Raw genomic sequence first — 66,505 nt, 5'->3', positions numbered from 1 at the left:
AATTCTTGCTTCTCTAGGCAGGAATAGCTGGTGCATTTATATATCTCAAATGATTTCAAAAATAGAGCTAAAAAATGTCTCATCCCAGGTTTCCCAAGTCCCAACGGTACCATCGCCTATGCTGGGTGGTACCACCGCTTATAGCATTAACACTAGGTGGTACCACCGTTCAGACTGATGGTATTACCACTTGATACAGTCTCGGAGATTGTGTCTTGGAGATTGAGCCTCTAGCGGTGCCATCGCCTAATAAACTTTTGGGTCACTAAATGAGTTTTTCTCTTAGCCTAAAACAACCCTAATTCGGGCCTAGTTGGCCCTTAATTGAGTTGGTATGGTTTCACTTGAAACCAACTCAATTAGCTCTCTAAACTACTTAGATCCAGATAAATTATTATAAGCAAAAATATTAAGTTGTCCGGCATGTCATTGGTTCATCTGATGCTTCGTTCGAACCTTCGGTGCATCGTACTCTCTTGCAACATATTGCCCAATCGGCATGTTGACCTCCGCAATGCCCGATCTCCTTGGTGCAATGTCCGATCCTTCTAGCCCGATGCTCGAATTCATGGCACGAAGCCTTCTACTAACACGTCAACCTTCTTCCGGTCCGATATCTAATCTTTTAACATATTCTATTTCGTCTCAACTTCTGATTCTACTGCTTTAATCAATTTATTTTCCATGATCGAAGCTAGTCCTACATCACTTAAGCACACATTAGATCATAACTTTATTAATTGATTTGATCATCAAAATTTGAGATTCAATATATTGTATGTAATATGATGAGAGGTAAATTGTTAGGGATTGGTATTCATCTCCTTCATCAGAATAAATTATTTTAATAGTAGATTAGAAGACATTCTCGACCACCTTTCTAAAATGTGTAAAGACTATAGTAACTTCAAAATTATATTTGAGAGGGTATAGCCATATATATTTAGTGAAAAAAAATTATAAAAATGATATAAAATATAAAATTATCAAAGTAAGTGATTGGAGCATGGCCTTAGACATTAGTGTAAATAATTTCAAATAGTTTGAAGTAAGATATGAAAGATATTTCAAAAAGTAGTATGCAACTTCTATTACTAAAGCAAACATCACAATGGGTTATAATTCTACTTGATTTGGAAGCCGAAAGGGAGTAATAAAAAATTAACTACTATTAAACAAAGGATAATAGGTGACCACGATAGTGTTACCACATATCGTTTGGAGTAATAATTGAAGCAAGAGTAATTAGTTGAGTGTTTTATAAAGCTTATAGTCAATTGTAAATGTTGCCTCTATTGTAGTCTTAGACCAAAGATGCTTTTATGCTTAAATCATTTATAAGAAGCAAGTCAAAAAAGAACTTAATAGATGTATTATTTTTTTTACAAAATTGTGAGATAAAAATAAGATTTCTTTTGATGTGATGTACATATAAAATATCATTGAGTGTAAGTATATTTGTATATGAATTAAGTGTTATGGAATCAATACGAGTGATAGAGATTCTATTACTATCACCAATGATAATGTCTTCATTGCCATTTTATACAATTTTATAAATCAAAAGTAATATAATTTATAAAGGATAAGTAATATGACTAAGTAATTAGAGTAGTCATGAAGTTTGCTTGAGGCCAATTGGGTACAATAGTAGATTTGGTTGGAGATCAACATACTTTTGCTATATGTTTAATTTTATCACAAAGTTAGTAGATGACTTTTTATTGATTATTATTGTTAGGATACTAGAACTATTGATAATGAGACTTAGGATACTAGAACTATTTAATTTTGCTATATATTTAATTTTATCACAAAGTTGGATCCGTACAATGAGAATTAGATCATAATGCGATCACGATAATGAGACCAATTCACCTATAAAAATAGATCTCAAATATTCTTAGTTATAGGTTACTCAAGAGGGACATCGAGATAACCGAATAAACCGGTATGCTATATACCCATCAATATGATAGAGGCAGCTAGTCTTATAGTTGCTTATATGAGAATACTAGGGATATAGTACATATGCTAATTAGAGAATGAATTTACTGAATGATCCACTCACAGAATACTAGTTGGTTAATGATGTCTTATCTTTAGATAGCGATTCTATAATTTTAGTTGTGTGTTTGATCATTAGACTTAAGACACTAAGAATATCTTATTTGAGTACTCAATTCTTTGATACCTAATTTATAGGTCTGGATGTTTTAGATCTAGTACAGATGGTCATTAGGAATGGTAGTTAACCTTACAAAGGTAATTAGGTATTAATAGAGAATAATCTACTATTAGTATCATAAGAGGAATATCCTATGTGTTTTCACTCAAGTAATCCCTAGTCAGGATCGATCGGATCATGATGAATTCGATAAGCATGAGATTTGGATTGAGAGAAGAGTTCTTGGGAGAATCTAATTAGAGTAAGACTCCAATAGATTTTGTATAAGCATGATAGCACCATGCTCGGTATATAATATATAGTATATTAAATGGATGAAAGACTATAAATATATAATAATTGAAGGCAAACAAGTCTAATGGATTAAATATCCCTTACCATTTAAGGGCTATAGCGTAGTAGTCTAGTATGTCCATCCATAGTCGCTGAGTTGAGTGAATTATTATAAGGATAATAATTCATTGAGTCAGAAGGAGTTTTGATAGGTGCAACTTATGGTCAACACGATATTGGGCCTAGAGGGTTACACACATATAATGGACAATACGATGAGTAGAGGATTAGATAAGATATCTAATAAATCACTATTTTATTGGATCTATTACGTGAGACTCAATACGACTTACAATGATTATTGGATGAGGATCTAATATCTATTAAGCTAAGATAATTGGATGGAGATCTAATATCCATTAAGGTAAAATCCATTAAGGTAAGTAACAAAGGACTTTCTATAAATAGGAGTTAGGGTTTCATGAGTCATAAGCTATACCTTTATTGTCATCACCTCCTTCACCTCATTCTTGGTCCTTCCTCCAGTTGACTGCACTCTCTCTGGTGTAAGAGGATAGCAAGAGGGACCAATCCCTCTTTGGTTGTTGCGGTGTGGTGGTGCATGAATGCGAAAAAAGTACATGCTATATAAGGATGAACGTCATTATCGCATATATTATGTGACTCACCGTTAGAGAGAAGTTTGCAAGAGCTCCTTCATCCACGGACCAGATCTATAGATTAGGGAATATACGATCTCTCCTGTGAGAACATCTCAACTACTTTATGTAGTTATATAATTTTACCGCTTTCGAGATTTTCACTCCTTATCTTTGCATGACGATTCGATAATATTATTTTGGAAAACTAGTTTTTATTTTTTATTCCGCTGCATATGTACTGCTCTCTACAATTTTCCAACGGTTACTACAATGGTCGAAGAGTTAATAGTATAATGGAGGATGATGACTATATCTATTATCTATGTATTTAAAAGATATATTGTTTAGTCTTTTATTGAAGTTTTTATTACTTTGATTACTTTGTTTTCTTTTAATTTTTACTTAAATTGAGTCGTGATAGTTGGTCTCATCTTCATCTCTTCTCATTTCAGATATGTTTCATGATTAATAAGCTTGTCATATAGTTTTTTAAATGACATTAGTGAGCCAAATTATAACTTTTAGATTTATATATATAATCTATAATAATACATTCTTTTTATATTATTTTTATCAAAGTAGATAAAAGACTTAGAATGTGAGTGCAAGAGTGATTGACGAGGGTGGTTTATAACTTGGATCATGCTTACGTTGCAGTGTTGCATAAAGAGATTAATGGTGCTATAGAGCTAGTGATTGATGCTTAAATGACTTATAAAATAAGATGATCATGTTATAACTATAACTTGTGATCAGGATTTGTCATTGAGATAGGTTCTCTTGATATTTAAATCTTTTCTGATGGATAATAGCCTATTAGATCATATTTAAAGAGTAAATTAATGAATTATTCTCACTAAGATGTATAGTTATTATCTTTGAAGAGCTTCAAAAAGGATTAGAGTTGTTGCTGAATCGATAGATATATCTTTTAGATTGAGATAAACTATTATTTTTTGAGGAAATAATAATTAAAACATGAGGAGAAAGACATGTTGAGAATCTATTATGACTTAATAAGAAAATTTTAGAATTAATTGATGATTTAATTTGGATGCATAAATGATGAAGATTTGATTTGTTGGAGGAGATCAAATCCGAGAAGTGTATAGGGGAGGATCTAATTTGACTAAAGAGATTAGATTTGAGACATGCATGAGAAGAATTTAATATGAGATATGCAGAAGAGGCAATCTTTTCGCTCCTGAGTTCTTCTCTTAATCACGAGTATTAATGGTATAGTTGAGAGGATGGTGGTAGCCAATAGGCTATCACTGAGAGATCGATCATAGATACAAAGCATCAAGAAGTTTGACGATTGGTAAGGAGAGAAGGACACTAGTGAAGGAGCTGTGTAGTAAATAGGAGCAAAGGGAACGCCCACTAAGTAGAACCGCACAACAATGAAGGATTATTCGATAAGCTAATCGATCACTATAAGATATTGATTAGATCAACAAAGTTGAATAGATCTATTATAAAGTAGATCATACTAGGAGATTAGTAGGAATGAGTCATGTGTCTTCATCTTCGGCGCAACGTCAAACAACGTCAAACTTCAAAAGCATGAAGAATTGTAAAGTAGTCACAGGGAGGTGAGAAAGAGAGCGAAACAAGAAGACTTTGATATTACGAAGAATTTATTATGAAAGAAAAGATTTCATTCATTGTGGTAATGTATATTTATATAAGTGGTGAGGAAGAGATTTTTCTCAATCATATAGTGAAATCATACAATCAAATATATGATTATTCCTCAAATCATAAATTGATGAGAATTAGAACATATAATGAATACAAAATTATCATTCCATATTTGCATATATCATGATCTTCCATCAATTATCTTTTTACCGGAGACATTTATAAGAATAATAATATTTTACACTATTATCGAATTATGAATATATCAAACTTTATATTTTTAAAATAAAGTATAAATTTATTCAAAAAATATTTTTTTATAAATAACTTAGTATTTCTTCGATAAGATGAAAGAGATTGGTTTAATATGGTATTATCATATACTAAGAAAACAACTACATATTCAATTATCTTATACTATATCAACTTTTTTTTTTTTCAATAGGTAGATGACAAAAGTGAAATTCGAATTCATAATATTATGATAATCTGTCGGATCATCTTGTGTACCTCTAATTGAACTTAAGTTGGATCATGATCTTTGTTATTTAGAATAAATATAACATTCAAATTGGATTCCACTCTATCTTGTCCTCCCATCTCCCTTCAAAAGTTTAACATTCACTACCTAATAAAGACACCAAAATTAATCCTCTGGCAAAGCATTTTTGCGGTCCACTCTTAAAACCGAGTGGAATTTCTCAATGCATATATAATAATTTATTAATAATTAAAAAAAGAAAAAATATCTTAAATATTGATTGGCGATAATATATCAAATCAATTTGTAAAATATTTAAAATTTAAAATCTCATGGAATATATTTTAATATGTTAAATATTAATCTGATTGATAGTGTATCAGATCTCCTTAAGGGTTCAAAATCACAGATATAGTTTTGAATGTGTCAACTGGTGTTGTCTTAAATGGGCCAATTAATTAAGACGGCGAAGGCCCAAATGTTTTGACAACGATGGTCGCGACTGGGAAGCCCGGTCCAACTTCATCTAACCCTCGAACCCTTCTCGCCCCTTGACCGACGGCGCCCGCCCTCCCATCTCTTCCGCTCCGCTGTCCGCGCCGCCCCTTCCGCCGCAGCTGGTGCCGTCGAACCCTGTGCAAACCCCTCCCCCCCCTCCCCTTTTACGGATTCGATGCGATGACGAGGGGAGCGCCGAGGAAAGTCGGCATCAGCGAGGAGGATGTTTCCTTGCTCCTCCAAAGGTTTCTTCCTAGATCCTCTCCGTCCGTTCTAGTTGTTGTTTCGATGCTTTCTTTTGCTTGCTTCCGCGTGTCTTGCTGGTGAGTTAGGTGAAGAACCTTTGTCGCTCGTTTGATCGGACTCTGCCTTCTGGTTGGAGTTCGACGTATTTACTTCCTAATTCGGAGCCGGGAGTACGGTTCACTGTGGGTTTGGCGAAAGAAGAGGAAAACCCCAATTTTCTTGTGGAGGGAAACGGGAACTCTTTGTTCCCAACAGCGAACATGAGCCTTTCTTGGTTGCCTTATTTTCATGTGAATATTTGGTTATTTATTTTTGGGTTTTCTTCAGATATAACTGACATACCAACAAAGGCTCGGTTTTCTTGCTGTATGCCATTTGGGGTTTTTTGTCTAATCGTTTGGAAGAGTATGCCATTTTTAGCTGATGAGTGACCCGCGAATCCGAATCTATTAAGTAGTTGTACCTTAATGCATTAATACTTCACAGTATTTGTGTTGCCATTGGCCCTTCTGGAGTGACTGCACAGAATGGTCAACTTCTCTACGTGCTGCATACTATTATTTTCCCCTGTTGATGTTCTTTGAAGAATTGTAAGTTGTTGCACTCAGTTCAAGGAAATTGTCTGTTCACAGTTCTTCCGTGGATGCATCACCTTGGCTGGCAAATGTCCCTGAAATGATCTAATAAGTTGGCATGCCGAAACTCATGATCTCTGGCCTTTTTAATCATAGAAAGTAATTGCTTATATCGAGTCCACACAGTATTTTTGAGCGCTCAGTGTACTAATGCTTGCTACTGGCATTGTTCGTATCATAGTCATGTTATTTTTGTTTAAATTTATTATTGCTTCAAATTTTCATAAAAGAACACTATATTTGTCAGAATTTCATACTAAATATGTGAATTGTGTGCTGTAACGATTGATATTTGGAACATTCCTTCCTTTACTTAGACAATAAGTCACAACATTTCCAGTCAGGATCTCATTGTTGGTCATATGAACATTGGTTCTTGTAGGTACAACCCAACAACAATTCTTACTCTTCTCCAAGAGGTTTCTGAGGCTGCTGGTGTGAGAATAGATTGGAATGCTCTTGTCAAGAGAACTGCAACTGGAATTACCAGCGCTCGAGAGTACCAGATGTTGTGGCGGCATTTGGCCTACCATCATACATTGTTGGAGACAATAGAAGATGGAGCTGAGCCATTGGTTTGTTCACTTCACCAGTGCATATTTCAGGACCAATAGTATTCCCAGTGTGCTGGATTATGCCATGCTAGACTGATGTTTAAGTTACACTACTTTACATGTGGATGAACCCATATACTTAGGTTTTAACCATTCTGCTAGTGACATGATGAATTGTTAGTCCATAATTGCTACATACGAACCTTTTATTTTTTTTATTTTCTATGCCAAAATTGAAAAATATGCTCAATCAATTTTTTTTTGTCATGTCCATTTTAAAGTGCCTTTTACCATTATTAAACTGACATTCAACTTGTCAAAAATCTTCAAGGTCCACTCCATACTTAACGGCTCATTGATAGTATTCTTTAGGAAACCTTGCTACGAAGGAACTTCTACTGGCCTGCATTGTATTAAGTTGCTTGTCTTCCATGAGAAGCACTTGCCTTCAGAAATGAGTGCTGTCGATTTGCCTTCAACCAGTTATTTATTATATAGCTTTGCTGATTATTCAACCATATCATGCTTGGGAGTTTGACTAAAAACTACACCCAGTGTGTTGTGAAGTGCTGGATACTAAGTAAATGTGCCATAGAATCACCCTTGTATTTCTATCTATAGGTGCTTTATGTTTATAGTTATATCACTTGCACCAAAATCAAGAGAATTCGAGCAACTCCTGACCAAGTTTGGACTGATAAAAGTCAAATCTATAAACAAGAGGACTTTGATTGGACCTGGTGAACTATTTGTAGGAAGAATATGAGACTGAACCACCAGACCCTCCTTGATGCTGTCAACAGCCCGTTTCATAAAGTCCAAGGTGAGGAAGGTATCACCATAGCCCATGTTTTATAATTGAGGGTTTTTGGCAACATGTCCTTCACCACTTTTCTTACTCTCATAGGTCATCATGCCCGTGGAGTAACTCGAGTGATATTGACCAGATCTAGTGTACATATAATGGCATTATGGGGTGGGGGGTTGGGCGATTCACCTTCATGCCATCTATCCACTAATCGAGCTTGAGCATAGTCGACGATTAATCATGCATTGAAGGCTTCTCAAGTGAGGCATGTGCTTGACTTAGTAATCATTGTACCAGCTTTCCAAATGTTGATTGTTGCTTGCCTTGGTACTAAATCATTAAGTATTGCACTTGCTAATTAGTTCTTCTCTAGTTCAATGAAGGCAGGTCTCTTAAAATAGAATTGTAAGAGAAAATAAAATACTTCATCATTGAATTTTCGAAAATCAGTAAAGATGTCCAATAGGTAGCTAAAAAGATTTTTCCAATGGCTTATTAATATGGCTGCTGATTACTTGAGTCCTAAACATTAAAGGCTAGTATTAAACTTAATATCTCCCCTATTCCGGTTGCTATCCATCTACCTTCCAGTCGGTTTGTCACGAACGGTCGTCGCGCACTCGCAACAACTCCGTTCAATGAACCGTTCTGTCACGGACTTAGCTGGTTTTGCCTAAGTCGTGCGGCACCCTTGCGTGTCCGTCCGCAAAGGTCAGCCTCCCCGAAGCCTCCCATTGTCCCTTAGGACCAACAAAAGAGAGAACGAGTTAGAGAGAACGCCTCAATCGGGATCCACAAACAAACATCTCCGAAAAACACTTCATAGACAATGCAAATTACAAACAGACTTTACAAGCTCTGAACAGTGGCACAACAAAGGGTAAAATGGTTCATCACAGACCGAAAATCTCTCGCACGTGTCCACATGACACAACCTTTATTTACAAGCCTAAATAGGCCACCAACCCAACTAAAATGGGACTATTAAGCTTTCGGTCGCCCCTCTACATGCTGTACAAGGCATGAACATGCCAAAAGACATGGACATACATAAGCATTACATCAAACATCCTGTTTCGAAGTTTGTCCGTGACATTCTCCCCCACTTATTCCTTCGACGTCCTCGCTGAAGCCTTTGTCAACACTGCAACTCCTCGCCTTTGCTGAGTCTTCAATCTTCTGCTCCAGCTACAATGCGCCTCTTGGCTCCTTGCTGCTCTCCGCTGCTGTTTTTGAGTAGTCGAACCTTTGATCCGCCATGCTGCTTCAACTCACAAATGACTCTGACTCTGGTGTGGGATTGGCTGAGTTGTGTTGATCCTTGTTGATTCCTACGGATCCCCCAGATGAAGGAAAAGACCATCCTTACTATGCCAGTCTCTCAAATGCCTCATGTTGCTTGAACTGAGTGGATGCTTGTTGGAGCTTTAACGAGCATCGTCTCGCAAACTTATGAAGTTTTGGGTCTTTCCTCCACAACATTTGCTCATTGACTCTTCTTTCACTTAGTTGTCACATCCAAGTAGGTTCGCATCACTTCCGTTTTCGATTGGCATTTCGTTGGGAAATGAAGCGGACAATCTACTCTCAGTAGCACTGATCACCATTGGTGAGGATTTGACAACTATTGTCTTCCATTATCTTCGAAGGGTAATTGAACTTGTGCAGAGCTCCTCTGCTGGATAGATAAGAGAATTGGGGTACTTGGTTTCGCCCATTCTCTTAAGAGTTGAGAAGGCAAAGGTTACTTGACTTCGCCCGCCTCCTCGAGGTTGTACTCCACGCATTGAGCTGGTTGCTGGCCTTCGCCTGCTCTTTGCTCACACTTCTGAAGTACTTGAAGTGTTTGCACTCCTTGCGTTGAGTTAGCTACTGTGATTCACCTTCTCAATGCCATTTAACTTCTGGAATGCAGGAAGTTTTCACCCCAACTTGGAGTAGTTCTCTCATAGGTTTGGTCGCTTCTGGGATTGTACCGTCTTCTCCATCAACCCTGCCGCCTACTCCTCTGAGTAGTGAAGGTACAGCACCGCGTATTGCCTGCTTCATTCCTTGGTTATGCACTCTTGCATGACCCGAAGTCCTTCACTTTCGGCTATCTTGATGAGAAGCACATTGACACCGGTCTTACGAAGTTCCTCGGCCTCTGCCCTTCAGCCTTGTCTCGGTACTTGGAGATTACCTCTACATGCTCCACCTCCTCGGCCCCTTTCACGACCAAGCGCTCTCCCTCCATGAGAGCAAGGGATCAATGACTTTCACGGAAGTCCCGCCTCTGCGATACCATAGCGCTGCCATGCCCATGACACTATTATCCGTCGCCTCGCATCTACATCCCTTTTCTTCACAATTAGTAGATATGCCTCCGTGACACTCCTCCGAGTCCACCTCCATTCTAACCAATTGCTTGATTTTGGGTAGCTAAGTCCCTCCGAGTCCTTGCTTCCTCGCCCCTTTCGACCCCCTGCTTCAACACCTCTGTGTTCTCCAAGCAGTCTGTTTGGTCGATGGAAAGACAGACTGCAACTCCTATGCATGGCCTCTGCCATCACGTTGTAGGGTTTGCACCGATTCTGTTCTCCTTAGCTTTCTTGGTAGCAACGTTCGCTTACTCGGCCTTGTCCTCTGACTTGCCGGGCTCCCTTAGCGAATATGAGCTCTGGAGCAGTCCAACTCTCCAGCTGCTTCAACCATACCTTTGTATGATCAAGTCCCTCCCATGGGACTCACTGGTACTTGCATACGAACATTTCCCTTGGTGGAACACAGCCCCCATATGCTGATGACCAAGGCTTTCATCCGATGCAAAATTCGATGCACGCACGGAAGACCCGCCTCTGCGATACCATGGTCTTCACTCCTTGAATCCATAGCCCTTCTTGCCGTCGTGTTGTTCACCGAAGTGGAGCTTCCAGTAGCTCCCGATCATACCTCCATATGATCTAGTCCCTCCCGGGACTATGTCGTGTGTATCACATTGCCACGAACTGTTCCACCACGATCCGCTGCACCATGTTGCATCCTGGTGACATCTCCATTGCATTCGGATCCTTGTGGAATAAACTCGAATTGTGAACCCTCCATGTGTGGCCTTTGCCAATACATCGTAGGGTCTCCTCCACCTTCGATTTTGTTCGCTCCTTTGGCAATCGACCTTCATCCACCCACTCTTGGGTCACACCTAGATGAAGCACCGCTCTAGGACAGTCCGTCGCCTAGTAGCTCCCGAAGTCCACCGACTTCACTATAATTTGTGCACCATTGTCTGGATCCTGGGCCTTTGCCCCTACCAGCACAATCTCCGCTGCGCACCGCTTCCTTCATGGCAACTTGAATGGCGACACTGTGGCATATTCTTCAAGAGTACTCGTCTCTGCGTCCTCTTGCTCCGTGCTAAGGCCTTCTGAACCCAACTTCGCCTCCGTAAATTGAGTCGCCTTAGTTCCTCCATCAAATGCTCCTCCGAGATAAGGTGCATGTGCCCAGAAGCTCCCTTCATCTTTGGCACCATGCAAGATGAGTCCTCTCTGATAGAATGAATGACCCATGGAACAACATGATCCTACTCTTGCCTCTGCAAGAGTTCATGTCCTTGACCTCTGTCTAAGGAAAGCACTGCGCCTCTGCTCCATATTCCAACTTCTATGATGGCTCCCTTCATGCGGCTTGGGTACTTCGCCAAGTTACACCCAATTTGCTCCGCTCCTCGTTTTTGCATTGAGTCGATGGTGGCCCTCACGCCCACTATTCCACGGGTCAGCCCTCCCTTGAGTCCAATCTCCATATCGACTCCAAGTGTGCCTTCATTTAAGTTGCTTTGGGTCGCTCCCCCACTTGATCTCGCAATGCATCCACCAATGCATTCTCTCGAGCGAGATCATGCGACGACTCCTCGCCGCTTGCTCGATCCATTGAGCTTCGTGGAGTTGTTGTTTGTTGAGGTACTCCTCCTCAACATGTGCGGTCCGTCGCACATGATTCTCCCTCTGGAGAGCCAGGACTTATCCCTCCTGGATAACTGTCCCATTGGAGCAACATCTCTCTTCGTTTTGGAGACCACCATCCCCTTGGACTACTCCGATCTGCTGACTAAACTGTGCATTGTTCTGCCACCTGCAAACGCACTTGCTAGATTGCGACTCCACGTCAATACAACCCCCGCTACACCACTCAAGGCCTAGCAACATGCTGAACTCGTTGCACACTTCAGTCTCCTACGGACGTATCCTTCACATGCCGAAGAGAAAGTTTCAATGCTCCATGGCGCCGAGTTTCGATCGCCTTGGGATGGCCACGAACATTCCATCGTCCGCATACAAGCCTATGCATGAGTACCAAATTCTTCGAGTTAGCAATTCCCCTCACCTCTGTGAGCTTTGCATAACTCTTTTGGTCGTTGAGCAACTCATTCCACCTTGCATGGTCTCATCCTTTACCAAGCGCCTCGCTTGCCTTGAGCACCATCAAGTATAGTTGTCAACGTTGAGCCGTAGCTCAAACTCAGCCATCCTAACCTTTGTGCGCTCCAAATTCTTCCAAGCTTGCCTGTTCTCGTGGTGCCTCTTGCGCGAAGGGTTGACCATTCCTCTGAATGCCAATGTCAGAAGCCCGCTCCTCCGAGCGACTCCTTTTCCCTACATCTCCATGCCCGTTTTCCCCCAAACGGTCGAGCATGTGCTGACTGCCCTCAACGCAGCCCCGCTAGGTCCCCCACGTTTGCATGCTAAGTGTTTCTATGAGTGCTTGTCCCGCTCTGATACCATCTGTCACGGACTTAGCTGGTTTTGCCTAAGTCGTGCGGCACCCTTGCGTGTCCGTCCGCAAAGGTCAGCCTCCCCGAAGCCTCCCATTGTCCCTTAGGACCAACAAAAGAGAGAACAGGTTAGAGAGAACGCCTCAATCGGGATCCACAAGCAAACATCTCTGAAAAACACTTCATAGACAATGCAAATTACAAACAAACTTTACAAGCTCTGAACAGAGGCACAACAAAGGGTAAAATGGTCCATCACAGACCGAAAATCTCTCGCACGTGTCCACATGACACAACCTTTATTTACAAGCCTAAAGAGGCTACCAACCCAACTAAAATGACACTATTAAGCCTTCGGCCGCCCCTCTACATGCTGTACAAGGCATGAACATGCTAAAAGACACGGACATACATAAGCATTACATCAAACATCCTGTTTCGAAGTTTTTCCGTGACAGTTCGTCGCTCTCATCTACATGTACAGCTGCTTGGTAGCATGTTTTGTCTTGGTTTTGAGTCATTTTGCTTGTAAAAATGTAAGTTCGAACAAGTTGCAGCGCTATAGTGCAACCGCTTACCAAACCTAGCAAAACAGCCCAAAACAGCTCCGTTTTTGTGTGTCACGGGCTATTTTCTATAGCCTACTGCTGCACGCGAAACGTCAACCATCTCAGCACCCTGGAACCTCCCGGGTGGCACCATGGGGGATGGGGCTTCGGTATAGTGTCAGGTGTTGAACACTCTTTTGCAAGTTTGCACATTACCTTGACGGGAACTTGTTGTCGCGCCCGGCACTCGGTGAGCAGCTGTTTGTGGACTTGCAGTTGTTCGTTCAACCTTTTAAAGTCCTTGTTTTCCCCCTTTCCCTCTTTTCTCTTGTGCACGCAAGGTGCTCGCTGAATTGCCTGTAAAGCTTCCCCTTTTCGCGAGACGTCGGGACTTGTTCGTCGCTTGTTCTTCGAACTAATCAACTTTGGCTTTTACAGGTCCTTCGGGACCTACGAGAGGTTGCAAGTGGGCTGATCTTTGCGGACGCAAATTGCAAGGGTGAAGCGTGACTTAGGCAACGCAAGCTAAGTTCGCACCTTTGCCGCAAGGGTGCCTCGCGACTTAGGCAACGCAAGCTAAGTTCGCGTCTTTGCTGCAAGGGTGCCTCACGCCTTAGGCAATTCCAGCTAAGACTGTGACAGGTTGCTGATTTATGATCTTTTAGCTTGGCTTACTGACCTGCTGTCATGGAGTGGCTTCGAGATCATGGCCAGCTCCTGTTTCAGTCCAACTGGGAGCTGGAAGTTCCGGTGTGCCCGGGAATAAACTTCCTGATTTTTTCCAACAGATTGGACTGGGATTTTCAAATTATTAGCCCCTGTACAAATGAGATGAGATCTGAACAGCTTTTTTATGGCAAGAGGTTAAATCCCAGTTGGACGGGGAGTTAAGTTTCCAACTTGGATTGGTCCAAAAGTGTTTGCTGGTCCATTAGCTAAGCAAAGGGCTTAGGCTGGTGAGAAAACAGCTCCTCATTGTTGCAAAAAAAAATATTTTCAAGTGCTCTTCTCTGCTTGACTGATGATACATATTATGTTCATTCTCCAGATTGATGCGTTAATTGACATTTATTTTATCATGATGTTATCTCGTCTGATTGACTGATTTTAGAGTTCTTTTTTCATTTTGGTTCTGATGCCTGAAAATGTGTAATAGTACTTGCTACGTTGAGAATTGCAGGATGATGAGAGTGATCTAGAATTAGAAATCGAAGCTGTTCCTGCTGTAAGTGGTGAAACCTTATCTGAAGCTGCAGCATGTGTCAAGGTACTGCCATCTGATTTTCTTGTGTAGTTAACATCATTCCCTCCTTTGTGAGAAATAGCCTTTATATTCTCTTGCAGAAATAATATTAATGCTGCATAGTTGGAGTCCTGAACTTTGTCATGATCAGTACCCGCTGACTTTATTTCCTACTATTTGGAGTGTTTGAATCTATGTTTTAATATTTGTTCAGAGAATTTTTTTGATAATACTGTTTTATATTACTTTCAAAAGGTGATCTTTCTTGGATTAGACAGAAAACAGGCTATGTTTTATATTGCTGTACTGCATCCAGAGCTGTCAAGGCCATAATGTGTCACATCTAAGGCTTAGATTTACCAAACTCGAGTCAGAGTAATATTAGTCTAAAAGTAGTATACCTGTTAGCCCTGACCCTTAGATTACATATGTGGTAAATCTGTTTACACAGTGGGTTATTGTCTTGGAACCGTAAAACAGTCTGGAGGGCCTTCATACTTTTGATTTGGTGGGTTTTGGGTTGTTTTGTGATCAGTAGATACAAGGCTTAAGTCTCAACAGGTATTATGGTTGGAAGGCAGCCTATGTGTACCAGCCGTTCTATACTTCTCAAGCCTTTTGAACAGTAAAGTTTGTTTTTCTGTACCTTTTGTCCCTTTTCCTGGTGTAGATGCTGCACAAGACTCAGTAACGATAAGCAACAGTGATTCTTAAGAGATGAATAGGCATTTCTTTCTCTTCAGTGTTTTTTGTGTGATTTAAATGAACTTCTTAGCTGTTAAGAGCGTCAACTAAGATAAAATATTAAACATGTTTGATCCTCTGCACTTCAAAACTTGAAAAGATAGCACGTAAATTTAACAGGAAGTTGGAACTTTAGTAATCTTAAGTCACTGTTGATAAGAGATTAAGAGATTTCTGGAGTTATGAGCTTATTGAGGCTCCAATAGAACCTGAATATTTTTGGATGTTGAGAAACTATGAACTCAAAAATCAAACTTAAGTCCATAGAGTTAGTTATGGCAGTTGAAATTGTAAGAATGTGGCTTCTAAGGATTTCATTGTGGATCAGTTTAGCATCAAAGACCATATTGAGTAGCTGCACTGGTGCTACTATTGTTGCAGTCACTCAATACATTCTTGTGGAAATGACTTTGCAGAAGTGTTTGGCTTTCCTTTTCTGCTTTCTGCCATATTCTTCTTCAAAAGGTTGAGAGGTCTTCTGCAAAATGTCATTTGTTGAATGAATCTCCCCAGTTACTTTACAGATATTACAGTTGTTTTATTAATACCATTTTGAGTTGTGTTTTCTGTGTCTCGTATATGCCTGCTTGACCTTGCAAGTGTTTGATGTTCCCTGAGTTTCTATGTTCATGCTTTCCAAAAGCACTTTGTGTGTTCTAAATTATAATAATGCTCCATACTCATTTGTTTGACTACGAGCTGTCTGCTAGGCTTGCACAAGCAGGTGCCCAGGTCTCTTTTGTAAATTGTGGTTGATCAATGCCAAGTTTTCTTTTGTGATGGAACAAATTGTTTTGTACTTTGATTTGAAGAATCTAGTCTAACCAAATCCATGTGATATCACGCAATCCGGTTTCTGATATCAATGTTATCTTATAGTTTGTCATAGTTTCTGTTTTTATAGTATATTAGTGGCTTCTGTGGAAGCAACAATTCTTGCTATGCATGAACGAAATTGATCTGTGGTATCATCACTGACCTTTTTCAGAATCTTATTTCTTTGGTTTGTGCTATGCATGCATGAGCATAACTCATGCATCCAACTCTCTAAATTTTTTTTGGACTTGAGAGGTGTCATGAAGAAAACACAACATGTGATTTACTAAGATTGACCAGTAATCGTCGTTGATAACATGGAAACCTTTTATAAATACTTGTATTGTTCTCCTTTTATGCTGTGATATATTTTTATCATCCTACAACTTATCAGAATGAATGAAGCTTAGTGTTCATATTAGCAGTTTGAATTTTCTTTTATGCTGGTTATATTTGCTGTTAGAGAAATTTCACTGATTTTTGGCATCTTCTTAATGCATATCTCTTTGTTCAAGAATTTTTACAAGTTTGGTTTCTGTTGCCTGATGCACACAGTAAGAAGTATGCAAAAGCTGTTTCAACACTTGGAACATTTAAGCTCATTATTTTCTGCTTTTCTCTTAAATGGCAAATGTTATAAATAATGACTGGTGGAACATACACAATCCTCAAGTGAACACACATGCAAATTGATCGGAAAAGAATCCATTTATGGACAAAGCTCTACCCTTGTGCTTCTATTTGCCTCTTGCCTGAAGCAAAACTTCAAGTTTATGACGGTTATGACTTCTGAGTTGATCCTGTTAATAGTTGCAACCTTTTTGGAGAGCATAGGAATTGCAGCACTTCTTCTCTGTGCTATTCAATAAATTCTGACTTTAATATATGAATGATCATACTCAAATATGCCTTGTGTGTGATCAGGTTTTGATCTCATGTGGTGTGCCACGTGAACAAGGCCTAACAAGTCGCACAGCTATAGAAACTCCTTTGGCTGTAAATGGATTCAACAACCAGGCATTACGTGTCTCTTCAGACAAACAACAGCTCTCTCAATCGAACTACGGGACTGACATTACAGTTCCTGCTCTGCAGAAGCAGCCCCAGTCAACAGGAACATCTGCTGAAGGATTGGATGGAAATGGAATGGCAGGTCCAAGCATTGCTCCTAAAAAGAGAAGGAAACCATGGACCAAAGAGGAGGATATGGAATTAATAGCTGGGGTGCAGAAGTTTGGGGAAGGGAATTGGGCAAACATTCTTAAAGGAGATTTCAAGCACAACAGAACTGCTTCGCAGCTATCTCAGGTACTATTTAGAATGACAAGATGTTCCTCTCTCCTTTCTTTGAGGTTCTTCTCAACAACATGATTGTTTGTGTATCGCTAGTTACTGATTTGACAAGCCATAAACTCCCAACTATTTGAGGTCAACTATTTATCTATAGATTAATTTAGTTGTTTCTCTTTCAAGGGCTGATTTGTTATTTACTATGATAAAATTTACTGTTTCCAAATTTTGTTGATCTCTCGATGACATAAATCCTCTTCTGTTTACTCCTGCAAGAAAATTGGTGGCATCTCGGTTAGTATTGACTGCAGTTCAAGTGATCAGACTGCAGTAGCTTATAGCTAGATACTCAAGAGGTTAGTTATCTAGGAAATAAAGCTAACGTAACTGCCATTGGTTATCAGCTAGTGGAATTATCTGGTGGAAAAGGAAAATAGACCACATGAGAACAGAGCAACCCCTGACAGTTCATTGATATCTGGAAGATACCTCAGAGAGGAATCTGCAAGTGTATTATATAACAAGCCAGATCTTAAACAGCAATTCGTGCAATTCAATGCCAACATAATATAAGATTGTGAAGTCTACTAGAGACATTTCATCCCTTTGTTCTTTTCTTTTTGTTTTTGTTGGCCGAAGCATATGTTATTTGTTACTTTTCCTGCATCTGCTTCAATGCTTACTTTTCCAGCATGATAATAAGTTGTATATCCTTTAAATTTCTTCAGAGATGGGCCATCATTCGGAAGCGCGACACCAACTTACTTGCCAGTTCTGGAAACAAGTCAATGAGCTCGACCCGATCTGAGGAGAGGCTGGCAACACAAAAGGCAATTTCGTTGGCTCTTGATATGCCCAATTCTGGAAGATTATCAGCTATACTATCAGGTTTTTTCTCTAGTACTTGATCAGGATTTTTTATAATTCTTTTTGTACTTCAGCAACACATGCACGTGTAAACTGTTAAAACACCCAGCATAGGGAGCAGGTTTCATATCTTTCACCCTTTTAAGGGACCCACTTTGAACTTTTCTTCATCAATATGTTGTTTTCTTCACAAACTTAGGCTTATGAAGAAAATCAAACTTCACTGCGATTTTAAATTAGGTGGAACACAATCAATTACCCCAGCAAGTTCTTCTGCACTCTCCGCTGCGCTATCTGAAGCATTGCCAGTTTCGAGTCAACCACTTAATCAACTTCAACAAGCTTCCACTCTGGCAACATCTCAAAAGATAACCTTGAACACTTCGAACAAACCTCGGACAACCCCGAAAAAGTCAATGGTCCCTGTGAAGCCTTCTAGCGGTCCAAATTCTTTGATACAAGCTGCTGCATTTGCTGCAGGGGGGCGCATTGCTACACCTTCCACTGCTGCCTCTTTGTTCAAAGCTGCACAATCTAAAAATGCTGTTCATATCAGGCCTGGTGGAGGTGCTCGACCTTCTCCAATTAACAATGTCAAAACATTGGCTGTTACCAACTCTACAGGCCCGCAATCCACAGGTGTCCGCATCAGCAGACCTTCTGTTATGGCTGGACCACCTGCAGCAAATCCAGTTTCAGTGTCATCTGGCACAAGGTATGGATGTCAGCAAGTGCAAGGCTGCTCTGGAAGGGTTGGAAGCAATCCTCTAAACACCACATCAACAAATCAGCAGGAAATCATAGAGTCCAATTCAGGAGAAGTTTCACATGAAATGACTGAGCAAAAGGGTGATATTGATATCTCTTCCATTGATGTGGATGAATTATTAGCTGAAGAGGTAAAATGTGTTGATGAGATGGAATTGGATGGTACAATGTCTCATGATGATCAGATGGATCTTCTGAGTTTGGATACAAACACAAATGAGGACAATGATTTTAACAATACCTATGATGCACAAGCATCTGTGGACGAGCAGATGGATCCCCCAGATTCAATGGTTGCTGAGAATATTATCATGGAGAACAATGTAGTTTCCTCTGATGTTGAAGCAGCTGAGAGCAAAGCCCTCGAAGTTGATGATAATGATGACCAATTTTTACTTGAGAAGGGGACTGCATCATTCAATGGTGAGCAGAACAAGATTTCACCTGTGGGAAACTTGAATGCCCAGGACCATATTGTAAATCAAGAACAGTTAATCAGTGAGGAAGTTATGGCTGACAACGTCAGGGAGAGCTGCACTAATGATCAGCAGCATGCTCTTCCAGAGGACACTGCCTCAGGCAGTAAAATCCCCATCGACGATGATAGCATCTCAACAAACGACAAGGAAGTTTAGGTAAATCAGAGGTAACGAAGATAAGGCTAATACAATGAGCACCATATGTCAGTGGTAATGAGAGTCTAACAACTTTGGATACAAGTACCAGTTACTAGAGCAAGTTCTTGCAAACGGTGATTTTGCAGAATCTTCGGCCAACAGCATTGAAGGGTTGTCGTCTTAAAGGTCTACTGTTGATCACTCAACACTGAAGGTTCAGTTTTCAGCTGCATTTTGAAACTGGAATGGGGGGGCCAGTTCATTGAGCAACCTTTTCAGTCATAAAAAATATGCTGTTGTATCTGAGAATCAGTTTGAAGAACTGCTTTATTTCCCAGAATTTGATTGTTAGCTGGCATTTACCAAGAAAGCATGTAAATCCCCAGTTCTACAGCTTAAGAACAATGTTATTTTCTGCTCTGACCTCCTAGTTCACCCTGTTTGTGGCCCATTGTGATGCTACCGGTATGTTATTGCTGCAAGGTATCAGGATTCTGGCAGGACATGGATCAGAGCCTCCATGAGCAGAGCTTCTGAGATCCATCACATGATATTGATACACTGGTCATACCGTTTATTATTGACATTGTTTACTTGCTCATAAACCTCAGATCGATGGCATCTACGATGGGAAACATGACCAAGTTGGTCATGCTCGCACTTGCACAACTCAAAAAAATTGTAAGTTTATCTATCTAGAATTGTGTCATTTTGATTCAAGCTTGAACTTAGAATCATATCCGGTGTGGGCTAAGTTTGATGACTATGGTTAGCCATAAATCTAGCGTTTTCTCGTGTCATATCAGATCGAATCCTCAGGTAATCAATAAGAAACCAACAAGCTTTCAGCCTACCAGACTAAACCTTGCATGCCTTACAAAGCTTTTAGATCCTTCCTCTGTACAGCAGCCTGGGATTTATTCCATGATTTATTGACTTGGACTGCAATCCTCATCACTATTACGTTTTCTTCGCATCATCTCAGTGTTAGTATTGTAGGATTTTTTTTTTGGTACTAAAAGAAAATCTTTTTCTCAGGTGACCATATAGTTTAATGAGAAGTCAAGCATTGGAATTGACTCTCTCTCTCTCTCTCTCTCTCTCTCTCTCTCTATATATATATATATATATATATATATATATATATATATATATATATATATATATATAATTTCCTCTTGTCACATAGGTGTAGAACACGGTTTAACGTGCCATTGGGGACAATGCAGGACACTGGGCCGCTCGAGGCCCAACATGTGGTGTGGGTCGGGCCGACCATAACACTGAAGGTGTAAGGGAAGTGGGATCAGACGGATTTAAATTTATAGAAGAGGTGATTTGAAACCTTAATCTATGAAATAAACCAGTATTCAATTAAAAGCTCTATCCCAAGTCATTTAGGGTTCTTCAATATAATGACAAATGATATCTTAGTCAAATTAGGAAGACCGTCCCCAACCCCGACGTCTAAATTCCAATACTACCCTTTAACAGCCTTCTTGTTGTTCTTGTCTGTTATTGCCTCGTAATGCAATGGCCATTATGATCTCTCTAACACTAAGAGAGTCCTCGAAACCGTACATCGCATGGGCAAATATGTAATTTGGGCCATAAAACGTAAACCTATTCTTTTTCTTCCTATTTCTCTGCCGGAGACTCATATTTATCGCATCGGTTTGTTCTCGTCCCCCGGAAAGCGGTGATCGAAGGAAGGCGAGCGCGACGCAGAGATATACCCGAGATTCTTCCTCACACGATTCGTATCGTAGAAGACGACGACCGAGAGGTAGAAGGCCAGATTCCTCTTCCTCCTCCTCCTCCTCCTCGGTTGGTCTTTGGCCGAGCCTCGACGAGCATCCGGCTTTCGTCGTCGCGCAAAGATCGGCCGATCGACCTCTACCCGCGGGGAAGATTGCCGGAAGGCAAGGGGATGGAGAAGTACGAGGTGGTGAGAGATATCGGGTCGGGGAACTCTGGAGTCGCCCGGTTGATGCGGAACAAGGAGACCAAGGAGCTCGTCGCCATGAAGTACATCCCCAGAGGTGAAAAGGTTCGTTCTTTGGCCCTCTTCCGATGTCATCTTCTCGTGGGATTTGGTCGTTCAGAACGGAGCACTATCGTGTTTCTTGTTTCTTGAATTCTTTGCGAGGGGTTAGATCGATGAGAAGGTGGCGAGGGAGATCATCAATCACCGGTCGCTTCGGCATCCCAATATTATCAGATTCAAGGAGGTGGGCTTGGGCTCCTCGTCGCGTCTGCTTAGGGTTTCATGATTCGTCGACGTACCTCTTGAGGAACGAAAAAGATCGGTTCCTTGATCTCTTGTTCCGTCGTTGTAGGTTGTGCTCACGCCCACGCATCTGGGGATCGTCATGGAGTACGCCGCCGGTGGAGAGCTCTTCGAGCGGATCTGCGTGACGGGAAGATTCAGCGAGGACGAGGTATTACCCCTCCCTTCATCTTCTTCCTTGTTGATTCTGCTCTAAAGCTCTGTTGCTGCATCTCTAGGCGAGGTACTTCTTTCAGCAGCTCATCTGCGGCGTCAGCTACTGCCACTTCATGGTAAAATCATAAATCAGTTTTAATCGGTAAAAGAAATGCAAATTTCATTTGGAATTGTCTGATTGAGTCCGATGTTTACAGCAAATTTGCCATCGAGACCTGAAGATGGAGAACACTCTGCTTGATGGCAGCCCGGCACCTCGACTCAAGATCTGCGACTTTGGTTACTCTAAGGTTAATCATAATATTCTTTTATGTGGTCTCCGATTGCAAGTGCTATTTCCATTCCTATGAACAAAATTGTTTATACTTACCTTTTTGTGTGGAGAATTTAGTCATCTGTGCTTCACTCGCGGCCGAAATCGACGGTGGGAAGCCCTGCATACATTGCTCCTGAGGTCCTCTCCCAGCGAGAGTACGATGGAAAGGTGAGCACCATAAATTGATTCTCTTCAGTGACAGCACGACTGGTTTTGTGGATATTTTGAAGACATTGTGGGGCCTACAACGATATGTTTGATGTAATCTATGTGAGATGACAAAGTCTTATTTGAGAGTAAGAAAGTCACTAAGATTTGCAAAGGACACGATCAGTTGGTCATGGTGAAAACAAAAACAAAAAAAACAAAATATCATAGAATTGTGAATGAATGACTTTATTATACAATGTTGATGCCTCCACCATCCTAAGATTTATTTTGTGACAAAAAAAATTATCAGAGAAGAGTCTTGATACCTGAATACAATTCAGAAACATTTTTGATGTAGCTATTGACTTATCATGGATATGGACACTGTCAAGTTGAATGAACATTTTGCATATAATTTTACCACATCTAATTTGTTTACCTACTCCAGCATCTAAAGTCTGATGCATGTACATGGTAGGAGTTTTGTTATGTTATTGTCTTCAAAAAAGTTCCCCTTATGCTGCTATCTTGTTAGCTTGTCCTAAGAGGTGTATATGTCCATGTAGATGGCAGATGTATGGTCCTGTGGTGTTACATTGTATGTGATGTTGGTGGGAGCCTACCCCTTTGAAGACCCAGATGACAAGAAAAATTTCAGGAAGACCATTGAGGTGAAATCTTTCGAACTTAAATGCCTGTGATTTTGTTTCCAGTCTCCTCTGCTTCCTATGTTACTAAGCAGGACATGAGTTTTGTACCATTCGGCACTTGATGTTCTAGCTTTGATTGCAGAGAATAAGGAGTGTTCAGTACAAGATACCCGAATATGTTCATCTCTCCCAGGACTGCAGGCATCTTCTCTCTCGGATCTTTGTGGCCAACCCTGCAAAGGTAATTCATAAAACTTTATGGTGTGTAACCTGAGAAATGAGTGAGTTGCTGGTAAAATTTGTGAAGATAAGCAACATGTTAAATTTGTGAAGTGTGGTGTGGGAGATCGACATCGTCACGGAGTTGTTGGAGAAAAGGAATTTAGCGTTTGATATATAACATGTTAAATCTCTTTCTGCAGAGGATAACGATCAAGGAGATAAGGGAACACCTTTGGTTCTTGAAAAATTTGCCTAGAGAGCTAACAGAAGCAGCACAAGCAACGTACCGCAAGAAGGATGACAACATGCCCACCTATTCCCATCAGAGTGTGGCAGATATAACTCAGATCGTCAGGGTGGCAAGGGTACCACCATCATCAGCTTTCGATGCAGGCTTCAGCTGGCCTGACGATGAAGAGGAGCCGCAGGAGGGCAAGCAAGAGTAACTGCACAATGAAGCAGAGGAAGAAGACGAGCATGACAAGCCAGAAAAATAGTGGGCTGGCTACACCCAACTGGCTGATTTCCTCCAGAGGCAAAAAAAAGCAACAAAAAAAAAGGAATAAAAAAAGAGGAAGGAAGGAAAGAAAGAAACAGTGTTCAATATTCTTTGTGGTTATTTTTGCCCTTGTTTCTTTCGTTACATGTTTATAATGAATGATCTTTTATCTTGTACTTCGTATCATATGAATACGTTCTGTGCATAACATTGCTCCCATTCTTTCATCCAAAGAAAAAGAACATCTAGATCAGCTTAAATTTAGATCAAATCAATCATGGTTGAACCGACTACTTTCTGCTATGCAAGTTTAACTGGCTGTGCAATTTTTGCATGCTTGACTTACATATAATATTTTCCATTGATCTTATCTAAATTACATATGCCCTCCTCAATTCTTTGAATCTGATACCTGACACTACAGTCATGTAATTTGCCTTAGCAAAAACTTAGAAGTGATTTCTAAAGTTTATTTAGGTCAGAAGTGCATGTGAAGACTTTCCTAATATTATTTGTGCAATATAAATAATAATTTGGATTTGTATGGTCTTTTTAATGTTTTTGTACAGTAATTGGTTTTTCAATCTACACCATATACTACACAACAAAAAAATATATGTTGGCATATATTTGAATAAATAGGAATTCTATCCAATAATATTAGTAAATTTCTGTTTTACTAGTATCCATGAGCATATCCTAACACCATCTCCTTCCTACAACCGTAACCGTCTCTTTATGCACTTGGTTCTGCTTTCAGAGAAAGTCCTATTTGGATATACTACTCTATGGTCCCTTAGAGGAGTTTTCCATATACCTACTAGTCGATCTCTTAGTCCAAGGTGAAGTGTTGTTTCTCTATCGATCTATTAGTTAGCAAATTTCTCAAGCAAATCTATTTGTTATACTGTAAGATGCAAACAGGGGCAACACTCTGTACCTGATCATAATCAAAAGCCTCCTTCGAGGCATGATCTCATGTGCTATCATGCCCCCACCGGCAGCCCTCGGAAGAAAACTACCGATCGAACCATCGCGTGTGGCTTCAACGAATCCCGATTCGATGAGGCTGGCGTGTCCAGCAACGATCGCCCCGCGCCCGAGGAGTACATGCTTCCACAGCTACCGACCGGCCTGAGATTTGCCGTCGTCGAGATCTCGCCTAGTGACCGATCATCGAACGGCTTCCAGGTCGAAGTTGTCGGCCTCCGAGATCGAGCAGTGCGATCCTTTTGCCTCTGCACCGAATCTTCAAACCAAACTCGGTAATCCTGCCAGAAAAAGAAGAAAACACACTTTGATGTGAAGAATCCAGAAACATGTCCAAGACTTAACAATCATACATCAGAAGACAAAGAGATCAGAAGAGAATCCATCAAACGAAACAAGAAAATTCGGCAAAGATGAGGAGGGGATGGAACCCAGGAGTCTCGAGATGCCGAAGGAGAACAACCAGAGGAAGCGAAGGAGGCAGCGATCAAATGATGAGGTGGGGGGAGGGGTGGGAGGGAGATGAGAAACGGCAACGGAGGTCGGTATTTATAAGGGAGCGGTGCACCGATCTCGCTCCCTCTTTCTCGTGTTCCCTGGCTGAGCGCGACAGGTGATCTTCGTTCGAGCATTAACGATGCCGAGTAACCTGATGAAGTTAAATTCTCCACGTGATCAGATATATACATGATGTCGTGGGTCAAAGTTAGGTATTAACTCATGAAGCTATATGATATGAAATGAGCATATATTTATTTATTTATTTACTAATCTGAGTGTCAGAAAGATCAAATTAAAAAATCCATCCATTCACATCAGTTTGTGGGACGAAATCTAAATACTTTTTACGTATACGGCTTAGAACCAAATCCGTCAAGAAGGAAGAATTAACACTTTTGGCTGGAATATGTGTTAGATTTCAGCCATGCAACCCACACACAAATCTGAGAAACCCTCTCAAACGGAATAATTCCAAGGTGTTAATAAGAGTCAAAGTAAGCCAATCGGTAATAATTTGATATCCTGAATAGTTAATGATCTTTAATGTCCAAAAATCTCATGTTTCAAATGTCTCATACATGTGGAAGCAATGTGTAGACTATAACATAAGAAGTCAACTACAAAGAATCAATTAGATGAGACATGCAACAACACAGAAACAACTGGATTTAGGAAATCTAAAGCATCAACAGGATTTCTGACTGTAATCTCATCATCATGACGATTTCTTTGTTTCGACGACGTGCTGATGGACTGTAAACAAGGCATGCATAAATCCTTTAGGCTGAAATTGTTGGTGTTGGATCCGCAAACTTATGCTGGACTTCTAGGATTAATATCCTACGTGTAGTCTGATACAAAACACGAAACAAAGAATATACCAAGTTGTTATCACAAGAATTGTAGTATCCTAGGCGGTCTTGATGAGAAACAGGCTCTTAGAACACATGAAGCAGAAGATAGAGTCATCACATTTTTCTTTACCAGTCTTGTTTGATTCATAATGTCCCGTTAAGTACTCAATCAGCATTAGTAGATGCATAATATGCAGAGGTACCTTCTAGAGCTTCTAGTGTGCGGACCTGGAGAGGAGTTCTTCTAGTTCATCCACGATTGCATCATAGCAGAAGAAATATTGTTCCTGACAATTAAAGTCCAAGAATAGATCAGCAGTATAATTCCTGCAGTTCATGGTCTCAACAACTATCCATTGCCTATTATCATCTTTTTATTGATTGATTTCCTATAGACAGCACTGGCAGTTCAAGTTGTTACAAAGTTGATTAGTACAATATGATATTAGTCACATGTGCATGTATTGTCATATGCACAATTCCCATGTTCAATGTATTATGATAATATTGGATCCTAATCAATTTTCATTATATCAATATAACTGGACAATTAAGTTCCTACTGATATTTGTTCCATTGGATCTTTGGTTTATTCATGATATCAATATGAATGTCAATCCCAAGAGCTTAACATTTCATCCTTCTGCTGTTGAGATATTACTAAAATTCCACTTGCCATATACATATATATATAGACTTATGAGGTTCAGAAACAAATATATGGAGAAGTGTCTCATTGACAGACAATTCTGTAATTTTTTTTGCCGATCTCACATTCAGCCTTCCGTACTCTTGAGTATTATATATCATCCAGCATAAACAGAAAAAAGGCTCAGATGATCAGATTCATCCCACAAAAGGTTAGTGTGGATACTCTTCAACATTTAACTGGTAATGTTGCTGTTAAGAGCTAACAAATGTTTTTTATTTTCTTTTGAAGCCATTTCTTGTCAAGACTCCTAATTCCATTAGATAAAAGCAAACTATATGTAGCAGATTATTGTGTATCTATATGTTAGTAAAGAATAAAAGAAACATGAGGAATTGGAGATACCATTGTCTGAACCATCCCTAGCCGTTGTGATCTGAACTCAGAAATAGTTTTCTTAAGATCTAAAGAAGACATATCACCAATGAGAACCCTTTGCAGTGTGTTGTGAATGGTACAATACGTACCAGTTCTCCCAATACCTGCACTGAGCAAAAAGAACATAGTGTGTCAGGCTTCGGATTCGGTGAGGAGAAGGATATTAAGGCAAATGAGCAAATTGTTGAGTTCTGAACCTGCAATGCACAACAATAGGGCCAATTTCTGGTGGTAAATGATGTGTCATTTCAAAAATTTCCCGAACTGATGCAGTATCCTCAGGCACCCCATGATCAGGCCATTCAGGGTACTGGATATGGAGAACCGAAAGGGCTGGTTTCACCAACTACAAGAAAAGCAACCGGAAATAAAAATTCACCATTAAGGAAACAAGTAAAGATCAAAATAGAAGTTTCCACTAACAATAAGCAGTCTAAGTATATTGATAGAAAAAAAAAATCACTACATAGAGGATTTACAAGAACACAAAATTCAAATGAACCAAGAGAGAAATCACTTGAAACTGACACAACACTGTTAAAAGGTCATGTATCTTGCTAATCCATTTCAGATGCGCTATAACATATAACAAGATCAGGAAAGTTTGACAGAATGTTTTCTTAGCCCATAATACAGCTCAGACAAGCTTCCTGTCCCCAAACCAACAACATAAAGGTAACCTTTAATTAAGAAAATTGCTTCAATAAGTAAAAAGCATAAGTTTATAATATATGTGCACACTTTACCAAAACTTTTGGCATGTTGTCAATATAGTTTATAGTGACTATTAACATTAGCAGACAAATTGTTGAAAAGTCTTATAAAAAAACGTAAAAGAGAGATAAATTGTTAAACATGTAAAATAACGCCATAATTGCATTTTTATATCCCTGTAAGGACAAAGAGAAATGTCAGAAGAAAATCAACGTTTGTTTCACCTCTTTGTGTTTCACTTCCAAGCAGCGCAGCACTAATGAAGAATCAGATGTTCTCGTATATTTCGTCTCAATACTGATTTTTCCAAATTCTCTGAGCCCATTTTGTGCTTGAAAATAATTAGCACATTTCCTCATCATCTGCCAGTTTTCCGAGATAAAGATAATTGTTCAAGATAATGGAGCATGATGTAACAGCAGTGAGAACAAGGTGAATTAAAGTATATTTGCAGAAAATTGTGCAAATCATGGAATTGTTGCATCATCTATTGAATGGTAATTCTACAAAAAAAAGCAGTAGTAGCCTAGACAAAATTACAGAGCTTCAAATCAACAAGAAGAAATATGAAAAAGAATTATAGATGAAAGAATATCATGTCCAGATGAAATCCAGTAGCCTACCAATGCATGTGTCTATGTATAGAAAGAGATTCATCTAAGTTATCAGAGAATAACAATGATAGATGAAACTTGAATTGGCATGTTTCATCTTCTTATATACCATCCTCTAGATGTTAAAGTTGCGAATCATCTCTTGTTTTCATTTTCCTTCTAGTAGCAGTCAGCTAACAACATCATAAGATATCCATGTCATTTCTAATTTTAAATCGGTGTTTCCTTCCTATAAGTGATTATTGAATTAGTGTTCAATTAAGGCAAACACGAAGAATGTCTGCCAAAGCAATAAGAAGACAGTATTCATTTTGGTAGCTATCACAATACCCCTAATGAACATTAGAGTCTCATTTAGGCATATTATTGTGTTTGATAGTCAATGTAATGTCGAACTAATTCTTATAAACCTAAAAGAAGGTCAAATGAAATATGTCGTAGTGTACCATTAGCGATTCTTTGTTTGGTCAATTAAGTCAAGATTATTAGCATGCAATAGTATGCAATTTTTACATAATTATACAATGCTACCTCTAACAAGAAGTTTATTTCCATTTGAATAGCAATATATCTATGTTGGTTGATGGAAGTCAGCAGCAAAACTTGAAAAGAAATAGGGACAGCATAATGATTTGACTCACAGAACATATAATGCTCATGGATAAATCTTGAATGGTGAAACCAGTAACATCAAAGATGATATCAATAAAAAAAAGATTTTACAACATAAATTGCAATAAAATAAGTACCCTGTGATTATCAACACGTGTTAGCATCACGATTGCAGGACAACGATATTCAAATACCATCTCCCAAAAATCTTCAAAGGTCTCAGGGAGTGGACCTTGTGTAGCAATAAACTGCGAGACTTTTTCACCAGATGCTAGCTGCATTTAAGATTTGTCAAGGTCAAAGAAAAATACTCATCAAGCATGTTCACCGACTTGGTCCACTGGGCATAACTATGCTCTTTCAAGGTCAACATGACAAAATAATACTGCTAGTAGGGTGACTGTACCCCAATAAGACTCGCATTGATATAATTGTTCCTCAAGGAGGTGCTGTCCCTTGTTGAATTGAGAACGATCCTGTTATTGTCAACTGAAAGAGAAAAAAGGAAACTAAGAAACCTTCTACACCAGAATTCCAAGATAACCAAAATGCTTCAATTATTTGGAAAAGAAGATCCCTCTGTGCAATTACATGGGAGAATATCTGTGTAGCGATTTTTATCCAAGTTTGCATCTCGCAGAGCCACGGAACACTTTCTCACAATCTCATCCATCGTTGGCCTCATCTCCTGGCAAAAAAGCACACCCAAACCAAGATCTCAGATTTCTTGGAGGAAGCACCGAGATCAACAATTAAAAAAAATCAAGCATTCAAAAATTAAACTTATTACCCCAAAAAAAGGTCCACAAGGTTAAAGAAAGAAAGACAAACAAAAGGCAAGAAATTGAACGTTATCCTAGATCGAGATTCAAATGCGCTATCCGATGAAGACGGCGGCAAGAGAGGGATCGAGTGAGACCTGGAGACGGTGGAACTCCTGGGCGATCCTAGTAGGGGTTCTGAGCTTCTCCTTGAAGAAATCTAGTGCTTCGGAGCAGTACTTTAGCTGTTCACCCGAGGGGCGGAGCGGCGGTGGCGGATCGGAGCAGAGACCGCCTAGGTTGAAGGTGGAGGAGGGGGCGGGGACGGGGGCGGAGACGGCAGCCATCGCCGGTGCGCGAGCCCCGCAGCAGCGGCCTGTGCAGTTTCCCGTCGCTTCGGAGCCTCTCGCTCTGTGGAAGCCCCAAAAGATGTGATCGGAGAAGTGAGTCGGCAAGGTAGAATGGGCTAATACACAGATAGGTATTCTTACATATTAGTCCTCATACTATTTAGTATTTTCATATTAGTTTCGTTGTCTGTTGTATTTACATTCTACACCTCAATATTAATTTTTTCTAACCTTGAACCTTCTGGTCATCATACATTCTCCCGAGTTCTTAATCACCAGCTCTAATTATTAGTCTTCCTAAAATTGAAGTCCCTTATTTAAAGAATACACATATTATATACATCATCAATTTAACTGAACTAGAAGGTTCTTAAAATAATTAGGGGAAAGAACGGTATTGTCAACTCATCCCATCACGGACCAAGGAAGCCACCGAAGCAATGACATGAAAACTCTCAACAACCCTCTACGTCCATTGACAAGAGATCGACCCACGATTCCTAACAATCTCAACCTCCCAAAAGGGGTTTGCAAGACCCATACATCGTTGACATCTCCGGTCCCAATTGAAGCAAGGCCCATGCACCCGTATTAATGATCGATGGCATGGCTCAACTCTTTCGACCTTTCCTTTCGGACAAAAGGATAGGGACCACTCCCTGTTTCACCTAAACAAGTCAAGAGACCAAACAAGGAAAGACATCATGATCGTCCAACATTAGTGTCGCCGTTGGAAAGATGCCCCCATCAACCGTCTTCATTAATGACCCCCATATAGCAAGGTAAGGGGGAGCGTCATTGATCTCCCTCTCTCCTACCAGACACTCATGTATAAAAGTCAAGCCCCCATACTAAATAGGGTAGGCGGGCTTTCACTATCTCTTCTCACAACTCTTCCTTGATAACTCTCATTCTCCATTGGATTGGTTGGGTTAGGACATCTTCACACTGACCTATTGTGCAGGGCTCTTCGCATAAGTAAGCAAGACTATAGGGGATGTGGCATCCATTGGCTAAGCGAAGCGCTCCTTAGACCAGACTCTGTCTTCTCCAACGAACAAACCACACCTCAAGACATCCGTAAGCCACTAACCACGGGCCAATTACTCCTCACAAATCAGTCTATCGCACTCACTTTCTACTTAATCCAATGTGATAGCTTATGTGGAACCTAAAAAGGCTTATGCTTTTGACACTGAATCCAACCGAGCTGACTCACCGGTCAACGACCTTCGTGTAACAATAAATACCAAAAATTCCTAGAAATATGTTGAAAATGTGACAAAAAAGAAGAAGCAAATAGAACTCTTATATATATATATATATATATATATATGTTGCTATGTTGCATAGAAGAACATCACAGTTCAGGTGGCGTGCCAACTCAGAAATCTGTCTCTCAAACCAACGTTAGGTGCAACGAACACCATCAGTCCCGGGAGCATTACCTGAAATGGCACAGTGAATCGAGGACATCAGGGACTGTGCCATGTTGGGCAGGTAGTTGTTTGCCATCTCTATTTGTTTTCTCTCTCGTTCTTCTGCTCACAAAATCATAGATGTATGAAGCAAGTTTGATTTCTGGCACCCATAAAAGATGGTCGGCTGTGATGTCCTAAAAGGCTGCAAGTGGAGATGGATAAAGATGATGCAGATAGAGAGAGAAAGTAGATAACAAAATGAACAAGGAAATGAAATCATGTGCTAATGGAACAGGAAATGTTTACTGAAAAGTAGAGCTGCCGACCAAATCCAGCCAAACACAACTCAATCAAGTGAGTTGCTCAAGGATTAGTGTCGATGAGCTCAGTACTCGATTCACCTCCTCTCTCATATAAATCGAGCATTCGACTCTCTTCCCTCGTCCCAACACTCGACTTCTCCCTTTTGATCTCTTCTCTTCTTTCTTCTTCCGCTTGAAACCACCATAGCTAGCCAGCATGGGCAGGTCTCCGTGCTGTGAGAAGGCTCATACGAACAAGGGAGCTTGGACGAAAGAGGAAGACGAGAAGCTGATCTCTTACATCAAGGCCATGGCGAAGGCTGCTGGAGATCACTCCCCAAAGCTGCAGGTAGGTACCTTATTCTGAGAAGCTTAGGGTTAATCGTATGTCGCTTGCAGTTGTTATCTACTGGGGATTTGCCTGCTCTTGAAGGTCTGCTTCGATGTGGCAAGAGCTGCCGGCTCAGGTGGATAAACTACCTCCGCCCCGATCTCAAGCGCGGCAACTTTACGGCGGCAGAAGACGAGCTCATCATCAAACTCCATGGCTTGCTTGGGAACAAGTACATACTAGATCACCTCCTTCTTCTTTTCCTGTGAATATGATGCCAGTGAGATAAGATGATCCCAATACTTGAGCATGAATTGATCTGTTTGATGCTTTCAGATGGTCTCTCATAGCAGGGCGATTGCCGGGTAGGACCGACAACGAGATCAAGAACTACTGGAATACAACCATCAAGAGGAAGCTCCTCGGCCGTGGCCTCGACCCTCAGACTCACCGACCCATCGAGCTGATCACTAACCCCTTCGCTACCTTAAAACAACAAGACGTGTCCATGGCTCAGGACTGCACGACTGTAGCAAAGGTCTTAAGCTTCTCCAGCGACGACGGCAGCAGCAGCAGCACCGACCTCAATCTCGATCTCTCCATAAGCCCTCCTTACCACCCTTCTGCAGAAGTGTCAGTGGCAACCACATCACAATACTTTGTGCTGCAATCTTGGTTTAACCCAAGCTAGTACCGAAGCCTGTAGCTGCGCCCAGAACATCCCAAAAACACTTGTATTTAGTTACAGTAGAGGAAGGACAACACATACAGCTTAGATGAGTAAAGGTGCTTCAGTAGCCAATTCTGATGTGTGTACTTTTTTTGCTTGCGAAAAAGGTTCTTCTGCAACAAAACGAACTGAAGTGATAAGGGAAGCCGGACACCGGCGGGTAGGTTCTCATGATCCATGTTAGATGTAATAAATATTTAGAGTTAAAAACTTGTGTAATTTTAGTGTAATGCCATATTGTAATTGATGAGCATTTTCCTGCATCAATGGGACAGCTTGTGAAAAATCCTACTCTCTTCGATGTACTGGTGATGCCCAATCTCTATGGAGATATAATCAGTGACCTTTGTGCAGGACTGATTGGAGGGCTGGGCTTAACTCCTAGGTAAATGTGATTTGCTTTTAACAATTTATAATTCACAAGGTAAAATAATTAACTCTATGACCGTTTTATTTCTAGTTGCAACATTGGTGAAGGTGGCATCGCTCTAGCAGAAGCCGTACATGGGTCAGCCCCTGATATAGCTGGAAAGGTAAATGATTTTCTCTATATTCAGTGGTATGCATTCTGTCCTTTAGTGAATCAATCAGAATTCTGAACAACAGATCATAAAGTGTGCATTTTTTTTCATTAGTTTATATGATTTGGTTTGATTAGTGTCGGTGTGTATATTTTTGCATGGTAACTCGTAGGTTATTTTTATGCCCTGTTTTGCAGTATGATGCCTTCCTGCTTTTGTTTGATCTGTTTTGGAATTTGTGTATCCAGAATCTTGCAAACCCAACTGCTCTCCTGCTGAGTTCCGTTATGATGTTGCGCCACTTGAGGCTTACCGACAAAGCTGACCAAATCCACAATGCTATACTTAATACCATTTCAGAAGGAAAGTATCGAACGGTTGATCTTGGTGGGAATTCGTCAACTACAGATTTTACAAAGGCAGTATGCGATCATCTTTAGAAAGTTTGTGGCAGCACACCCGGATAACCGGTATACATAGTAATTGCTAGTTTGAGTCGGTTGTAGATTGCCCACACTAGTATATTAAGTTGCAATCACATGAATAATGCTCTTGGAGTTTTTCGTCGTCTATTTATTCCCATTTTCTTCGATTGAAGCAATACATGTAATAATTAACTAAAGGCATACAGCACGTTGCACTTGCGACTTCTTCTACATTTTTTTGTCAACACATTTTGCATTTTATGCATGAAGCGCGAGTGACTACATTTTAAAAGCTTGAGCTGTGTTTTCTCTTGTGGGTAGATGGAGTATGCTCGACAACAGGAACTGCTATTAGTTACGTTGTCGTGAGAAACAATTCCTTTATGATGATACATATATGAGACTGAGGAATTTTGGGTTCACATGACTTTAATTCATTATGGTGCAATGCCAAATTATGTGGGCATATGAATAGGTCCTACTAGCATACATGATGCATTCTCTGTGTTGGAAGAGCGGCAATGCCTCTTTGACAAGCCTACATTACCAGAGCATTTGATGTTTGTGTTGTCTTTCTTGTTGATGCCAGGATGGTACCAATCAAAATAGCGTTTGTTGAAGCGTGGAAAAGCCAAACTACCGTGTAGCTGAGCTGAAGGGTTGAAAGAAAGCGATAGAGGGGCTTCTCGCGACGACTCCCTCCATGCCATGGTTCGATTTCTGTCCCGACGACCAATGGTGAATCACAGGAGCATATGGGTCGATTTCTGTCCCGGGAGTTTGTCAAGCTAATAATAAACAACGACAGTCATTTTGGTTTAGAATGGTGAGGGATATGCTCAACCAGAGACGTGCTTTTGACAAGTTTATTTCAGAGAATTTTTCTAACATCTTCATGTTAATTGACATCTTCGTCATCCTAACGCGCCATCATGACTTGGAAATGCTCTGCTAATCGATATGTTTTCTCTGTCACCAGATTGACATTACAGGTGAACTCGACTTCTTCTTCGTGTGCTTCCATTATTATTGGAGGCAAGATGGAGCCCAACACTCGAAGCAAAAAAGCACATCCATTACGATCGGAACAAAAGTATTACCAAATTGTACCAGAGAAAACATCGTAATATAGCTAGAAACACTAAAACAGAGTGGTGACCGATGGAAGTTGTGTTGCGGCCAGAGCAAACAGAGCTAGAGATCGGAGCTCACGGAAGCCTCTCCATGGCAGAAGGCATAGAGGACCGTACGTTTAGCGATGCAGATGATACTATGAAGGAGCCAAGCAATAATCCGACGCTTTATTTGCCCTCTTCGAGGCGGTAATCTCTGCCTTTCCTTCGTCTCGGATGAAGAAGAGCTTCTCTCTGCGGCCATCTCTGTTTTAGCAGAGGAGACGAGAGTGAAGAAGAGTCATGATAACATACATACATAATGTATATATATATATATATATATATATATATATAGGGAGAGAGAGAGAGAGAGAGATAGGGTCCCTCCACGATATACAAATCTAGTGAGCTGACCCACACCAGTACTGGAAACGAGAGAAGCAAAGCAACCGAGGGCCCACACGCTTGATCTCAGTAGATTCAACGAGCAGGTGGTTGACTTTTAAGTGGATTTGACGAACACCAATGTCATCGAAACATATAGGAAATTGATCGAAGCTAGTAACCTTAGCGCTTGAGAGTTCTAAGCGCAGAGAAAATGAGTGGAGTGAGACGCACGTTACTTGTCAATAGGAATAAGGTGGAGTTTAAGTTGGTATCTGACTTTGACACCTTTTTTAATTAGTCATGTCAACCAGCTCAAATGTCTCATGTTGACTTGCAACATTTTCCTTTGGATCAGCTGATCGAAGTCAAAACATATACTTGTTGCGAACGCGTTGAAGAATTGTTCCAAGTCATCCAGAAGGTATGCATATGGACATCTCCATGCTTCTCCGATGATGAGGCTGTCAAAGAGTAGGAGCTCTCTATAATTAATTCTTGCTCTCCCAAAGCTTACACGTAATTGGCATTGCTGTCGATGACACGTAGTTTGAGACCCAGGAATGGTTATTGGGCCGGGCAGAGCTAAGCGAGGCTTTGAGATCATTTCGATAACGCAGCAAGGCCCATAGCCATGCTTTTGTGCCCCGTAATTGTCGTTCTGTCTCTTTCCCTTTCAATCCATTTCTTACTTCTCTCCACCGGATCCTCCTCCCTCCGCCTTCTCCCTCTCTCTATCTCTTCAGCTTGGATTTATAATCTTGATTTACTTATTTTTGGCGGGAAACTTTAGAGGCTACCGGGGAGCTTCTCAAGACAACCCTCTGTCATCCCATTCAGCTACGCAATGCAATTTTATTATCTTCGAATTAATTTTGCCTTTCATGAAATGAACGGGTAACCCAACGATCTAACCACGGTGATTTACTTTGTGAATCGCTTTATCTTTGATGGATTCTTGATTTACTTTATTGATCACTCTATCTTGTATCAAATTTTTGATTTACTTTATGATCGTTGTGGACCTCCATAAATAGAAGTGAACTAGTGGTTCATAAGCTAGAGATTTTTTATTGTCTCTCCTATTCTCCTCCCCCTCTCTACCTTAAAGCAGACCTAGAGTTTTGAAGAGCATCGTCACAACTCTGCTATGTGGATCATTGCTAGAGAGGAGGGCACTTGACCTCCTTCACCCTCTCCTAGAGATCTGCAGAGATTTAAAGATATACGATCTCCCTAGCTAACATAATTTTTCTTATACCCAGTTTTAAATTCGTGATTTTTGCGTACCAATCTTCGCATGACAATGAACACAACTTTGAGAATTTGGAGACTTTATTCTTCTGTTATTCCGTTGCGCATGTGATGTCGCCCCCCAAGATTTCCCAACAGTTAATTTAAAAAATGACATATAGATAGGGGGAGTTTAGTTAAAACTACATCATCAATTGGTTGTCATCATAAAAAAGGGAGAGATTGTTGAATCCTGAATTTTGATGATGAAATCAATTTATGAATTTATAAACTAATAAGCATTTAAGATAAGTGATGCAGGAAAAACTTTGATCATGGACTTGAACCATCGAATGATAAATCGTTGAAGTAGGAGAATCAAACGTTGGATCAAAGAGCATCATGTTAGAGATTGGACGTTAGGCCGGAGGATTGGTCGACATACCAAAAGATGGACTTCGTACCATGAGTTCAGACATCGGGCTGGAAGGATCGGGTATTACGCCAAGAAGATTGGATGTTGTGAGAGGTCAATATATCGATGGATTGGGCAATACGTAAAAGGAAAGGACGATGTGCCGGAGGTTTGGACGAAGTGCCAGATGAACAGATAACATACCGGACAACGTGTTGAAGGCTTCATGATTGTAATTAGAGTTGTTTATAGTTTAATTGAGTTGGTTTTGAGTGTAACCATGCAAAGTTGATTAGGAGTCTATTAGGTTTGAACTAGGGTCAAATTGGGCCAGTTGAAAGGCTAATTCAGTGACATGGGGTTGGGTTGGGCAGTGGTAACACCAAGCCTAAGTGATGATACCGCTAGGCTGTCAAGTGGTAGTACCATCCAGGTAGACGATGATACTGCCATAGCCCTAGTTCTTAGGCTTTGTCAGGCGGTAGTATCGCTAGTGCTCGAAAATCCAAGAATTTAAAATTTTGCCTTTATTTTTTAAACCATTTGGAGTCTATAAATACTCCACGGTGATTGCTTGGCAAAGTGTGAAAACTTATGATTTTAAGTGTATAAACTCTATTAAAAAGTGTTGAGCCTCTTCCTCCTTAAGTTTAGAGGAGGTGTGAGATCTTCTTGTAAAAAAGATATTTGAAGGTTCTTTCCTAAACCTGTGAAAAGAAAAAAGAGTTGTAACAAGGGTAGTTGATTTTTGTCCGTTGAAAAGAAGATCAGTAATGAAAGTCGGTGGCCTCGAGGAAAGAGGAATCGAGAGTAGACGTACGTCGGGATGATCAAACTACTATAAATCGATTTATATTTTTTTTATACTTTGTTTTACTATTACTAACTGATTTAGTTGCTCATTATTCTTACTCACATTCTAAATTAAATATATTTTTGATACGAATTTATTGATTGAATTTTTAAATTAAAATTTTATTTCGAAAGCACTGATGACCACAGGGGCAACATGCTGTAAGATGCAAACAGGGCAATGTGTTGTACCTTATCACAATCGAGAACATCCATCAAAGCAGTGCCCAAAAGAAAACTATCGATCCAACCATCACTCGTGGCATCAACGAATCCCGATCCGATGAGGTTGGCGTGTCCAGCAGTGATTGCCCTACGCCAAAGGATTACATGCTCCCATAGCTACCGACCGACCTAAGATTTGTCGTCATCAAGATCTCACCGAATGATCGATCGTCAAACGACCTCTTGGTCGAAGTCGTCGGCCTCCAACCAAGACCGAGCAATGTGATCCTTTGCCTCTACACCCAACCTTCAACCTGAACTCGGTAAACTAGCCAGAAAAAGAAGAAAACTCACTTTGATATATAGAATCCTCAAACATGACCAAGACTCAACAATCATATATCATAAGAGAATTCATTAAATCGAAGCAAGAAAAAATTCGACAAAGATGAGGAGGGGATCGAACCTAGGAGTCTCGAGATGCCGACAGAGAACGACTAGAGGAAGTGGAGGAGGTAGCGATCAAATGATGAGGGAGAGAGAGAGAGAGATAGAAAACGTAATGGAGGTGGGTATTTATATGGGAGAGGTGTACCAATCTTGCTCCCTCTTTCTCGTGTTCCTTACCAGAGTGAGACAGGTGATCTTCGTTTGAGAAATTAACAATGCTGAGTACACTGGCGAAGCCAGATTCTCCAAGCGGTCAGATATATACATAATATGGTAGGTCCGAGTTAGGCATTAACTCGTGAAGCTATATGTTATGAAATTAGCATATGATAGTTATTAGCTTGAATATATTCTTCACTTGTTCGTATGAAATGAGCATATAATATTTATGTATACGGATTAGAATCAAATCCGTGGAGAAGGAAGAATTAACAGTTTGGTTGGAATATGTGCTAGATTTGAGCCATGCAACCAGTTAGCGAACAAATATGCCATGGCCGATGAGTCTGCACGACTAGGTCCGCGGATCGATGTCGGGAGCCAATTGTGGGATGATCTAGATGAAGAGATGGCCGGGCCCTCGGAAGGGAGTGCTGGTTGACATTGGTCGGGATCAGGACTGATTAACAACTCCACACTGTCGGGCGACTGGCGCTCCTCGTGCCGAGACTCTCGCCGTCAATGAGGGGTCGCCCTCCTGTAAAAATGGCCTTCGTCGGGTGATCCCCGGCTGTGGCCACTCCGTCAAGTAACTTAGTAACGAGAGAGATTACTTTTCTTTTTTTCTTTTGTTTTTGTGCCTCCCCCTTTTACCGGAGACCAGCTCACGATTTTATACTATGGCGTGAGGGTTGATGACATCCGATCTGAGGCCTTTATGTCACGTAGGGTGGCGTGAGGAAACATGTGAAGTTCTTGGTCGCACAAGAATCAGTAGTTTAATGATTGATGTCACGAATGAAAGAAGGTTGGGTGCTGTGCGCGCAGGATAACATCATACAGTTGGCGAATAAATTATTGATGAGGAGTCTCCAGCTTGCTTATCCAATTTATACTGCCTCATAGCAACCTAAATGTCACTGCTTATTCCTCATTTCTTAATTTGATGTTTAATCAAATCTTGATCCGCGTTGCTTTGGACCACGATGACAATTTGGAACTGTCGACGACACGGGACCCAGGAATGGTTATTGGACCGGGCCGAGCTAAACCATGCTTTGAGATTATTTCAATAACGCATCAAGGCTATATATATATATATATATAGCAAGAGAGAGTAAGAGAAAGCGACTACTTCCTTATAAGAGAGAGTAAGAGAGGAAGAGAGCCAAATTAATTAGAAGAGAAAGTTGTCATTTCAAAAGATAATGTCGTCATTCATTTCTGGTGCTTTCATCTCCCATGCAGTTAGTTCTGAAACCTTCACGTCTTCTGCACCATTGTTGAACACGAACATATGAGCTTGTTCTCCGATCGCTATGCTGGGATAAACTCTTGACGTGATGCAAGTCTTGCCTCCTTCCCCAAAGCTCTCCACCACCGAGTGATCAATCTTTAACAGAACAAAGCGAGATGAATAAACCTATAAAAAACAAAAAGAAAAATGCGATGCCTAAATTCCAACATACCAAGCTTCTAAGAGATATCTTGTTTGTCTTTTCGATATCGACATCGACAAAGCCGGCAAAAGTAGGTTTGTATATCATTTCCCTCTTAGATGACCTGCTCATACAAAACGAATGAATGAATGAATGAATGAATTCAGTGTTCGACAACCAAAGATCAGATACTACTATCATATGATTCAACTTCATAAGTTTATGCCACGGTATATGCAAACACATTGATGAGTTTAGTATAAATCTTTTTTGTGGGCATATAATAGATGGAAAAACTATCGGCATAAATGAAAGGGGTGATCATCGGAAACAAACCTAGTAGGATCATGGCACATGAGGACCACGTGCTTGTCTTGAGCTTTGAAGATCCTGAAGAAGACAGCAGTAGCCTCTTCTTGGTCGGCTGAAGCCAAAACCAGGAGTCCAAATGGGCCAACCCCACCCTTTGTTTTTGCCGTCATTTTGGCACACAGTGCTTGAGCATCAGTGGCATAAAGTGGATCGAATGCCTCGGCATTTTCTAGGCTTCCAACCTCGAATGTTACCTCCACATCAGCCTGTGGTAGCGAGTCAAGAAATTAAGATTTAAAAATCTTCAAATCTGACGAGGAAGTATATTGAGATTATAATAATCTCAAGTCACCAACTTGCCTGCGCTGTCAGTATGTTCTTGACTTCAAAAGAAGTACCACTCGGGATGTTTCTGTTCTTGACGGACCCGTGCTTGTGTCTGAGCGTTTCCAACTCCTCGATCGGCCATTGAACGAGTTGCCTACCGTTGCTATCGAGCCACACAGCTCTTGGAATCGCCTACGTGCAAAAGTCGGTCATCGTAGGACGAGTAAGCACGAACCACCTGAACTCGAATGTTAGAAGAAGACTCACCTGAACTCCCGCCCAACCCTTGTCCTTGTCGGCATTAGCACTGTCCGATTCATTGGCCCACCCCCACAAAATCCTCCGTTTCTTCGCAGGATCGTAGAACGACTTGGACGCATAAAAGTTGCCATAGTCATACCTCAGCCCATTACGATTATCCGTAGAGTTAGCATCCGGTATGTACTTATCCGCCTTAGGGTAGTACGTGCCCAACGTGTAGTAGTCGAATCGCGTCTCGTCCAGGCTAACCTTAAAGACGTGCTTGACCCCAGCACCCACTTCGCCGGTGTCCAACCCTTGGTTCCCCTCCAAGGCCACCGGGTACACGTCCGGGCACTCCCACATCCCGGTGCCCTTGGCCGAGTGCAGCGGGTGGCGCGCCTTGGTCCACTTGACGAAATCCTTGCTCTTGTACAAGACGGCCACGCCCCTGCTCCCTCTCCTGGTGCCTATCACCAGAGACCAGTGCTGGTCGTGGGGCGTATACCACGCCGTGGTCGGATCACGGAACGCGCTCGCGTTGACGGCGGAATCCGACGGGTCGATCACGGGGTTGTGGTCCGGCTTAGTCCATTCGCGCAGGTAGGGATCGGATAAGTTGCTGGGGAAGGCGATGTTTTGGATCTGTCGTTTCTGAGGGTCGATGCCTGTGTACACTATCACGGGCTTGTCGCCGGGGAGGATGGTTGCGGAGCCGGACCAGCACCCGTAGATGTCGAATGGCTGGGACGGGTAGATCGCAGGGTCGAGCGCCTTCCAGTTGATCATGTCGGCCGAGACCGAGTGGGCCCACACGATGTTGCCCCACACCGAGCCGTAGGGGTTGTACTGGTAGAACAGGTGGTAGATGCCCTTGTAGTACAGAGGCCCTGAAACAATCGTGGAGTAGGTTTGGTTTGAGCCTTCATCACGGGAAGGGGGAGGGGGAGGAGGAGAAGTTGTATTTTGCACGTCGAACGCGGATGGGGTTATAGGAGGAACTTACCATTTGGATCTGCTTGCCACGGCCGGTGAAGGTGTCGATGGTGACGACGTTCGGAAAGGAAAAGAAACGTGGTGAGTAAACGGTGCAAAACAATAATGCTGAAATATTTTCTTTTTTTTTATACGAAGGACGGTTTGTTTCATCGGAGAGCGACAAAACGACGTGAAGAGTTGAGAAACTACCGTTGATCCAATGTCTAGGGGGACGGAAATGGTATACGGGCTTCAGTTCATCGTTGACCAAGGTAGGTGATATGGATTGCAGGTCTTCATACACCACATGAGATGCCTCCATGGAACAGAAGCACCAACAAACCACACAAGCCACAGCCAGCGATATACCTGAAGATCCCATTATTAAAACCAAGTGAAAAAAGAAAACGCCGATAAAAGAATATGACCGATAGGAGGATGCAAAGGAGTTTATATAGGCAGATGAAAAACGATAACTACTTTTTCTTGTGTGGATCAAAATGTTCGAGGAAGAAAATTATCTTCCTAATCTTATCAGTTATGGAAACGGATAATATAATCATGATTAAAAGTGGTGTGGCCTTTTTTTGGTAGTAGGAGTTGTCTGTTTATAAATATAGAGTTCCTTCCATAAAATAAGGTACGGAGGTTCCATCATTTTCCATGTTTAGGACTTGATGATTCAGAAATACGTGCAGCTTCACCAAAAATCTAACATTTACAAGGATACTCCCGGCACTCCCTAACTCCCTTCACCGCCACGGGAAGTAACACCTAAGTAAAAGTTTGGAAACCACCTATTCCCTACGGTCGCGAGTAAGATATCACGTAGCCTGCCTTGACTTCCCGAAATAAGCCCATGAGACCCACTCCTCTTTGATCCCATAGATGAGAAAGAGAACATGACTCCGTATTAATGGTCGACGACATAACTCGACTTCACCAACCTTCCCTTCTAGACGAATGACGAAGGGACTATGCTCTACTTGACCCAAAGAAGCAAGGAAGCCAGATCAAAGGTGTCACCTCGACAATCCCCAAGTGCCACCCTTAGTGACACATGCTAGTAAGTCGCCCGCATTAAATGCCTCTGCCACGTAGGGTAAGGAGGGATTTAACAAAGTCCCGTCTACTCCATCCAGCGCTCAAGTATAAAAGTCAAGTCCCGGGCCAAGCTACGGCAAGCGAGCAAGAGCTCTTCGGTCTCTCACTTGCATTGTTAACCTCCCTCTTCGTCTCTCTGACTTAAGCATCATAAGGTTGAGCCAGGACGCCACCGACGCAAATCAGTTTTGCAGAACCCTCGACGCCATCCGGAGATACGACCAAGAGACCATCAGTAGCTATGGGAGCATGTACTCCTCTAGCGTAGGGCAATCATTGCTGGACACGCCAACTTCATCGGATTGGGATTCGTTGATGCCACAACTGATGGTTTGATCGATAGTTTTCTTTCGGGCACTGTTTTGATGGAGGTTCTCGATTGTGATAAGGTACAACACGTCGCCCGTATATTGCCCCTGTCAGGATGGTCATTAGTAATTTAGAAATAAAATTTTAATTTAAAAATTCAATCGATAAATTCGTATCAAAAATATATTTAATTTAGAATGTGAGTAAGAATAATGAGCAACCAAATCAGTTAGTAATAGTAAGAAAAAGTATAAAAAAATATAAATTGATTTATATTAGTTTAATCGTCCTAACCTACGTCTACTCTCGATTCCTCTTTATCCTTGAGGCCACCAACTTTCACTACTGATCTTCTTTTTAACGGATAAAAATCAACTACCCTTGTTACAACTCTTTTTTCTTTTCACAGGTTTAGGAAAGAACATTCACACATCTTTTTTACAAGAAGACCTCACACCTCCCTTAGAATTACTTCTAAACTTAAGAAGGAAGAGGCTCAACGCTTTTTAATAGAGTTTATACACTTAAAATCATAAGTTTTCATACTTTGCCAAGTAGTCACCGGTGGAGTATTTATAGACTCCAAATTGTTTAAAAAATAAAGGCAAAATTTTAAATCCTCAGGTTTTCGAGTACTAGCGACACTACCGCCTGACAAAGCCTGAGAACTAGGGCTATGGCGGTACCATCACTTGCCTAAATGGTATTACCACTTGACAGTCTAGCGGTACTATCAGTTGATAGCCTGGGAACTCGGGCTCTAGCGGTACCATCACTTGGGCTTGGCGATACCACCGCCCAACCCAACCTCGTGTCACTAAATTAGCCTTTCAACTTGCCCAATTTGACCCTAGTTCAAGCCTAATAAACTACTAATCAACTTGACATGGTTACACCCAAAACCAACTCAATTAAACTATAAACAACTCTAATTATGATCATGAAGCCTTCAACACGTTGTCCGGTATGTTATCTGTTCATGTGGCACTTCGTCCAAACCTCCGACACATCGTTCTTTCCTTTAACGTATTGCCCAATCCATCAATATATTGACCTCCCACAACATCTAATCTTCTTGGCATAATACCCGATCCTTCCAACCCGATGTCCGAAATCATGGTACGAAGTCCATCTTTTGGCATATCGACCAATACTCCGGTATAACATCCAATCTCTGACATGATGCTCTCCGGTCCAACGTCTAATTCTCCTACTTCAACGATTTGTCATTCGATGGTTCAAGTCCATGATCGATGTTTTTCTTGCATCACTTATATTAAATGTTTATTAGTTTATAAATTTATCAATTGATTTCATCGTCAAAATTCAGAATTCAACAATCTCTCCCTTTTTTATGATGATAACTAATTGATGATTTAGTTTTAACTAAACTTCCCCTATCTATATGTCATTTTGAAATTAACTATTGAAAAATCTTGGGGAGTGACATCACATGCGCAGCGGAATAACAGAAGAATAAAATCCCCAAATTCCTAAAGTTGTGCTCATTGTCGTGCGAAGATTGATGCAAAAAAATTACGAATTTAAAACTGCGTATAAGATAGATTATGTTACCTAGGGAGATCGTATATCTTTAAATCCCTGCAGATCTCTAGGAGAGGTTGAAGAAAGTCAAGTGCCCTCCTCTCTAGCGGTGATTCACATAGCAGGGTTGTGTCGATGCTCTTCAAAACTCTAGGCCTGCTTTGAGGTAGAGAGGGGGAGGAGAATAGGAGAGGCAACCAAAAAGCTCTAGCCTATGAACCACTAATTCTCTCATATTTACAAAGGTCCCCTGTCAACTTAACCCCAATGGATTCAGCCCTATTGGGTATTGGATCTCTATCCAACTATCTAAGTCTCTTAAATTAGTGGATCTCTATCCAATAATCTCTCATGGGCTATTATTGGATCTCACTCATAGGATCCAATAATTCATGGGCTTATTGGATATCCAATAAGATAGGGGCTCCGACGGATATCTCATATCCGAACTTCTACTCATCGCAATGCCTACAATATGTGTGTGACCCTCTAAGCCCAATATCGAGCTGGCTATGAGTCATACTTATCAGAACTCCTTTTGGCTCAGTGAATTATTATCTCGATAATAATTCACTTGACTCATCGACTACGGACATATTATGCCACTACGCCGCAGTTCCCAGAGGATACAAGGAATCCAATCCATTTGACCCGTCTGTCCTCAGTAACCGTGTATCTATAATCCCTCATCCATCTAATATCCTAGAGACCGTATACTGAGCATGGTGTTATCAGACTCATATGGTTTCTACTCGCATCTCGCTCTAATCGAATTCTCCCGGATAACTTTTTCTCTCTCAATCTGAATGACCCTGGCCAGAGATTTGTCTGAGCAAGAACACATGAGATATTGCTCTCATGACACTGAGAGTGGATAATCCTCTATCGATACTTAATAGTTCTCATAAGGTTGACTGTCACTCCCAATGACCAGTTGTGCTAGATCTGGGACATCCAAACCAATAAGTCCCGTATCGAAGAGTGGAGCACTCATACATGATATCCTTGGTGTCTCAAGTCTAAGAACTGGATATAGCACTGGGACTACAGAATTGTCGTCTGATAATAAGGTATCATCAACCATTCAACATTCTGTAAGCGGATCAGTTAGTGAACTCGTTCTCCAATGAGTACATGTATTGTATCCCTAGTTTCCCCACATAAGCAGCTATGAGATTAGCTACATCTATCATATGGATGGGTATACAACACACCAGTCTATTTGGTTATCTTGATGTCCCTCTCGAGTAATCTATTACCGGAGTTATTTATGATCTATGTTTAAAGGCAGATTGGTCTCATTATCGTAATCTCATAATGATCCGATTTCCGTTGCACAGATCCAACGATATCACAATATATATGCATATATGCAACACGTAATATAAAGTGATAAATACCAAAATATAATAAGCAAAAAGACCGTGTCATCACTCACGTGATTGGCTTGCAGGACACCTATGACTAGCAATCTCCTACTTGACCTAAAGTTAATCACCTATGTATTTGATCCACATCAAACCCCTGTGACGCTTAAAGATAATTTAAGATAACGACTTTGCCAATGGATCTGCAATGTTATCTTCGGAAGGTACTTTTTCGACTCCTATATCTCTTCGGGTTATGATCTCTCTAATTAAGAGGCCCCTCCTCATAACACTTTTGACGAAACCTGGGTTCCTTCACTTGAGCAATCACCCAATTATTGTCATAATATGAGAGAATCTGCTCCTCGTTGCTTGGCACGACTCCTAAATCTGTAATGAACTTCTTAATTCATACTCCATCTTTTGCTGCCTTTATTGTAGCAATATACTCCGCCTCTATGGTCAAGCCAACAGTAGTATCTTGCTTGAAACTCTTTTAGAATACTGCTCCTCTATTTAAGGTGTACATATATCCCAAATTCGATTGGCTATCATCGACATCGAATTGAAAACTCGAGTCTGTGTAGCCTTGAACCATGAGGCTACTACCTCCATATACTAGTAAAAGATCATTAGTCTTTCTCAAGTACTTATGGATATACTTTATTACTTTCTAGTTCTCCAAGCATGGATCTGCCTGATACCTGCTCGTGACATTTAAAGCATGCGCTATAACACGCTTAGTACATAGCATGACTAACATGATAGACCCTATTGTTGAGACATAGGGTATCCTATCCATGTTCGCCCTTTCTTCATGAGTCTCTGGGAACATACTCCTAGAAAACGATAAATCATGTTTCATCGGTACGAGACCTCTCTTTGAATTTTTAATGCCAAACTTTTTGACAATGGTGTCTATGTACCTAGATTGGCACGACGATCTTGTGTAGGGGGATTGTCGAGGGAGGTGGTTCATCGGGTACGGTCTAACTCTCATATGGTGGAGTTGGGTTGGAAAACTGGGTTGTCCTTGCTATTGAATGGTCTCTTGGTCGTATCTCCGGATGGCGTCGAGGGTTCTGCAAAACTGATTTGCGTCGGTGGCGTCCTGGCTCAACCTTATGATGCTTAAGTCAGAGAGACGAAGAGGGAGGTTAACAATGCAAGTGAGAGACCGAAGAGCTCTTGCTCGCTTGCCGTAGCTTGGCCCGGGACTTGACTTTTATACTTGAGCGCTGGATGGAGTAGACGGGACTTTGTTAAATCCCTCCTTACCCTACGTGGCAGAGGCATTTAATGCGGGCGACTTACTAGCATGTGTCACTAAGGGTGGCACTTGGGGATTGTCGAGGTGACACCTTTGATCTGGCTTCCTTGCTTCTTTGGGTCAAGTAGAGCATAGTCCCTTCGTCATTCGTCTAGAAGGGAAGGTTGGTGAAGTCGAGTTATGTCGTCGACCATTAATACGGAGTCATGTTCTCTTTCTCATCTATGGGATCAAAGAGGAGTGGGTCTCATGGGCTTATTTCGGGAAGTCAAGGCAGGCTACGTGATATCTTACTCGCGACCGTAGGGAATAGGTGGTTTCCAAACTTTTACTTAGGTGTTACTTCCCGTGGCGGTGAAGGGAGTTAGGGAGTGCCGGGAGTATCCTTGTAAATGTTAGATTTTTGGTGAAGCTGCACGTATTTCTGAATCATCAAGTCCTAAACATGGAAAATGATGGAACCTCCGTACCTTATTTTATGGAAGGAACTCTATATTTATAAACAGACAACTCCTACTACCAAAAAAAGGCCACACCACTTTTAATCATGATTATATTATCCGTTTCCATAACTGATAAGATTAGGAAGATAATTTTCTTCCTCGAACATTTTGATCCACACAAGAAAAAGTAGTTATCGTTTTTCATCTGCCTATATAAACTCCTTTGCATCCTCCTATCGGTCATATTCTTTTATCGGCGTTTTCTTTTTTCACTTGGTTTTAATAATGGGATCTTCAGGTATATCGCTGGCTGTGGCTTGTGTGGTTTGTTGGTGCTTCTGTTCCATGGAGGCATCTCATGTGGTGTATGAAGACCTGCAATCCATATCACCTACCTTGGTCAACGATGAACTGAAGCCCGTATACCATTTCCGTCCCCCTAGACATTGGATCAACGGTAGTTTCTCAACTCTTCACGTCGTTTTGTCGCTCTCCGATGAAACAAACCGTCCTTCGTATAAAAAAAAAGAAAATATTTCAGCATTATTGTTTTGCACCGTTTACTCACCACGTTTCTTTTCCTTTCCGAACGTCGTCACCATCGACACCTTCACCGGCCGTGGCAAGCAGATCCAAATGGTAAGTTCCTCCTATAACCCCATCCGCGTTCGACGTGCAAAATACAACTTCTCCTCCTCCCCCTCCCCCTTCCCGTGATGAAGGCTCAAACCAAACCTACTCCACGATTGTTTCAGGGCCTCTGTACTACAAGGGCATCTACCACCTGTTCTACCAGTACAACCCCTACGGCTCGGTGTGGGGCAACATCGTGTGGGCCCACTCGGTCTCGGCCGACATGATCAACTGGAAGGCGCTCGACCCTGCGATCTACCCGTCCCAGCCATTCGACATCTACGGGTGCTGGTCCGGCTCCGCAACCATCCTCCCCGGCGACAAGCCCGTGATAGTGTACACAGGCATCGACCCTCAGAAACGACAGATCCAAAACATCGCCTTCCCCAGCAACTTATCCGATCCCTACCTGCGCGAATGGACTAAGCCGGACCACAACCCCGTGATCGACCCGTCGGATTCCGCCGTCAACGCGAGCGCGTTCCGTGATCCGACCACGGCGTGGTATACGCCCCACGACCAGCACTGGTCTCTGGTGATAGGCACCAGGAGAGGGAGCAGGGGCGTGGCCGTCTTGTACAAGAGCAAGGATTTCGTCAAGTGGACCAAGGCGCGCCACCCGCTGCACTCGGCCAAGGGCACCGGGATGTGGGAGTGCCCGGACGTGTACCCGGTGGCCTTGGAGGGGAACCAAGGGTTGGACACCGGCGAAGTGGGTGCTGGGGTCAAGCACGTCTTTAAGGTTAGCCTGGACGAGACGCGATTCGACTACTACACGTTGGGCACGTACTACCCTAAGGCGGATAAGTACATACCGGATGCTAACTCTACGGATAATCGTAATGGGCTGAGGTATGACTATGGCAACTTTTATGCGTCCAAGTCGTTCTACGATCCTGCGAAGAAACGGAGGATTTTGTGGGGGTGGGCCAATGAATCGGACAGTGCTAATGCCGACAAGGACAAGGGTTGGGCGGGAGTTCAGGTGAGTCTTCTTCTAACATTCGAGTTCAGGTGGTTCGTGCTTACTCGTCCTACGATGACCGACTTTTGCACGTAGGCGATTCCAAGAGCTGTGTGGCTCGATAGCAACGGTAGGCAACTCGTTCAATGGCCGATCGAGGAGTTGGAAACGCTCAGACACAAGCACGGGTCCGTCAAGAACAGAAACATCCCGAGTGGTACTTCTTTTGAAGTCAAGAACATACTGACAGCGCAGGCAAGTTGGTGACTTGAGATTATTATAATCTCAATATACTTCCTCGTCAGATTTGAAGATTTTTAAATCTTAATTTCTTGACTCGCTACCACAGGCTGATGTGGAGGTAACATTCGAGGTTGGAAGCCTAGAAAATGCCGAGGCATTCGATCCACTTTATGCCACTGATGCTCAAGCACTGTGTGCCAAAATGACGGCAAAAACAAAGGGTGGGGTTGGCCCATTTGGACTCCTGGTTTTGGCTTCAGCCGACCAAGAAGAGGCTACTGCTGTCTTCTTCAGGATCTTCAAAGCTCAAGACAAGCACGTGGTCCTCATGTGCCATGATCCTACTAGGTTTGTTTCCGATGATCACCCCTTTCATTTATGCCGATAGTTTTTCCATCTATTATATGCCCACAAAAAAGATTTATACTAAACTCATCAATGTGTTTGCATATACCGTGGCATAAACTTATGAAGTTGAATCATATGATAGTAGTATCTGATCTTTGGTTGTCGAACACTGAATTCATTCATTCATTCATTCATTCGTTTTGTATGAGCAGGTCATCTAAGAGGGAAATGATATACAAACCTACTTTTGCCGGCTTTGTCGATGTCGATATCGAAAAGACAAACAAGATATCTCTTAGAAGCTTGGTATGTTGGAATTTAGGCATCGCATTTTTCTTTTTGTTTTTTATAGGTTTATTCATCTCGCTTTGTTCTGTTAAAGATTGATCACTCGGTGGTGGAGAGCTTTGGGGAAGGAGGCAAGACTTGCATCACGTCAAGAGTTTATCCCAGCATAGCGATCGGAGAACAAGCTCATATGTTCGTGTTCAACAATGGTGCAGAAGACGTGAAGGTTTCAGAACTAACTGCATGGGAGATGAAAGCACCAGAAATGAATGACGACATTATCTTTTGAAATGACAACTTTCTCTTCTAATTAATTTGGCTCTCTTCCTCTCTTACTCTCTCTTATAAGGAAGTAGTCGCTTTCTCTTACTCTCTCTTGCTATATATATATATATATATAGCCTTGATGCGTTATTGAAATAATCTCAAAGCATGGTTTAGCTCGGCCCGGTCCAATAACCATTCCTGGGTCCCGTGTCGTCGACAGTTCCAAATTGTCATCGTGGTCCAAAGCAACGCGGATCAAGATTTGATTAAACATCAAATTAAGAAATGAGGAATAAGCAGTGACATTTAGGTTGCTATGAGGCAGTATAAATTGGATAAGCAAGCTGGAGACTCCTCATCAATAATTTATTCGCCAACTGTATGATGTTATCCTGCGCGCACAGCACCCAACCTTCTTTCATTCGTGACATCAATCATTAAACTACTGATTCTTGTGCGACCAAGAACTTCACATGTTTCCTCACGCCACCCTACGTGACATAAAGGCCTCAGATCGGATGTCATCAACCCTCACGCCATAGTATAAAATCGTGAGCTGGTCTCCGGTAAAAGGGGGAGGCACAAAAACAAAAGAAAAAAAGAAAAGTAATCTCTCTCGTTACTAAGTTACTTGACGGAGTGGCCACAGCCGGGGATCACCCGACGAAGGCCATTTTTACAGGAGGGCGACCCCTCATTGACGGCGAGAGTCTCGGCACGAGGAGCGCCAGTCGCCCGACAGTGTGGAGTTGTTAATCAGTCCTGATCCCGACCAATGTCAACCAGCACTCCCTTCCGAGGGCCCGGCCATCTCTTCATCTAGATCATCCCATAATTGGCTCCCGACATCGATCCGCGGACCTAGTCGTGCAGACTCATCGGCCATGGCATATTTGTTCGCTAACTGGTTGCATGGCTCAAATCTAGCACATATTCCAACCAAACTGTTAATTCTTCCTTCTCCACGGATTTGATTCTAATCCGTATACATAAATATTATATGCTCATTTCATACGAACAAGTGAAGAATATATTCAAGCTAATAACTATCATATGCTAATTTCATAACATATAGCTTCACGAGTTAATGCCTAACTCGGACCTACCATATTATGTATATATCTGACCGCTTGGAGAATCTGGCTTCGCCAGTGTACTCAGCATTGTTAATTTCTCAAACGAAGATCACCTGTCTCACTCTGGTAAGGAACACGAGAAAGAGGGAGCAAGATTGGTACACCTCTCCCATATAAATACCCACCTCCATTACGTTTTCTATCTCTCTCTCTCTCTCCCTCATCATTTGATCGCTACCTCCTCCACTTCCTCTAGTCGTTCTCTGTCGGCATCTCGAGACTCCTAGGTTCGATCCCCTCCTCATCTTTGTCGAATTTTTTCTTGCTTCGATTTAATGAATTCTCTTATGATATATGATTGTTGAGTCTTGGTCATGTTTGAGGATTCTATATATCAAAGTGAGTTTTCTTCTTTTTCTGGCTAGTTTACCGAGTTCAGGTTGAAGGTTGGGTGTAGAGGCAAAGGATCACATTGCTCGGTCTTGGTTGGAGGCCGACGACTTCGACCAAGAGGTCGTTTGACGATCGATCATTCGGTGAGATCTTGATGACGACAAATCTTAGGTCGGTCGGTAGCTATGGGAGCATGTAATCCTTTGGCGTAGGGCAATCACTGCTGGACACGCCAACCTCATCGGATCGGGATTCGTTGATGCCACGAGTGATGGTTGGATCGATAGTTTTCTTTTGGGCACTGCTTTGATGGATGTTCTCGATTGTGATAAGGTACAACACATTGCCCTGTTTGCATCTTACAGCATGTTGCCCCTGTGGTCATCAGTGCTTTCGAAATAAAATTTTAATTTAAAAATTCAATCAATAAATTCGTATCAAAAATATATTTAATTTAGAATGTGAGTAAGAATAATGAGCAACTAAATCAGTTAGTAATAGTAAAACAAAGTATAAAAAAAATATAAATCGATTTATAGTAGTTTGATCATCCCGACGTACGTCTACTCTCGATTCCTCTTTCCTCGAGGCCACCGACTTTCATTACTGATCTTCTTTTCAACGGACAAAAATCAACTACCCTTGTTACAACTCTTTTTTCTTTTCACAGGTTTAGGAAAGAACCTTCAAATATCTTTTTTACAAGAAGATCTCACACCTCCTCTAAACTTAAGGAGGAAGAGGCTCAACACTTTTTAATAGAGTTTATACACTTAAAATCATAAGTTTTCACACTTTGCCAAGCAATCACCGTGGAGTATTTATAGACTCCAAATGGTTTAAAAAATAAAGGCAAAATTTTAAATTCTTGGATTTTCGAGCACTAGCGATACTACCGCCTGACAAAGCCTAAGAACTAGGGCTATGGCAGTATCATCGTCTACCTGGATGGTACTACCACTTGACAGCCTAGCGGTATCATCACTTAGGCTTGGTGTTACCACTGCCCAACCCAACCCCATGTCACTGAATTAGCCTTTCAACTGGCCCAATTTGACCCTAGTTCAAACCTAATAGACTCCTAATCAACTTTGCATGGTTACACTCAAAACCAACTCAATTAAACTATAAACAACTCTAATTACAATCATGAAGCCTTCAACACGTTGTCCGGTATGTTATCTGTTCATCTGGCACTTCGTCCAAACCTCCGGCACATCGTCCTTTCCTTTTACGTATTGCCCAATCCATCGATATATTGACCTCTCACAACATCCAATCTTCTTGGCGTAATACCCGATCCTTCCAGCCCGATGTCTGAACTCATGGTACGAAGTCCATCTTTTGGTATGTCGACCAATCCTCCGGCCTAACGTCCAATCTCTAACATGATGCTCTTTGATCCAACGTTTGATTCTCCTACTTCAACGATTTATCATTCGATGGTTCAAGTCCATGATCAAAGTTTTTCCTGCATCACTTATCTTAAATGCTTATTAGTTTATAAATTCATAAATTGATTTCATCATCAAAATTCAGGATTCAACAATCTCTCCCTTTTTTATGATGACAACCAATTGATGATGTAGTTTTAACTAAACTCCCCCTATCTATATGTCATTTTTTAAATTAACTGTTGGGAAATCTTGGGGGGCGACATCACATGCGCAACGGAATAACAGAAGAATAAAGTCTCCAAATTCTCAAAGTTGTGTTCATTGTCATGCGAAGATTGGTACGCAAAAATCACGAATTTAAAACTGGGTATAAGAAAAATTATGTTAGCTAGGGAGATCGTATATCTTTAAATCTCTGCAGATCTCTAGGAGAGGGTGAAGGAGGTCAAGTGCCCTCCTCTCTAGCAATGATCCACATAGCAGAGTTGTGACGATGCTCTTCAAAACTCTAGGTCTGCTTTAAGGTAGAGAGGGGGAGGAGAATAGGAGAGACAATAAAAAATCTCTAGCTTATGAACCACTAGTTCACTTCTATTTATGGAGGTCCACAACGATCATAAAGTAAATCAAAAATTTGATACAAGATAGAGTGATCAATAAAGTAAATCAAGAATCCATCAAAGATAAAGCGATTCACAAAGTAAATCACCGTGGTTAGATCGTTGGGTTACCCGTTCATTTCATGAAAGGCAAAATTAATTCGAAGATAATAAAATTGCATTGCGTAGCTGAATGGGATGACAGAGGGTTGTCTTGAGAAGCTCCCCGGTAGCCTCTAAAGTTTCCCGCCAAAAATAAGTAAATCAAGATTATAAATCCAAGCTGAAGAGATAGAGAGAGGGAGAAGGCGGAGGGAGGAGGATCCGGTGGAGAGAAGTAAGAAATGGATTGAAAGGGAAAGAGACAGAACGACAATTACGGGGCACAAAAGCATGGCTATGGGCCTTGCTGCGTTATCGAAATGATCTCAAAGCCTCGCTTAGCTCTGCCCGGCCCAATAACCATTCCTGGGTCTCAAACTACGTGTCATCGACAGCAATGCCAATTACGTGTAAGCTTTGGGAGAGCAAGAATTAATTATAGAGAGCTCCTACTCTTTGACAGCCTCATCATCGGAGAAGCATGGAGATGTCCATATGCATACCTTCTGGATGACTTGGAACAATTCTTCAACGCGTTCGCAACAAGTATATGTTTTGACTTCGATCAGCTGATCCAAAGGAAAATGTTGCAAGTCAACATGAGACATTTGAGCTGGTTGACATGACTAATTAAAAAAGGTGTCAAAGTCAGATACCAACTTAAACTCCACCTTATTCCTATTGACAAGTAACGTGCGTCTCACTCCACTCATTTTCTCTGCGCTTAGAACTCTCAAGCGCTAAGGTTACTAGCTTCGATCAATTTCCTATATGTTTCGATGACATTGGTGTTCGTCAAATCCACTTAAAAGTCAACCACCTGCTCGTTGAATCTACTGAGATCAAGCGTGTGGGCCCTCGGTTGCTTTGCTTCTCTCGTTTCCAGTACTGGTGTGGGTCAGCTCACTAGATTTGTATATCGTGGAGGGACCCTATCTCTCTCTCTCTCTCTCTCCCTATATATATATATATATATATATATATATATACATTATGTATGTATGTTATCATGACTCTTCTTCACTCTCGTCTCCTCTGCTAAAACAGAGATGGCCGCAGAGAGAAGCTCTTCTTCATCCGAGACGAAGGAAAGGCAGAGATTACCGCCTCGAAGAGGGCAAATAAAGCGTCGGATTATTGCTTGGCTCCTTCATAGTATCATCTGCATCGCTAAACGTACGGTCCTCTATGCCTTCTGCCATGGAGAGGCTTCCGTGAGCTCCGATCTCTAGCTCTGTTTGCTCTGGCCGCAACACAACTTCCATCGGTCACCACTCTGTTTTAGTGTTTCTAGCTATATTACGATGTTTTCTCTGGTACAATTTGGTAATACTTTTGTTCCGATCGTAATGGATGTGCTTTTTTGCTTCGAGTGTTGGGCTCCATTTACAAAGGTTAAGGGAATATTCCATTTACCAAATGTGCTCTGATACCAGAAAGTCGACGGAAGCGGGAAGCAGGATCCAAGTAAGAAATGATAAGCACAAAGAACTATAGAAAGCTTAAGATTCTTACAATAGATTTGGTATGAACAAAGCTTGAAATGCTTACAAAGGATAGAGGATAATCTTCTTCTCAAGTAAGGCTCTGGTTTTTCGACCGATGCCTTGCAAGAGACTAAGCTAGAGAATATATAGAGGAAGAGGATAGAACCGGGTGCTCATTGGGCCCCATCGCATCCTTATCCTTTCATCAGATATTTCTCTAACTTCCTGACGAAGGAAAGCATATTCCTTCGCACAATTATTGGTGATACTATGAGCGGCTCCCCGAGGCTCAGCTCATTTTCCTTAGTGACTAAGAAAAGCAAAATATTTTGCCCCACACCATTTGTCTTTGCTTGACGGCTAAGCAAAGTATTTATGCCAGCTGTTATTTGTCTTTGCCTGGCGGCTAAGTAAAGTATTTATGCCAGCTGTCTAAAGGCTGAAGCTGGTTGTCCTTTGTGAGACATCTTTTACCAGAGATAGGGCCTCCTTTAGTTGTTGTTGCTGTTGAAGGACGACTGGTAGCCAGTCCCTGTACCAGTTGTCCTTTCCACCGCTCCTTCTCTGATATTCTTTGGTCTTGATTAAGTGGATGTCGAAGAATTGCTGTAATGCTTCAAGTGCTTGTCGGGAGGCTTCCTTTTGAATTGATCCAAGTCTTCTTTCAGATAATCCTTCTTCATTAAATGAGAGTCCGTCACGTGTTTTGGTTCTGAGCTTTTCCATTTCCTGTTGGTATTGCAAGAGGAGGTCGCCTGGTTTATTAGTTGATTCAGGTGTGTGGCAGCCTTGATGTTTGGTTTGGCTTGAACTTCTTGGGTGGCTTCCAGGATTAGGAGTAATGATTCGCTTGGCCATCCTGCAACCAAAATATTTATTAGTCTTGATAAAGAGTCGGCTAGAATGTTACTTTCCCCTTCGATGTGCTCAAACTTCACTTCCACGCCGCTTCCAGTGATATAGTCTACAAAGGCCATCCATCTGACTCTAGATGGTTTGTTCTGAGCTGACTTGTTGAAGAAGCTTATTATTGCTTGGCAATCTGTTCTAATAATGATTTCCCTTTTGTCAAGAAAATAGATCTTCAATGCCTCTAGGGTTTTCATAACTGCATGCATTTCAGCATCTATAGTCGATTTGATGGGATTGTACTTTCCACTGGCGTAAGCACATACCTTTTCAGTATTTCTGGGGTCATATCTTTGTTTTTTCCATTTACAAATTCCTCCCCATCCTTCCATGCATCCGTCTGTTTCTAGTATTATGAAACAGTCTTCAGGAGGTACTTCCAGGTCAGGAAGATTCTGTACTAAGCTCTTGATTTTCTTGATTAGTTCCCAATCTTGATTGTTCATCCTTTTCTCGCCTGTTGGGCTTGTTTTTGAATATAATGGGCCTAAGAGTCTGCCCAGGTTGGGTATGTAGCTTCTTGCATAGTTTAGGATCCCCAGCCATGACCTGAGGCCTTTCTTAGTAGTAAGGTCTTCCTCCTGATAGTCAGTAATTTTTTTGATGATATGGGGTTGTAGTTTGATCTTGGAATTCCCCAGGACTGCTCCAAGAAACTCAATTTCCTTTACTGTAATTTTCATCTTTGTTGGGCTTAAAACAAGGCCATTCTCTTGGCATATTTTTAACATCTTGGTGAGGTGCTGCTCATGCTCTTTTTCGTTTTCTGAGAAAACAAGGATATCATCAATGTAGACTGCAATGAATTGTTCCGTACCTCTGAAGCAATTATCCATTTTCCTTTGGAAAACCGCAGGGGCATTTTTAAGACCAAATGGCATTGCAAGCCATTCATACAACCCTTCCGGTACCCAGAATGCAGTCCATTCAATGGAATCGGGGTGCATAGCGACTTGATGAAAGCCAGATTTTAGATCAAACTTTGAGTAAATTTTACTATTGCTAACCTTTTTGAGGATGGTGTTAATTCCAGGGAGGCTATATTGATCCTTCTCCGTGATGTCATTGAGCCTTTTGTAGTTAAAAACCATCCTTTCCTTTCCTTTTCTTTCTGCTCCTGTTATGGGGTCCACCGTGGTTCCAGAATTAACAATTATAGCAGTGGTACGGTGCTTGCTTTTGCTTGGTCTGATAACCCCTATTTCCAGTAATGCTCTTACATGCTTTGAAAAGGCTTCCTTTGCTTGTGGTGTCAAATGTCTGAGAGGCTTGTCTTCTACCACAAAATCTTGATTTTTGATTTCCAACTTGCATGTTATTTCATTCTTTCTCCAATGCTTGAGAGGGTCCTCCCCAATATAACCTTGGGCCTTTAGCTGATCTAGTAGGCTTCCGAACTTGGCTCTTATTTTTTCATTGCTCTGCTGGGCTTCTGCAGAGTAACATACTGACTCCTGGATTTGAATATAGTCATCCTCTTCTAGGTCTAGTTCTTCTATTGCTGCGGCTGTCGAGATATAGGGCAGAGTATTAATAGTTGTCAAATTTTTGTAGAATGTAACCGTGTTACCTTCGATCCTGACCCCTCCTTGCATTGCCCTTATAAAATTGCATCCTATTATCATCTGAATATCATCCCCTAGCTTCATTGAGAATGCATAGGTGTAGGGAATTCTGAAACTGTTGGTTCCAATAGTCATTTTGCCTCCCCTTAATTTTTTATTTGCTGTTGTTTTGGAGGTAATCCCGCTAAAATGTACAACATAAGGGTTTTCCTCCATTGCCGCTTTTGGTACAACCTTTTCATCTATGCAACAAGTAGTCGCACCTGTATCTAATATAGCATTAACCTCAAAAGGGGGAATATTTAGAATCTCCATATGTACCTTTAGGTTGAAGAGCATATTCTTAGATTTTTTTGATCCTCCCGTTTCCTTTGTTTCCATAGAAAGGATCTTCTGGGTTTCTTCTAAGAGAACGAGAGCTCCTTCACTTTCTTCTTCTTCGCTCTCTTCCATCTTTCTTTTTCCCAACCTTTGTATCTCCCTTAGGAGATCTGCCTTTTCTAACCTCAACCTATCTACTTCCAGTACCTCCCCTTCCAATTTATCATATTTTGCCTTTAATTCCGCCACCTCATTTCGTAAACGGAGATTTTCTTGGGCTGTGGCTATGGATTGAGCATGCATTTCTTCAAGCTCCTTAGCCTTTTGTTGTTCGAATTCAACCGCCATTTTGAGCCTCCTTATTTCTGCTTCACAATGATTAATGAAATCTTGTTGTGTTTGAAGCAGGTTTTTAGGTTCATACCTTGGTGGTTCCTCCATCATTACGGGGGTTCTCTTGTCAAAGTAATATATACTGCACATCCCGCACGAAGTGATTTTGCATAAGGGACAGTGTCTCCTATGCCTTCTTTGTGACTTTCTCTTGCAGCACTTGCATCTTTCAAGTTCTGGTTGTAGCTCCGTGTTGATTTCCCATATATGTCTGCACTCAGCTTGTTCTTGGGAAACTTGTACTCTTGCTCGGTACCCTGTCTCAGGTCCTATCCACCAAGTTCTACTATCTTCTATTAGAGCAAAGATTTTATGAGTGAAGGAGTGAATACCATGCTGCAGGTCTTCTGTATTCTCTCCTTCAGATATTGAATATATTGCGTCGCTTTGGTTCTCTCCTTCTTGTACTGATAGTATTTCGTATTCTTCCGGAATATCCAATTGTTCAAATATTGCTACTCTTTTAATATTTTTCCTGTCATTAGGGCATTCTCTTGCAAAATGTCCTTCTTCTCCACAAAGGTAGCACTTGCATTTCTTATTTCTTATCAAATGCTTCCTCTTTTCAATTCTTGCATGAGATGAGTGGGGTTTACCCTTGTAGGTAGTCGATCTTCTTACCCCATATTTTCTTTCGGGTTTGTTGTAATATCCTGGGATAGGAATCTTACTGCAAAAGGATAGGTCTTTTAATGCTCTTCTGAATGCAGCATCCTTGCACTCTGCTTCTAAATATTTGTAGGAAAAAAGAATCCTTGGGATTACCCCTATGGTGTTTCCCCTGTATTTTGCTTCAAATGCCTCTTTGATCCTTTTTCCTAGCTCCCCTGGCATTTTGGACCATAACTTTTCGGATAATTCTGGTCCTAAAAACATCCTACCTGTTTTGGATGCCAACCTTATATAATCATTTAAGAACTGAATAATATGGTTGAGGTTAGTGCAAGATAACCTTTCAAGATCTCTGTAAGCCTCTTCTTGTGCTGTTGTAGATCCTTGAAACGGGTCTTCAAGTATAAAAATCGTCCTCAGTTGTGAGAGAATATTTTGTGTTCCTCCCATTCCATCCGCATTAGCTAGTAGTAGTTGGTATTCTTCGGGGTAGGCCATCCGCCATTGGATCCATGCTAGTTTTTCTGCTTCTCCGAGCAGATTTTCAATAAATTCCATTTTTGCTAGAGGATCTGTGAATCCTTGTAAAGATACTAAATTCTTTGTTATTGATTCCCACCTCATAAACACTTCATCGAACATTCCCAGTTGGGATGGGATTATGAACATCGCTCCTTGCTGTTGGAAGGCCGAAGGGAGGTTCCAAGCTTCCGAGAAGTTCTTCGCCTTGAACCTTGGCTGTCTTGAGTGTCCTTCGTATTCTGGTTTCCGGCTTGTGGATTCTATGTTTACAGCCGGGGGATAGTTTACAGGTCCCATGGTTGAGTCCGTCGGTGGCCTGTAATTTGATATAGCAGATGATGAATATACCTGTTGAGATAGCTTTGCTAACTGTGGGTATTCCATTATCAGTTCCTCCTCTAGTCCTGCTGCGATTAATTCCTTTTGATGCTTCCGAGGGTACGGCATCTCTACTTCCTCTTCTGTGATGTGGGTGCCTTGGAAGTAGGAATTAAGGTTTTCCTTTAGCTCCTCAGCCTCGTCCTCGCTGTCGGTTAATTGAACGTTGACAGCTATTGTGTGGCTTCGGATTTCCTCTTCATCACTGAATGTTTCGTCATCCGTGTTGTTGTAACGGATTCTGCTGGATGTTGATGCTGCTTTATAATTGTCAAAGCTAATTGAAATTCTTCCGTCAATTAGATTTCGGCTCCTGAGTTCAGCAGGTTGTATGGGAATTGAAACCTGTGTGGGTCTGATCATCCAGTCTCTTCCTCTGATTTCTGCTGTGGAATACCTCCTTCCTGGCAGAGCCCTTACGCCATGGCTTGTCAAGTAATCCACCACCCCTGAAATTTCATATGCAAAGGCGACATTCGGGGTATTTGAAAGTCGCCCTACCATTTCCCTGGTGATTAGCAGATTTGCTTCTCCATTCTGCCATGTGTCATATCCACGGGTTAGTATAGAAAGTTGTATATTACGGTAAAAATCTCCTATTGTCATCATGGTATCTGGTACTACGTAGACCAGTTGACTTCCTCTAGTCAGGTCTACTTCCATTGTGGCAATGATGGACCTGTCATCAGCCCATCTGTTGTCTCGGAACACTAATAGTGCCAGTGTTCCCTCTTCCTGTCTGTGGAGTGTCTGGACCCTTGTTTGTAGGATCCCGAGATGAATATACCTCATCCCGCTCCTGGTCAGTTGGTCAAAGCTTGGCTCCTGAATGAAAGCCCTGTCTTCTTGATTGTTGGTGACCAACATAGCCTCTTCAGATCGATGCGTATAGACCCTGTGATGCACATCATCTCTCCTTGAGTGGTACAATACTTCAGCAGGTGCTATTGCAGCTCTTTCCCTCATGGATAATTGCAGCTGCGCTTGAGGGTCTATTTGTTGTTCCAGAATCTGTGCGTTTAAGTCTGTATTTCTGAAGATGAGTTGCCCAAGTCGTCTTCTAGCGTTGAATATTCTCCTCTGGTTTCTTCTGTAGTTCCTGATTTGGTCTTCTACAAGAGGAGTTGACGTAGATACCTCTTGGGTCTGTGTTCTGGAAGTCATCTTCTGTTTTCTTGGAAGATTTTTATAGGGTCTTTAAAGACTAATATTCTTCCTTTTGTCTCCTTAGGCCTTTCAGAGGGGCCTAGGTTGAGGTTTGCTAGTTTGGTGATGAGTTCGTCTGGTACCACTTGGGATTGCGTCGCCTTTGATTGTTGTAATTCCCGTATTGTCTGTAGCTCCGTTCGTATTCCTTTTATGTTTTCAGCAATTTGTACCAGAAGTTGAATTTGTACGTTATGCTGCTTGATTACGGCTACCTGATGGCTAAGAGTTCCCTAAAAATCACTTGTCTTGAGAAATCCAAGTGATGGGGGTTCAATAGATTCAGTAGCTTTAAGAGCTTCTTTGTAAGATTCGGTACTCCTGGAGGATATATGACTCATCCAAAGATTTGTTTTTCTATTTTGGATAATAGAATTTCAATCCTTTGGAGTTTTTGGTCCAGGCTCTGTGAAAGTCGTAAGGCTTCTTCCTCAATGAGTTTGGGTTGCTTAGTTATCTCTAAAACCAATTTTTGAACATCAACCTGAGTAAGGGGCTTGTTCTTGATGAGTAAGGAAGACAGCGTTGTTATTGAGGCTTCGAGGTTCTTAACCCTATGCTCAAGGTTGCGGTTTTCTTCAAGCAAAAGTTTGAAGTTTCTCAGATTTACTCTACTTGAAAGACAAGTTCGGTCGTAAATGACAGAGATGTTGTGAGCTAGTTCCTTTTTAGTGGGTTTTGGAGTCTCCGCTAGATTTAGGTAGTCCAGATGGGAGGTATGGGAGTCTGTATACCATTTTTGAATAGCTTCTTCCCAAAGCTTAGACATATGCTAAATATGCATTGTTTTAATCTACTTACGTTCTCAACTTTAGAGAGCTTGCGTCAAAGGTCTTACTGCGGTTCCCTGACCTGGCTGCCTTCCTCGGGCTCCTTACAAGTTTTAAACCGTAAGTGATGTTTTACAAAGCAAACTTAGCATAAACATCATAGCAATTTAGTTAGAAACTATATCAGAACAGAATACGACCAAACTTGGCTTGAAGAAAACCGCAAGGCTTTAAGATTATCCTCTATTCTTTGTGCTTTTCTTAGTCCCTGTACCAGTTGTCCTTTCCACCGCTCCTCCTCTGATATTCTTTGGTCTTGATTAAGTGGATGTCGAAGAATTGCTGTAATGCTTCAAGTGCTTGTCGGGAGGCTTCCTTTTGAATTGATCCAAGTCTTCTTTCAGATAATCCTTCTTCATTAAATGAGAGTCCGTCACGTGTTTTGGTTCTGAGCTTGTCCATTTCCTGTTGGTATTGCAAGAGGAGGTCGCCTGGTTTATTAGTTGATTCAGGTGTGTGGCAGCCTTGATGTTTGGTTTGGCTTGAACTTCCTGGGTGGCTTCCAGGATTAGGAGTAATGATTCGCTTGGCCATCCTGCAACCAAAATATTTATTAGTCTTGATAAAGAGTCGGCTAGAATGTTACTTTCCCCTTCGATGTGCTCAAATTTCACTTCCACGCCGCTTCCAGTGATATAGTCTACAAAGGCCATCCATCTGACTCTAGATGGTTTGTTCTGAGCTGACTTGTTGAAATATCCAATTGTTCAAATATTGCTACTCTTTTAATATTTTTCCTGTCATTAGGGCATTCTCTTGCAAAATGTCCTTCTTCTCCACAAAGGTAGCACTTGCATTTCTTATTTCTTATCAAATGCTTCCTCTTTTCAATTCTTGCATGAGATGAGTGGGGTTTACCCTTGTAGGTAGTCGATCTTCTTACCCCATATTTTCTTTCGGGTTTGTTGTAATATCCTGGGATAGGAATCTTACTGCAAAAGGATAGGTCTTTTAATGCTCTTCTGAATGCAGCATCCTTGCACTCTGCTTCTAAATATTTGTAGGAAAAAAGAATCCTTGGGATTACCCCTATGGTGTTTCCCCTGTATTTTGCTTCAAATGCCTCTTTGATCCTTTTTCCTAGCTCCCCTGGCATTTTGGACCATAACTTTTCGGATAATTCTGGTCCTAAAAACATCCTACCTGTTTTGGATGCCAACCTTATATAATCATTTAAGAACTGAATAATATGGTTGAGGTTAGTGCAAGATAACCTTTCAAGATCTCTGTAAGCCTCTTCTTGTGCTGTTGTAGATCCTTGAAACGGGTCTTCAAGTATAAAAATCGTCCTCAGTTGTGAGAGAATATTTTGTGTTCCTCCCATTCCATCCGCATTAGCTAGTAGTAGTTGGTATTCTTCGGGGTAGGCCATCCGTCATTGGATCCATGCTAGTTTTTCTGCTTCTCCGAGCAGATTTTCAATAAATTCCATTTTTGCTAGAGGATCTGTGAATCCTTGTAAAGATACTAAATTCTTTGTTATTGATTCCCACCTCATAAACACTTCATCGAACATTCCCAGTTGGGATGGGATTATGAACATCGCTCCTTGCTGTTGGAAGGCCGAAGGGAGGTTCCAAGCTTCCGAGAAGTTCTTCGCCTTGAACCTTGGCTGTCTTGAGTGTCCTTCGTATTCTGGTTTCCGGCTTGTGGATTCTATGTTTACAGCCGGGGGATAGTTTACAGGTCCCATGGTTGAGTCCGTCGGTGGCCTGTAATTTGATATAGCAGATGATGAATATACCTGTTGAGATAGCTTTGCTAACTGTGGGTATTCCATTATCAGTTCCTCCTCTAGTCCTGCTGCGATTAATTCCTTTTGATGCTTCCGAGGGTACGGCATCTCTACTTCCTCTTCTGTGATGTGGGTGCCTTGGAAGTAGGAATTAAGGTTTTCCTTTAGCTCCTCAGCCTCGTCCTCGCTGTCGGTTAATTGAACGTTGACAGCTATTGTGTGGCTTCGGATTTCCTCTTCATCACTGAATGTTTCGTCATCCGTGTTGTTGTAACGGATTCTGCTGGATGTTGATGCTGCTTTATAATTGTCAAAGCTAATTGAAATTCTTCCGTCAATTAGATTTCGGCTCCTGAGTTCAGCAGGTTGTATGGGAATTGAAACCTGTGTGGGTCTGATCATCCAGTCTCTTCCTCTGATTTCTGCTGTGGAATACCTCCTTCCTGGCAGAGTAATATTTCTAGCCGAAATGTATCAGAGCCTACATTTCATTCAGAGGTATTTCCGTCGAAGCAATAATTGTCAATTGATAAATGTATTTATACAAACCGGCTAGTAACATTCCTTACTTGAGGAAATATTTTGCTTACTCATTGATAAACTTGTAAGGAATATTGCTTTGTAAAACATCACTTACTCTTATTAGTCTATTGATAAATGTATCAGAGCCTACATTTCATTCAGAGGTATTTCCGTACCTCTGAAAGGCCTAAGGAGAAAGTAACATTCTAGCCGACTCTTTATCAGAGGTATTTCCGGTTGTATTCTGTTCTGATATAGTTTCTAACTAAATTGCTATGATGTTTATGCTAAGTTTGCTTTGTAAAACATCACTTCCGTACCTCTGAAAGGCCTAAGGAGACAAAAGGAAGAATATTAGTCTTTAAAGACCCTATAAAAATCTTCCAAGAAAACAGAAGATGACTTCCAGAACACAGACCCAAGAGGTATCTACGTCAACTCCTCTTGTAGAAGACCAAATCAGGAACTACAGAAGAAACCAGAGGAGAATATTCAACGCTAGAAGACGACTTGGGCAACTCATCTTCAGAAATACAGACTTAAACGCACAGATTCTGGAACAACAAATAGACCCTCAAGCGCAGCTGCAATTATCCATGAGGGAAAGAGCTGCAATAGCACCTGCTGAAGTATTGTACCACTCAAGGAGAGATGATGTGCATCACAGGGTCTATACGCATCGATCTGAAGAGGCTATGTTGGTCACCAACAATCAAGAAGACAGGGCTTTCATTCAGGAGCCAAGCTTTGACCAACTGACCAGGAGCGGGATGAGGTATATTCATCTCGGGATCCTACAAACAAGGGTCCAGACACTCCACAGACAGGAAGAGGGAACACTGGCACTATTAGTGTTCCGAGACAACAGATGGGCTGATGACAGGTCCATCATTGCCACAATGGAAGTAGACCTGACTAGAGGAAGTCAACTGGTCTACGTAGTACCAGATACCATGATGACAATAGGAGATTTTTACCGTAATATACAACTTTCTATACTAACCCGTGGATATGACACATGGCAGAATGGAGAAGCAAATCTGCTAATCACCAGGGGAATGGTAGGGCGACTTTCAAATACCCCGAATGTCGCCTTTGCATATGAAATTTCAGGGGTGGTGGATTACTTGACAAGCCATGGCGTAAGGGCTCTGCCAGGAAGGAGGTATTCCACAGCAGAAATCAGAGGAAGAGACTGGATGATCAGACCCACACAGGTTTCAATTCCCATACAACCTGCTGAACTCAGGAGCCGAAATCTAATTGACGGAAGAATTTCAATTAGCTTTGACAATTATAAAGCAGCATCAACATCCAGCAGAATCCGTTACAACAACACGGATGACGAAACATTCAGTGATGAAGAGGAAATCCGAAGCCACACAATAGCTGTCAACGTTCAATTAACCGACAGCGAGGACGAGGCTGAGGAGCTAAAGGAAAACCTTAATTCCTACTTCCAAGGCACCCACATCAC

The 66,505-nt window shown here is 41.4% G+C and overlaps 7 protein-coding genes across 14 annotated transcripts; 5 read left to right on the top strand and 2 right to left on the bottom strand.

Moving 5' to 3' along the window:
• Positions 1-5,804: 5,804 nt before the first annotated feature.
• Positions 5,805-20,070, top strand: LOC135676218 (uncharacterized). 2 transcript variants are annotated; one of them, XM_065187147.1, is made up of 6 exons: positions 5,805-5,991; positions 7,010-7,202; positions 14,471-14,557; positions 17,018-17,401; positions 18,112-18,271; positions 18,491-20,070. In XM_065187147.1, exons 1-6 carry the CDS (start codon positions 5,927-5,929, stop codon positions 19,651-19,653), a joined length of 2,052 nt encoding a protein of 683 aa, XP_065043219.1. In that variant the 5' UTR covers positions 5,805-5,926; the 3' UTR covers positions 19,654-20,070. The 2 variants fall into 2 exon arrangements, with proteins under 2 accessions (XP_065043219.1, XP_065043220.1); XM_065187148.1 differs by having other exon boundaries at positions 5,813-5,991; positions 18,731-20,070.
• A 1,480-nt stretch (positions 20,071-21,550) lies between these two features.
• LOC135676219 (serine/threonine-protein kinase SAPK7-like) lies at positions 21,551-24,126 on the top strand. The gene is made up of 9 exons (XM_065187149.1): positions 21,551-21,685; positions 21,792-21,866; positions 21,975-22,076; positions 22,144-22,197; positions 22,279-22,371; positions 22,473-22,565; positions 23,114-23,218; positions 23,340-23,438; positions 23,620-24,126. The coding sequence occupies exons 1-9, from the start codon at positions 21,566-21,568 to the stop codon at positions 23,863-23,865; spliced, it is 987 nt and encodes a 328-aa protein (XP_065043221.1). The 5' UTR covers positions 21,551-21,565; the 3' UTR covers positions 23,866-24,126.
• LOC103987681 (protein-tyrosine-phosphatase PTP1) lies at positions 21,736-30,493 on the bottom strand. Of its 7 annotated transcripts, XR_010514202.1 has the most exons (15): positions 30,210-30,493; positions 29,882-29,978; positions 29,697-29,779; positions 29,428-29,565; positions 28,289-28,426; positions 27,548-27,696; positions 27,318-27,459; positions 26,467-26,550; positions 25,340-25,557; positions 24,859-25,189; positions 23,707-23,865; positions 23,368-23,430; positions 22,452-22,639; positions 22,277-22,349; positions 21,736-22,190 (listed from the first exon to the last, which is right to left on the bottom strand). XR_010514202.1 is itself a non-coding variant. In XM_009406052.3 (9 exons), exons 1-8 carry the CDS (start codon positions 30,396-30,398, stop codon positions 26,479-26,481), a joined length of 1,008 nt encoding a protein of 335 aa, XP_009404327.2. In that variant the 5' UTR covers positions 30,399-30,492; the 3' UTR covers positions 25,920-26,260; positions 26,467-26,478. The 7 variants fall into 7 exon arrangements, 1 of the variants encoding a protein (XP_009404327.2); XR_010514201.1 differs by having other exon boundaries at positions 22,277-22,355; positions 24,859-25,557; XR_010514203.1 differs by having other exon boundaries at positions 22,297-22,355; positions 24,859-25,557.
• Positions 30,494-31,988: 1,495 nt separating this feature from the next.
• LOC103987679 (MYB-like transcription factor 4) lies at positions 31,989-35,017 on the top strand. Its single transcript, XM_065187146.1, is given in 8 exon segments — positions 31,989-32,429; positions 32,432-32,473; positions 32,558-32,687; positions 32,792-33,345; positions 33,461-33,570; positions 33,646-33,718; positions 33,955-34,176; positions 34,721-35,017. Coding segments are annotated over 4 exon segments (615 nt in total). The 5' UTR covers positions 31,989-32,341; the 3' UTR covers positions 33,147-33,345; positions 33,461-33,570; positions 33,646-33,718; positions 33,955-34,176; positions 34,721-35,017.
• On the top strand, positions 33,452-39,346 carry LOC135677432 (isocitrate dehydrogenase [NAD] catalytic subunit 5, mitochondrial-like). The gene is made up of 4 exons (XM_065189788.1): positions 33,452-33,570; positions 33,646-33,718; positions 33,955-34,128; positions 39,221-39,346. The coding sequence occupies exons 1-4, from the start codon at positions 33,452-33,454 to the stop codon at positions 39,344-39,346; spliced, it is 492 nt and encodes a 163-aa protein (XP_065045860.1).
• A 756-nt stretch (positions 39,347-40,102) lies between these two features.
• Positions 40,103-42,559, bottom strand: LOC135677431 (beta-fructofuranosidase, insoluble isoenzyme 3-like). The gene is made up of 7 exons (XM_065189787.1): positions 42,411-42,559; positions 42,229-42,237; positions 41,250-42,112; positions 41,016-41,174; positions 40,680-40,921; positions 40,374-40,467; positions 40,103-40,297 (listed from the first exon to the last, which is right to left on the bottom strand). Exons 1-7 carry the CDS (start codon positions 42,520-42,522, stop codon positions 40,103-40,105), a joined length of 1,674 nt encoding a protein of 557 aa, XP_065045859.1. The 5' UTR covers positions 42,523-42,559.
• A 5,987-nt stretch (positions 42,560-48,546) lies between these two features.
• Positions 48,547-51,003, top strand: LOC135677430 (beta-fructofuranosidase, insoluble isoenzyme 3-like). Its single transcript, XM_065189786.1, has 7 exons — positions 48,547-48,695; positions 48,869-48,877; positions 48,994-49,856; positions 49,932-50,090; positions 50,185-50,426; positions 50,639-50,732; positions 50,809-51,003. Exons 1-7 carry the CDS (start codon positions 48,584-48,586, stop codon positions 51,001-51,003), a joined length of 1,674 nt encoding a protein of 557 aa, XP_065045858.1. The 5' UTR covers positions 48,547-48,583.
• Positions 51,004-66,505: the final 15,502 nt, after the last annotated feature.

This window comes from Musa acuminata, chromosome BXJ1-6, assembly GCF_036884655.1.
Source record: "Musa acuminata AAA Group cultivar baxijiao chromosome BXJ1-6, Cavendish_Baxijiao_AAA, whole genome shotgun sequence".
NCBI classification, from domain to species: Eukaryota; Viridiplantae; Streptophyta; class Magnoliopsida; order Zingiberales; family Musaceae; genus Musa; species Musa acuminata.
The sequence above is the reverse complement of the archived record's forward strand: the minus strand, read 5'-3'. Positions and strand labels throughout refer to the sequence as shown.

Bases quoted from the DNA above. Each gene is read 5' to 3' on its own strand.
- LOC103987681 (XM_009406052.3), bottom strand. From the start codon at position 30,398: ATGGCTGCCGTCTCCGCCCCCGTCCCCGCCCCCTCCTCCACCTTCAAC. The intron at 29,566-29,696 runs GTACAGTCACCC...TCTTAAATGCAG, and splicing joins TCAATGCGAGTCTTATTGGG to CTAGCATCTGGTGAAAAAGT. The intron at 28,427-29,427 runs GTACTTATTTTA...GAAAACTGGCAG, and splicing joins CACGTGTTGATAATCACAGG to ATGATGAGGAAATGTGCTAA.
- LOC135677432 (XM_065189788.1), top strand. From the start codon at position 33,452: ATGGGACAGCTTGTGAAAAATCCTACTCTCTTCGATGTACTGGTGATG. The intron at 33,571-33,645 runs GTAAATGTGATT...TTTTATTTCTAG, and splicing joins GGGCTGGGCTTAACTCCTAG to TTGCAACATTGGTGAAGGTG. The intron at 33,719-33,954 runs GTAAATGATTTT...TTGTGTATCCAG, and splicing joins CCCCTGATATAGCTGGAAAG to AATCTTGCAAACCCAACTGC.
- LOC135677431 (XM_065189787.1), bottom strand. From the start codon at position 42,522: ATGGAGGCATCTCATGTGGTGTATGAAGACCTGCAATCCATATCACCT. The intron at 41,175-41,249 runs GTGAGTCTTCTT...TTTTGCACGTAG, and splicing joins AGGGTTGGGCGGGAGTTCAG to GCGATTCCAAGAGCTGTGTG. The intron at 40,922-41,015 runs GCAAGTTGGTGA...TCGCTACCACAG, and splicing joins AGAACATACTGACAGCGCAG to GCTGATGTGGAGGTAACATT.
- LOC135677430 (XM_065189786.1), top strand. From the start codon at position 48,584: ATGGAGGCATCTCATGTGGTGTATGAAGACCTGCAATCCATATCACCT. The intron at 50,091-50,184 runs GCAAGTTGGTGA...TCGCTACCACAG, and splicing joins AGAACATACTGACAGCGCAG to GCTGATGTGGAGGTAACATT. The intron at 50,427-50,638 runs GTTTGTTTCCGA...TTGTATGAGCAG, and splicing joins ATGTGCCATGATCCTACTAG to GTCATCTAAGAGGGAAATGA.
- LOC135676219 (XM_065187149.1), top strand. From the start codon at position 21,566: ATGGAGAAGTACGAGGTGGTGAGAGATATCGGGTCGGGGAACTCTGGA. The intron at 21,686-21,791 runs GTTCGTTCTTTG...GCGAGGGGTTAG, and splicing joins ACATCCCCAGAGGTGAAAAG to ATCGATGAGAAGGTGGCGAG. The intron at 22,566-23,113 runs GTGAGCACCATA...ATGTCCATGTAG, and splicing joins AGCGAGAGTACGATGGAAAG to ATGGCAGATGTATGGTCCTG.
- LOC135676218 (XM_065187147.1), top strand. From the start codon at position 5,927: ATGACGAGGGGAGCGCCGAGGAAAGTCGGCATCAGCGAGGAGGATGTT. The intron at 5,992-7,009 runs GTTTCTTCCTAG...TGGTTCTTGTAG, and splicing joins GTTTCCTTGCTCCTCCAAAG to GTACAACCCAACAACAATTC. The intron at 7,203-14,470 runs GTTTGTTCACTT...TGAGAATTGCAG, and splicing joins AAGATGGAGCTGAGCCATTG to GATGATGAGAGTGATCTAGA.